Genomic DNA, 60,948 nt, shown 5'->3' with positions numbered 1-60,948 from the left:
TTCAAGAGGCAGCAGTGCAGGCTGCCTGCAGACAGCCCCCCCCCCAAAAGACGAATATTTGCTCCTCTTCCCCCTTCTTCCCAGAAACCCCTTGACCTCCACCAGAGCAGTTACCCTGGCAACCTCCCAAATCCCCAGTCTCTGTTCACACCTGGCAGAAAGGGCAGACGGAGTTCCCTTGTATTGTTCTTGTCCTTCAATTATTCCTTGATCACTGTAGCTCAGGAATTCCTTTGCAGCTTGCATTCTCCCATCATATCATATCACAAACAACCCAAACCCTGGCATTTATTAATTTCTAGGGCTTACCCTAAATCTATAATAATATATAAGGTGATTATTTTGAACTTTTATGTTTGACAATCTAAAACTTTAATACATTTTAAAACATTGCAGTAGGAAAGAAAAAAAGCATATAATTTGTGTGTGAAGCAGAGAAAATGATTGTTTTATTCATAGATCCGAAAGATCACTGCATTTTCTCCTGGATCCAGATCCCTATGAAATGCATCACTACAACTTTCATTGTGTGCTCATGTTCTACTGTCACCAGGCAACAAAGAGACTCTTCTCATTTGACAGCTCTGTTCCCTCCCGGGTTTCTATCTCCTTTTACTTTGGTTTTAAAGTAGTGTTTTCTTCCATAAGTTGGAAAGGTTTTTGGTTGTGTGTGTGCTGTTAGTTTCCGTGAGAGTTCCTGGACAGGATTAGAAAACTATCAAGACTCTTAATATCTCTACCTGGAAACAATACAAAAATAATTATGACTTCTGAAGTCACTGCAAGGCAGTTCAGTCACCTAAATTCTCACAAGATGCATCAGAAGCAGCATGAAGGTCTCTTAAAGAGAATGTATATGCCTTTTGTGAGAGGACCTGAAGACAGACACTTTTTTCCCAGTTTCCACAACAAATGCAGTAATGCTTTTCTCAAATCCAATCCTTTCATTCAACCTGAAGATAAATGCTACCTTTTAGCTCCACATCGGGATGATCTGCCAATAATTAACCCTTCTTCAGGATTTGTGAGCCCAGGAGGTGCAGTTGAAGCTAACCAAATCATGTACAGCAAAAACAAGGAACCCCTGGGGAATGGTAAAGATGTGCAGCCTCCACCGTCGGCCCCCTTCCCACATACGACACCCCAGCCTGCAAACAGAAGACTCTCGGTATTGGAAGAGATAAAGCAGGACCAGCGGTGGAACTCAAGAGCAGTGCCAGATATTTCTCTCAGGGCAAAAATTGGAGGTACATGGTGCTATCTTTTACTGGTCTCATTGTATTCACTATATTGTCTGATGAAAGGATGCAAGGTGCAGCTTTGGTACATCAGCCTAAATGATGTTCCTTAAAGTGCCAAAATGCATGTTATGCAGAGTTTTATTTAACTTTCCCCCTGGTGAATGAAAAAGTTGCAGTGCTGAAGAACAGGTGAGGGGAATGGGTTGTTTAACCTTTTCCCTGCTGACCATGGTTCTACTTAAGTTCAGTTGGCAAGGCATTTGCAGGGGCAAAATCTGTTTCCTCCCTGCAGTATTGGGTTTATCAAATGTAGAGGGCAGACTTAAACCTCACTCAGACAGGGTTCTGGGTGCACCCTTTTGGTTTCTTCCATGCAGTATGAGTAAATGCTGTCATTCACTTCAAAGGGGAAAAGTGAAGTACTGCATTTGAGGACACTGTTCTATTGATAGCAAATGCACGCATCCCTCTCCTGACCCTGAATAATCTCCTCCACTGACAAAGACAACAAGTTGTCAATGCAATATACAGGCACAATTACCACTTCCCCCTCCATCATGATAGACTGTGTTTGTTGCTGCAATTTTTATTTCCCGTTTGTTTTTATATTGTTTGATATTTTGTGGTTGTAAGATACGTTGACTTATTTTAGAAAATAGGTAGAATTCTAAGTTTTTAAAACAATAAAATAATGATAGGTGGTTTGTTAACTATAACATAAGAATATATAAGATGAAATATAGCTTGCCTGTCCAAACAACTCAGATCATGTACCGGTAATTAATTGCTAAATTATACATTGTGTTGTTCCAAAGGCTCACTAATCTAAAGCAGAAGAGAGTTGGTGGTTCATTTTTAATGTAAGAGCCTAAATCTAATTTCAGTTCCCACCTCTGCCGTGGATTCACTATGTGGCCATGGGTAAATCACTGCCCCCAGCCTTGGGTCACATGCACACCACACATTGAAAGGACTCTTATCCTACTTTATCAGTCATTGCTTCACCCAAAGGATCATGAGGACATTTCCCAGGATTCTTTGTGGGAAGTCATGACTGCTGAAGGGAGGGTATAAGAGTTCTTTAAATGTATACAGTAATGTGGATGTAACCTATATCTGTGGGGGGGGGGGGAGAGAATAAAAAGGAACAATATGGGAGTGTTTGGAGAACAAACACAGTAAAAACTGTAAAGCATCAAATTTAGAATGTTATATAAATTATATTAAAATGGGGAGCAGCAGTAAAGAAAATGACACCCTATTGGGCCTGGTAAACATGTAAGCAATTGCTCTCTGGGTCACCACCTCCAGCCTCCTGTCTGCTTCCTGACAGCAGCTCACTGTCTCTTTTGTCTCTAGATTCAGGGACGAAACTAGGCCTTATTTTAACCAGGCCAAAGACCCAGTTTGGCACACTCACCCACTCGCATTTGTGTGTACACAGACACACACACACACACACACAGAGGCTGGGAGCCTCAATGGTGCTTCACCCAAACCCAGCTTAGCCCCCCCCCCCAGTTATGGCACTGTCTAGCTCTCTAGATCCCACAAACTTCCTTCTTAACCCCCTTTTTCTTCAACTATGCAACCACTGCCCCATTTCCTCAGATCTTTATTCCTTGATGGCTCTTCCTGAACTCAGCCCACCATGTCTTCCTTTGTGCCCCCCCCCCCATTATTAAGTGCTCATTTTGTCAAGCCGGTCTCTTCTGCCCTTTGTTTCTCCTTCTCCATCTGCCCTTCCTTCAGGTTCTTGCTTCTCAGTACCTGCTCTGCCCCTTCCTTCAATTACTCTGCCTCGTTGTTACCTGTCTCTTAAGTTCCCCGGAATCTTGGGACCACTTTCTCACTGTGCTAACTATTAATTTCACTCTCTTTTTTTGACCTATAGTGCTGCTTCATGGTTTTCTGTGGTATTTTCTCAGCCAAACTCAAAATTCACTTCAACTCATTAAAATGGACTGCAGCAACCATTCAGTTGTTGATATCTTCCCTCATTAGAAAGTATGTTTGCAAGCATTTCAGGGTATAACATTACTTTGGCAAATTACTGCCATAGACTTCATTGTTTCCACCACAGTAATCATATAATCATTTAAGTTAGTTAACATAGCAATATAAGAGCTATTTAACTTAGTTGTAATCTTTAATACTGTAGTAGGCTGCATAGCACAAGAAATTTCAACACTTTTTTTCAGGGTGGACAAGTCCAGTAAAAGTTATACCTGCTCCACCTAAAGTCAAAGGAAATTTTTCGCCTCATACATTTGCATTTCATGTGGACCCAGACATTAAGGTATTTTTGTTTCCTGCTATTGATTTTGTTGTTTGTATAAACCTGGGACATATTTTCAAATTAATACCATTGCAGATATTCTTGACAGCTAAAATTATCGTGATAGACAGGGAGTGGGGTAGAAAACCTATGCAAGTCATTCATGAGTAAGATGATATCTAAAGTTAATGCTGAAAGATGTGATGGATGGATGAGTTTCATCTTGTTCAGCTTGATGATTTGAAGTAGTTGCATGGAGTTATGAGTCCAAAAACTTGCTTGATGGACCCAGGTCTATTTTGGCTTCTAAAAGCTGCATGGGAGGATTGGCCTTTCAAGTCACAGTGAGCATAAATGCTTTTTGGCAGGAGAGTTGTGTTCCTGCATCTTTAAAAGAGGCAGTTGTCAAGTAGAGCACTCCAAACTATAGGATGCTAGCATAAGTTACACCAAAGTAAATTATGCTGTGGTATAATTTACCAAACTATTCCAAACTCAGTTCATGAGTACCTCAGTTCAGCGAGAGAAAATAAACAGTTTGTGATAACAGCTCAGTTGGCATTTGCTGTGGAATCACATTCAAAAACAGTTGCTACACATGGAATTCTTCCCAAAATGTTACAGGTAGCTGTGTTGGTCTGCCGTAGTCAAAACAAAATAATTCCCCGCCCCCTTCCAGTAGCACCTTAGAGACCAACTAAGGTTGTTCTTGGTATGAACTTTCCATATCTGAAGAAGTGTGCATACCAAGAACAAACTTAGTTGGTCTCTAAGGTGCTACTGGAAGGAATTTTTTTATTTTGTTCCCAAAATGTGTTGTTTGTGTTCACACTGAGAGAGGTTTCATATACGGTATATTCTGTGGGAAGAGAACCACATACAGTAGGAAGGAAATGTAAACACACGGGTAAAATGTACAGGGCCTCCTTAGCATCCCCGCCAGCAGCAACTAATCACACCACACCACCCACCAAGGTACGCACACCCAATCATACTCTCTATCCACCGTGCTGTGATACAGCACCACTATGTAAACCAGCACCAGGGGAGCAGTGCCCCAGATCACAGCCTCCGCAAACACCCCAAGCCCACACCGCCACCAACACACATGAGGAGATGCAAAGTTAAATGTTATTGTAAGCACCCAAAGAGATATACCAGTATGTTGTAAACGGCATAGCACACACAGAGAAAGGTGCAGAACACACATATACCTTGAAAACAACCATTTGTTTCTTTCATAAAACTTCAAATCCCACATTAGGCAAATTCAGAAATTATGTGGAGAATCTGGCACCCATGAATTTTAGGGGATCCTCACTCCTGCAGACCCGTAACAATATATTAGGGGGAAAGTGTGCATAAAAATAATTATATTAGTGAAAATATAATACAAAACTGCATTTATATTAGGAGAGATTTCCTGCAAGAATGTACATTTGTCAAAACTGCATACCAAAATGTGCTTATTAAGAGCAATTTGCACTAAAATGCTGAATAATATTTTTTATTAAAAATTAGCTGCAGAAATGTGGGGAACTGAATTTAAGTTTGAAACAAGTGAGAAACTGAGAGCAACAGCTTTCCATCACTAGCAGACACATTTGTTGTTGTATTTTATGTATTACATAGAGTCATAGAATTGTTGGACCCAAGGGGTCATCTAGTCCAACTAGGGGGCTGAGGTGTCTTCAGCCCCCTCACTATTTGTTGGAAAGGGGCTGGGCCTCCTTGGTATTGAGAGTGTGTGTTGCAGCTTTAGTAGCTGGCTCCTCCAGAGCGCTTAGCCTCCTCCAGACAATGTGCTGTTGTCTGTGTGGGGCATCATTCACAAGTGACAAGCGATGGACCCCCTCAATCGTAGGGGCAACCTGGCACCTTTGTAGTCCAATCACCTGCAATGCAGGAAATTTTAACACAGCATGGGGCTCAAATCCATGCTCCTGAGATTAAGAGTCTCATGCTCTATTGAAAAAGCCAATCTGAACATTTTAGGCTGCTCGAAAGGTGCAGGAGTAGGAAAAGGGGTAGCAATCTTATGCTTGTGTGCTTGAGACATTACACAGCTTGGAAAACTGTTCAATTGAAGGGCTAATCCCTGCATTATCTTTTATGATTTCTCTTCCATAATGGTTTCTTACGAAGTCAAGTGATCCTTCCTCTGAAGCCTTCAGAGATGAGAAAGCACGGAGGTATATGTATACCTCAGTGGCTCAAAGGTGAGCTTCTGTTTCTAGTAAGGAAGAATTCTTTAAACAGTTGGTGTTCATCTCCAATGACATAGAACTGTCTACTTTGTCCAATATGTGGTTTTTCTCCTGTTACAAATGCTTACAAATATCCTATAGTCAATGCACATTGTTATTGCAAAAAAGGGCCCTGGATGACAGGATGCTATGTAGGAGCTTTGGGTTGAACCCCTCCTTTGGTTCCCACTTTGTTTCTGTGAGTGTAGGTTGTTTTAAACTGTTTTCAATATTACATTTCAATGATATAACCTGCCCTGGGACATTGGGGTCAAGTGAGGGTAAATAATAATAATAATACTACAAACTGACATGCTTCTTTTCCAAAAATTAGCCATCAGGTACGGGAGAGCTTGGAAGTGGGAGCTGAAGAAGCATTTGCCCTAAATTTCTCAACTGTAGCATTTCAGATTGCAAGTGGGGATAAATACGACTGGAAGTTCTTCCACGTATTTTTTAAAATAAAAATCCCTTCACATAGGGTAAGCACATGGGATTGCATCCTGTTTCCCATCCTTTCCCCCCACTGTTGTGCCCCACTTTCCTCCGCCCTATTATTCTTGCCACCACTGCCACATTGCCAGTAGCACTCCTAGTTTCTCCAGTGCCTCTCCCACCTTCCTACCTTAGTAATGCACTCTGAGGAACAGCCAACAGGATTTTTCCTCAGAGCCCAACCATTCTGGATGAGGTGGGCAGAAGAACATCTGCACTGTTAGCACAGTTTGCTGTGGCTAAGGAAGGCTGTTTAAACTTAGAGGTGTGCTGCGGTAAACTCTGCCAGCACCCACACCCTTCCTCAAAGCAATATAGGGAGAAGAAGAAAAAGGGGCAGCAGAAACCATTCCTTCAACAGGTATGTGGGTGAACAGGTGACTGTGCCCTCAGCAGGGAGAGATGGGGGGCCAGGGGACATGCCCGTTCACCGTTCCCCTTTGCCCACTGCTTGAGGCAGTTGTCTCATTCCACCTCATGACTGGGCTGACCCCGCCCGCACATAAAAAATTGGATGTCCGGGACAATAATTTTTGCCGAAATTTCTTTATGACATGCTAGCTTCCTATGTGGAAGGATTTTGGTTTTGCTTTTGAGTGCTGAGACCTGCAGTCAGGAGTGATGCAACCCAGGCACAAGTTTACCACCTCAGTGAATATTAGGCCTAAAACAAAGATCTGTTGGGATATTTTAGAGCCATTCAGGTACACATGGCCATGTCATTGATCCGAAGGTATAAGATGATTGTTATTATTAAATTTGTTAGACATAACATTCAAATGTCAGAATGGGAAAAACTTTGGAAAAATGATTTGAAATTTACAGCTTGTACACTAATTAAAGAAAATTATATGAAAATGATGTAGAGATGGCACCTAACACCAGTTAAATTTGCAAAAATGTATAAATCAAGAGAATACAAATGTTGGAAATGTAAAGAGCTAGAAGGTATGTTTTATATGTGGTGGCAATGTAAAGTTATAAAAAAATGGGAAATAATATATAATGAACTGAAAAAAATGTTTAAAATAACCTTTGTTAAAAAGCCTGAAGCCTTTTTATTAGGAATTAAAGGAAAGGAGATAGCAAAAATATATAAAAATCTTTTTATGTATGTGACTACAGCGGCACGAATATTGATAGCCCAATCATGGAAAGAGGAAAAGATCCCCACAAAAAAGCACTGGCAAATTAAGTTAATGGAATATGCAGAAATGGCGAAATTAACAGAGAAACTTAGAAATCAAGACAATAACATTTTAAAATGAATGGGAAGTCTTTATTGCATATATATCAAAGCATTGTATACAAGTTGATACATTAGCAGTATTTTAAGAAACATTTGCATTATGATAAAAGATAGAACTGGATACAAATAGATTAATAATATTACATAGACATGCATGAATTGATCATGAAACAATGGAATCATGGGAGGGGGTAGAGGGAAGTCAGGATTTGAGAAATCCCACATCTGGATGTTTTATTGAACGTATAAACAGCATTGTTTGTTTTAATGTGATGTTTGTTATAATGAAAATCAATAAAAATTATTATTTTAAACAATTGTTAGTTGCTTTATCTTGTGCAAGGTGACCCAAGGCCCCCTACAACCAAGCAGATATTCCATCATTCTGTGTGTTAACATTAAGGCAAAGAGACACTTAAACACCCATGTAAATGAAACTTGTGTTCAATGAAAACAAACACAACTCTGTATACACTGAAAGTATAATATGCACTGAATGTCCCAATGCAATAGGTATTATGACTCAGAATAATATCCACACAAGGTATGTACAGTCACAAAGAATTTGAAATATACATATGCAGTCATGCAAATTGCTATGCAATATCACTGAGATCAAGAGTTCAATAGTTCTACTATGGAGTAAATCTATATAAGACTGTGTACATGAGGGACTCCAGTAACGAGACACCAGTGGGTATGGTCTTCTTTTTGTATGTTTCAGTTCAGTTGAGATATATTGATCAACATCAAGTCCATGCTCATTATTGGGTCAGCTTTTGACGCCTGGGCGCTTAGCTCCTAGTGTTCAATCAGCAAAGATGCATTTACTTTTTTTTTTTTTATAAGAATTTATTGGCATTTTTCCAAACAACATATACCCTCACCCACACCCACAAATACAAAACAAATATGACAAATACAAACGGTATCAAGATTCTTATAGCATCTTTCTAAAAAGAAAAATTTCTTTTTCCATATCTTGACCATTGACTTCCCCTGCCTTTTCACCTTCGATTTTATATCCTTAATCTATTTTATAACCATTTCTTCTGAAAAAAAAAAAAAAAAAAAAAAAATTTGGTTCAATTATATATTTACATCAAATTATCTTTTCAACACCTTACTAGTAAATACATCACCATAATAATACCTCATCCTAGTTCTTCTTAATTCAATCTTATCAATTTCTTAACTTAATCTAAGTCTTAATCTTGCTCCTCGCATCAAATCTAATTCTTCTATCCTTAAGATTACTGCTAATAACATAAAAACTTGAAATATCTCCTTTCATATACAAATAAAAATATAACAGAATATTGTTGACAGTATTCACCCTCCACTTTCGATTTGCCGTGTTAGACTACTTTAAATTTTGTTTAAGACTTCACCCCACACCCCCTCTGTCCATTATTCTTCTCCTGATGGCATCGGCACTGAACATCCGTGTAACTTCTCTCTCCCAACGTCCACAGATCCAGGCACAGTCCATGTCTCTTCTTGCCACGAGTTCAGAGGTGTCCATCTCATCATCTCCCTGCTTCTTCGGTTCTTTGTAACGTTCCTTTTCTTCTTGTAAATACCTTAATTCTCTGTCCCTGGCCCCCGAGCTCACACCCCGGGGACTGAATATAACAAATCTTAACGTCGCCTTGGGGCTGCCACCCCCAAAAAGCGAATTTCTTCTCCGAAGTTGCTCACTCAGTTCTCTCCATCTTTCCATCCACTCTCTCAGCTCATTAGCAAGACATTCTTCATAAGTGTCAAAAGTTTTAAAAGCCTCCTCTGTGGGCAATTGGTTCCCTTTCAGATCCCCACACAAGACTTTGACTTTTCTATAAACAAGTTCCACCTTCAAGGCAGTGAGTCTCTGTTCATCTGTTAGTCCAGAGTTCAATACCAGTTCAAGGACAAAACCCAGCATACTGGCAGAGGAGGAGGAAGTGGGTGTTGTATTTCTGCTCTCCTCTTTGTTCAACGCCATTTTTCTGTGCTGAAGCGCAAACACCGCAACTTTAAATGGAGATATTTTCCTCTAGTTAACTGCCCGAAAAAAGAGTTTGCCAGTCTCATGTGTCAATTTTAGCTACATTGAAACCAGTTCTGTAGCAGTAAACCCTCATTTGGTTACATTCTTCGGCTCGAAGGGAGGGAGGCAGGCTACCTTTCCCCTTCCCCCCGGATCGTTCCAAAAGCGCGATTTTTAATCCAAATCTTTACTCACGACCACCGGGTTTTTAGCTCCATTCTTCGCAGGTAGAACTTGGACGCTCACCGCGGGCTTTGTCGCCGCATTTGCATCCCGGTTGGGGCATGTCCCCTGAAGCCCGGCTCCGGTTGTCCCTTCACCCCCACTCCCCCTTTACAGGGGGGGCAGGGGAAGGGTTCGGAGCCTCCGCGGGCACAGCCGGGGAGCCCAGGGTGCGGGACGCTCTTCCCGCACCCCAAACGGAGCCGCGCGCTGCGGTAGCGCGGCTCCTAACCCCCGGGATGGACAAGGCGCCTCGGAACCGAGGCAGCCTTCGACCACCCGGCGATGGCGTCGCCGCCGGAAGTCGCAAAGATGCATTTACATCCTCCAAGCTGCAGCCCATCCTAAATTATACTTTGGCTGATGTATGTGAAGAGGCGGCAGAGGAGTCGCTCAGCATTTCATCCACGTGTGGCTTAGCTTGTTCTGTGATGGAATGGAGACCTTTGTTATGAAGTAAAGTTCATAGTTTTGACAGTTAGATGTAAAAAGCCAGGAACTCACATGCTTCTGTCCTGGCTCTCTCCACGTATCATTTTATCATACATTATGGAGTATGCATATCATATTCTGTGCTTCATAATATAGCCAGATATTTTTTTCATGAAATAAGCTCTTCCATCTTAGACACTTTCTGTGAACATATAAAATAACCAAACCCCCCTCTGTCCACCCTTATATGCACAGTCAATGGCTCTTATGAGCCAGCATTACAAAATCTGTCCACCTTTGCGGGGTGGAAATCTGTGTTATTTATTTCACTCCCTAGCCACGACCACTGCTGTAAAACCTCTTTCCCTTCTTTTTCATGAAGAGCAAATGAAGACGTTCCCTGGGATAGAATGTTGGCACCCAAAGTCAAGCCTCCAGATACAACAGCAGAGCCAAAGGCTGATAGTGTCTCGCAGCGTTTTTCATTGAAGCAGTATGAACCAAAAGCAGAAACAAGCCAAGTCAGTGAACTTTATTTTAGCTTGTTTATGGGCTGTTTGTTGTTTAAATCATAGTCATAGATCAGTGGTAGAACACACACTTTTTATACAGGTGCCCCCCCCCCCCTGTTTAATTCCCTGGCTCTCCAGTTAAAAGGATCTCAAGTAGCAGAGCTGGGCAAGAACTCAACTGGAGACCCTCAAGAGCTGCTGCTAGTCAGGAATGAATAGTATGAGGCTAGATGGATGCTCTGACTAAGTATCAGGTAAGTTCACATGTAATATAGGAGAGCAATAGTTCCAACAGTAGATGCTGAACTGCTCTGGATTTCCCTACTGTTTGATTGTGGGTTGATGGCTCTGTTTAAATGCTGCCTCTTTTCCATTATGTTTTTTGTAAATATTTAGCTAAGTTGCCTTGGGGTTCATTTTTAGTGCTGAAAAGTGAGGAATGAATTAACCAGGCAAGAAATTAGGGACAGGGATAGGATTTTTCCATGTGGAATTTTTTTGTTTACTCTTTTTTATTTTTAACAAATTTAACAGAGAACTAAGAAAGGAAAGGAATGTGTGTGTGTGTGTGTGTGTGTGTGTGTGTGTGTGTGTGAGAGAGAGAGAGAGAGAGAGAGAGAGAGAGAGAGAAGTGGGGGAAGTGTGTGAGAGAAAGCCCATAAGTTCACATTATAAATACAATAACCATCCCATCCATCCACATTAATTTAAAAACATAAATCCGTATGTGCTGCCCAGACAGGTATCCACATGAAGCTCACGTTCGTCTGCTCTTAATAGGTACACCGTGGGGGAAGCCTTCATGTAGGACTTGCATGAGAGGAGCTATAGTCATTTAAGAAGCCTTTATGTTGCAATTAAAGGCATCCTGTCCCATGGCAGATCAAACTACCTCAGTGCCAAAACAAGTTTTGTTCTATTCCTCTCATCCATATTCCTACCATGCTCACTGGCTACAGCAAAGATAGATGTCATAACCTCCTCACCACTCTCCAGAAGCCATCTTGGGATATAAGCAAATATCTAAATGAATAAATAACAATCGTAAGAAATTGTGCCCATGTTGTCTTTCTGTAACACTGAGTGAGCTTCTTGTGATACTTTTTACTCTTCCTGTGCAGAAATGTTTGCTGAAATTGTGACCCAGGCATGTTCCAACATCCACATCCCATGTACTTTCTCAATAAACTTCCAGTTCTTGTCTGCCTGAGAGAGAATAACCAGCTACAATGTGCCAGACACTTTTCAGTACAGTACTGAAAATTCCTGTGAAGAATGTGATTGTTCTGGTTGTTACTGTGATTATTAGTAGTAACGGTGTTACTCACACAGTTGGTGATCCCAAAAACATTCTTATTGTTCCAGGTTGTTGGAAGCCTCTGGGACAGATTTCAAAGAAGAGCCTTCATATCACCGCACAAGCCAATTAATTTGTGAGCTTCATTTATTTCTATAGTTTGAAAATGTTTGTAGATTTAAAAAAGTTATCTGTACTTTCTTTTATGGTTTCACATAATGGGAATTTTAAAGTGACATGAAGCAAGATTTTTGCTGTACGCATATGTACAGTTGTTTTGGTGGCACTGAATTTGGGCTGGGAGGACATCTGAGAGAGTGCAATTGAGCTAGATGGATCTTTGCTATGACCAGAAGTGCATTTCTGTGTTTGTGAGGTGGAGCAGGGCGGTGGCAGGGAGCTCTGTCAGGGGCTGGGTCACTCTCCATCAGCCCCTGACAGAAAGTGATCAGCTGAGGTGGGCCAGAGGTGGGAATAACTTATACTGCAACATTTTCTGCCAGTGACCTTGAAGGCCAAACTATTTTAGGGATTGTGTTTGGGGTTTTTTAAGGGGAATGCAGGGTACAAGGGCCTGATACGCTGGTTGCAGCAGAGCTACTTTCCATTCTGCCTGATTTTGCTATCGCCGTTACCCTTTCTCGTAAGAATCCACCTGCTCCCCAGCACCACCTAGTACTGCTTCTGCAGAAGGACAGTTCAGATCATACTTGCACATTTGAAGAATGCACACACACACACACACACACACACAGGATTGTGTGGACTAACTCCACCCCAGCTGTCAACTTGCCTAGTACAGGAGATTGGTGAATCTTGCCAATTTCCGCCTCTCTCCGTTTCTCTTTCCCCCCAATCTTAAGTTCAGTTCTCTACATTTCCATAACAGTTTGTTTTTAGTTTCAGAAGGTGCAAATCAGGTTGATTCCCTTTAAGTGCAAGCTGAATTAAATCCTCTGTCCCTACTCTAGGCAGCTAAATTCCTCCCAGGCAGCATGGGTTCCTTAAACGTCAGCCAAAACTATGATTCTTCTCATTGACTATAAAGCCTCATGAGGAGGAGGGACAGTGACAAACACACACATGGGAGTCAAATAGGTGTAACCATGGTTGTTTAGCACATAAACTTAAGAGCAATTAACAATCACAATGCCCACCCTAACCAATCCCAAGCCCTGCAGGAAGGGGCAGCCTGTCCTGTTTCACCATCTGAGGCAAAATGGCAAATTGCTGCCTCCTTCACTGCCCCCGAAGCCTCACTTACCAGGCTTCTGGCGAGATCTCACAAGAGTTCTGTGATTCATTGCAAGATTTCACCCCCAGCCACTGCCACTGCTTCTCCCACAGTATGCAATTCCGCCACCTGAGGCACTGCCTCAGTCTGCCTCATGGGCGAGCTGGCCCTGCCCACACGGAAATGGCAACAGCAAGTTTGTTGAGCAGATGAATAGTGGCAGTTGGCTGCTGCTATAGTCATGTGACAGTCTGTGCCCCTGCTCCTTCTGTCCCAGGTCTTTCAGGCCACCAGAGTTAGCTTTTCTCCTTACACTCTCCTTTCTTCCTCAGATCTCTGTCTCCAGTTTCTTCAGTCTGCTTCTTTCCTTTACCAACTGCCCTTCCTTAACTGACTCTCCCTCTTTCCCCACTACCTCATTGCCCTCCCCTTTGCAGAGCCACATTCTAAGGAGCAAGCATTACAATGGAAGCTCTTCAAGGAGTAAAAAGACGTGTGTGTGTGTATGTGTGCATGCACATGTACGTGCACATGCTTTAAATGAAGTCTGGTGATCCAGGGCAAGCTGGTGGTGCAAAGGGCACCAGGTGGCAAGGCTAGAATCTGCAAGACCCAGCCGGTCAGGCAATAGTATCATCCTAAGTGATGGAAACCCAGAATTAAAGTTTTTACTACCTACCAAGGCTGAACTAGGACCCTGTGTCCACTATGTGCTCTTAAAAATATACATGTCATTGCAAATTGTCTGAAAGCTGTCACATCTACAGTAATAACATACCAAATATTGATTGTACATTAGTAGGAAATAAGTTAACCAATCTAATGTGCCTTTCATCTTTAACAGTGTTAGTCCTTCCTCTCGAACTCAACAGCTCCCTTTATACACGTAAGTAAAAGTTGTTATGTGAATATATATCTTTTATCTTAAGCAGGGAATTTGTTCATTCAAAAAGAGACAAAGCCACACAGTCTGTTTGCATAAGTGCTCCTTGGCCCTATGGATGCCATTGACTCTGGTGTTGTTCTGATTTACAATGGCATCCATAGGACCAAGGAGCACTTAAGCCTAACCTGAGCCACAGAGAAACAAAGCAAGAGCAGTAGGCAATGAATCACAGAAAGAGATTCCAAAAGTGAGGCAGAGATTCAACAATGTGAGGAGTAATGTCATGAATCTGAGCTGAGGAGATAGCAGGACTCTGCACCAGAAGTAAGCCCAGTTGAGCTTGATGGGTCTACTCTCTGGTAAGTGTAGGACTGCAGTCTTCTATAATGAGAAAATGGATGTTGGGTGAGTTCATAATTCAGAATCACCAGATAAATTAATTGGCAGGAGAACAGAAGAAAAATACATGTATTTATTTAAAGCATTTTTAATCCACTCTACAACCAGAAATAGGTGGTCAGACACAAAAGAACACAGGGCTCTTTCACTTTTGATGGCAGTTTAGGGGAGAAAATTTCAGCAGGCATAGCTTGTTATTATACATATAGAAACTGAAATTTCTTCTACACAAACGTGCATCTTTTGCATCTAGTCACCCTAGCCATAAAATGTTTTCAGAATGGCTTACAAATGTCATTGAGAAGAAAATCCTTGTCTTCAGGCTTCCTGTCTCAAAAAGAAAAGGGATTGGGAAGGAGGAGGAAAAAGCAAATTTGGGACTCACCCAAACTTTATTTTGCGCTGCACTTCTGAGGCACAGGTCCATGCTTTAAAACTCCATGTCCAAGCAGTTTTTTTGTTTTGTTTTTGTTGCGGCACTTTCCCTGGGAAAACCTGCATTTTACAGTTGAAATCAGAGCAACCAGCAATCTGGAGAAAACCCCATTGATTCTGTGGTAAAACGTGGGTTTTCCTGGAGAAAGCGCCAGGACGAAAAGGAAACCACTCAGACACAGAGCTTTAAAGCCTGGACCTGTGCCTAGAAATGTGGCACAAAATGAAGTCTGGATGAGCCCTTTAGCACCATTTCTTACCGGTAAGTTACAGAATGTAATGACCAGCTGAAATGGAAAGATTTAAAGGAAGAGATAAGCCAAATGTTGCTGATCTTCCAGTAGAGTCCATGAGGAAACACATTACATAATTAGCATATTAAATTCATTGCCACAAATTATACAGTATGTTGTGGCCACTAGCCTGATATTTAAAGGACTGGACAGATTATGGAGAATTGTTTTTAGTAAATAGCAGCCATGACAGTTAAACAGAACTTTCCCATTCAAAGGCAGTGTGCCTATGTATGCTGGAGATAAACAATGTTGACTTCCTATGAGCTTCCTATCTAACTGGTCGCTTCTAGACGTAGTGTTGGACTCACTGGATGTTGGGTCAAAATTTGTAGTGTTCTTAGGCTCTTATATGCTTCTTTTCAGTTTATGGCAGTTCACGGCAGAAAAAAGCAACTTTGTACCACCCCTCCACCATTTTAATATACACATTTTCCCTACATTGAGATTATCCCAGTGTATAGAATGGATTTTAGAAGATTGTCAGTTGAAATGAACTCATTCTCATGCTTGACTTCATATTAAGAGGGCTGATAAATAGAATAGGCATGCAATTCAGGCTATTACCTGCTGCAAAACCTATCCTATGGCTGTGTGATTTCATAAATCATCTATGAGCAGCTTGGAAACTGACTTGAGAAGTTGCTCTAGCAATTGTGGTCCTTGTGGACAGTTTGAACAGCCAGCTGGGACAAGTCAGACCTATGACAAAATGTTGCAGTGAATCCTCACCCCGAAGCAACATATTATAAGGTATAAGGCATAAGGGGCTCCAGCAGACCACGCCACCCTCCTCTCCTTTCTCCTTTTCATTGTTCTTTTCCAAGTAACACTCAACCTGCTATGGCTACTGAGCATACTCAGTTCTCATTGGGCTATGCAGGAGAGATCCCCACATCTACCAGTGGTTTTTGGTATATCTACTCTCCCGTTTCTCACTGTCCCTTTTTGGCTCCAGTCCTGTTGGCACTTGCCACATGAGTTTTGCCATTTTAAGCAAGTGGCAAAAAAACCAGGAGGTGTTTTTTGGGGATGGTGTTTCCCTTGGAGGTGAGGCCAGGCAGTTCTAAATACCAGCACTGAACAGGTTTGAAATGTGCAATGAGTAGCCCCACTGGAGGATTTATTATCTCCTACACCCCCGGGCAGGGTCCTTGTGTTTAAGAAATCGTGTCTCCAAAGCCTAGTGTCAAGTCAGACATGAGAGAAGAGGTGCTTGTCAAAATGGATAGGAACAAGGCACTAAAGAAATTGTGATAAGCACCTTTTGTGGACCATTCTGGATATACCAAGGCATTTTGTTTCCAAAACGCAGCACAAAGTCAGAGATGATACTGTGCTCCTTCTCTACACCCGCTGTCCATGTTAGGATGCAGGGGTGTATCAGGGTTAGACTAGAAACACCATCCATGTCTGGTTACTGAGGCCAACTAAAATTGGTGGCACCTGCATATTCATTTGCCCCAGGCCTGCACAACTTGTGATCCAGCAAGCCAAGCACAGCCCACCAACCACATCCACTGCCTTGCCCAGTGGCTCGAGAACTCTCCTCTTTTTTGCCACTTGCTTAGAATGGCAAAAGCATGAGGCGGATTATCAAGCATGTAGCATATCACAACCTGAGAGTAATGGGCTACATTCAGCATTGTGGGTCAGAATTCATGGCTTCTGAGATATTGCTCTGCTATTTCCTAGCACTGTTGTTATGGTTAGTTTTTTGTATACTGGATATAGAAATATGGAAGAAACTAATGAAATTGTTACAAAAAAATGACCTATACCAGTTTCTCGAGGCTGAGTACAAAAGGCAGTGGAACCAATGATGACTCCATTTCTTTCTCACATTATTTACAGTTTCCCCAAATTAGCTTATTCCACCTATGTAGTAAAACGTTGTCATCCATTTTTTCCTACAAGCACTGCCTAGTTTTCTGTGTATTTTGGTACGTGACTGCACAAATCTCTCTGTATGTTTTTGTGCACCTTTTAAATAAATAACGAAAAACTTGGAGCTTCAGTGGCCTCAGCCAGCTGTGTTATAAATAATACATATTTGCCTTTTGATTCATTCCCCCTTTTCATCCAAACAGAGGCTGTGTTGGTGCAGAGAATCCTGATGACCTGGACAATCCCTATGTAGACGTAATTGCTCACAGCAGAGTTCGAAATGCAGAACCACAATATGTGAAATCTTCCTAGTATGTAAACCTCAAGTTTCCTTTCTTGTATAGTAATTACTGAGAGAACCTGAGAGACTCCATATCATGCTGCCAAGCAGGATTTAAGTTTATTTGGAACCAGAGCATATGGGACTGGATCCAGGTGACTCAACTACAAACTTCTGGGATAGTAGGGCAAATCAATTCATGCACTGTGTGATTCCAATGGAATTTATATATTATATACATCCACACATCATTTTATTTGTATGCCATGCTCAAGGCGGCTTACAACATGAAAAAATACATAATTACAAACATAACTAAAAGTAATCATGCTTATGACTCATAAACAATAAATATGACCTCAAAAACTACACAACCAAACAGAACAATTTTCACATCAATCATATGATATAAGGCAGGTGGAAAAGACCTGCAAGACAGGGAGCAGGTCTTCCAGGACTCACAACCAAGATGGTGTTGAATTGTGCTTTTCCATTCCATGGATTTCAGTGGGACTAAGAGCCAAGCTACACAAACAGAATCAACTTTGTCCAGTTACTGTTGAAGTACCTCTTCACACTGTTGGCAGGGGTCACTGGCTAGTATGTTCTCTCATAAGCATATAGATAAGCCTCATATGGGGGGGGGGTAAGATAAAATAATCTGTAATCATATGCTAGTTTTCCGTGTACAGGAAGCATTTTCATAGGTAAGAGTAGTCAGACAGGAAAAGCTTTGACACACATCTGCAATCTGTAATGATATTGTCTGTCAGGAATATGTAAGATATTATTTGTGTGCTCAATACGGTTGTGTACCTCAGTTTTTAGCTGCAGCAGCTATTTTATAGCTGCAGCTATTTTAACTTGCTCATTAAGCATCAGGTCTTAAAAGGAGCAGATTGTGACATATCTCAGAATTACTGCCAGGGTAAAGAGAACAGGGACATCCAAATGCCTTTTGGATACTAAACACAGTATGTGAATAATTCATATAGTCTGATACACTAATAGGGAGCAATTCCAGCTTGGTTGTCTCAGTGGCTGCTCCCAGACACCTTTGGAACTCCCTCCGTGGAGAAGCTAGACTGGCTCTCTCCTTGTCTTCCTGCCAGCAGGTGAAGACTTTGGGAGACTGACTGCTTTTAAGGACAGCTGGTGCTGTGCTGTTTCTGTTGTCATTATTTGTTTGTTTTTAGTTGATAATAGATTGATAGATACACACATACAATCAGGGCTGTTTTTTTAGCTGGAACTCAGTTCAGACACCTCTTTTTCTTGAAAAATTGCACTGGTTTTAATTCAATCTATGTTTAATTGTTTTTTTAATTACCATATTTCCCCCATGTTTTTAGCAGTTATTTCTGTCTGTAAGCTGCCTTGAGTCCCTGTCAGGGGAAAAAGGCAGGGTATAAATTTAATAATAATAATAATAATAAGTATTAATAATAAGTATTAATAATAAGTATTAATAATAATAATAAGTATGGAGGAATTTCTCTTTATTTCAGTGTTTCAATGGATATTTCCCAAGCTCCCTGAGGCATGCTTTTTTTTAAAAAGTGAAAATGGAGGCACTCTTCAGCTCACTACCTACTTAAAACTCAGCAAGACCATTGTTTCCCCACCTCCACTGCACTTGTAACTGTATATATGGGATACAAGTGGCGCTGTGGTCTAAACCACCATGCCTCTTGGGCTTGCTGATCGCAAGGTTGGCAGTTCAAATCCAAAGTGTAAACCAGAGTGTGTACACAGCCTTCATGCTTAGTCTTTTGTTAAAAAGAACTTTTAAGGTGTAATGCTCGGGTATCTGATGGCTTTAGGAAGGTGACAGAGTGGGGAGCTCAGCTACATCCGTGGGTCTTGGAAGATGCCACCAGCATGACATAGGTGCCCATTGAAGAATCCTGATGGAAAACAATGTTGGCGGAATACACACATTTGCCAGAGCCTACACCCCTTCATTTCCCAGCCACTCTCAGGTAGACCGTGGAAATTTACAGCCACCCCAAAGCTGGTGTGAGGAATTACACTCCCAATGACTTTGGGCTCACAGGAGACTTTAATTGTTTACTATGCATGGTGCACAATGGGAAATCCCAATTTACTGTCTCATTTGAAAGGCAGGTTATATGTGTGTACTGAAATGTAACTAAATATATATTCATTTCAATTATAAAATTGTCAGGTACACTTTAAAAACTAAGAATTTTCCAGAGAAACACAATCCTGTATTTCAGGGGGCTGGGCTAGACAGAATACCCTTTGGGTCCCTTCCAACAGTTCTGTGATTCTTCACCATTAACAACACAAGAAGAAAACATGGGGTTGTTTGAAATACACTCTCTGCCCAAGCAAAGTACCTCCATGTACTTTAGGTGTGGAGAGGACATTTGGCCACTAGAGGTCACCTGAAGATGCTAAAGGTTTACCGCTGTAAAAATGTTGGTTCCTTTTACTGTTCACACAGCTGCTAATTGTGCTTCCACTGCATGCCATTACTGAAAGATAGTCTTATATGAACTAGAGAATCTTAGTAGTGGAACATGCCAAAAGGAACAAAAAACCAGAAGAGGATATACTGTGGTACTGCCAAATACTCATTTTTAAACCGTGTGGGGAACTCTGCTGTTCCTTGGAAGCCTCTTAGGGATTCCCATATGAGGAGATCAGTTATGGCTTGCAAGCATGGGCGTACCCAGGGGGAGAAGGGGGGCAGCTGCCCCCCCCCCAGAAGCAAAAAAAAATTAAATGGTTATCGGCAGCCTAAAAGGAAAAAAAAAAGCAAGACTGGTCTTTCTCCGCCTCCCAAAATCTCAATAACAATTGAGCTCTTCTGCTCTTGCTGAGGCAGTTGACGTGTGTGTGTGTGTGTGTGTGTGTGTGTGTGTATAGCGCCGGCTGTTTCCCCCTCCCTCATGCCGACAAAGAGCTGGCGTGCCTATCAGAGATCGGATCCTAGCCTGCACCCTGCTTGGTCAAATGGGGATGCAGGCTGAGACTTGGGCAGTGTCAGGGGGCGAATTCATTGTTGCCGGGATTCATCGTTGCAAGGGAGCTTGGCAAACTGAGTTCCCTTGCATGGTGAGTAGTTCCTTTGCGAGGACTGAGGATCCTGGGAAACTGAGTTTTCCAGCCATTTGGGGCTTTCTGTTTGGGGGGGAAAGTTTTTCTGTTTTTTGAAGCTGTTTTTGTTTTTGAACCTGAACGACCATGGCTTGCCCCCCCCCCCCCCGAGTTTTGATCCTGGGTATGCCCCTGCTTGCAAGCTTCCCTTTATAACAGCTTGCCATCTGCAGCAGAGGGGGAAGTGGCAAGGACAGGGGTTGCAGGGGGAGGCCAACTACACCCACACCCACCCCATTTGCTGCTGGTTGCAAGAGCAGTGGGAGGTGCCAGACACCACTGTGCCAATCCCAGGGCCCAGCTGTTGATAGGAACAAGTCTTGCCATAGATAACAGAACACTGTCAGTCAAAGCAACACCAAAGGGGTTCATCCTTTGGGGAGATCATAGAATTGTAGAGTTGGAAGGGACACCAAGAATAACCTAGTCCAACCCCCTGCAATAAAGGGAGACACACACACGCTGGTTTGGCACAGGGATTGGAGTTGGCTGGGTCTTTGGACACCACATATTTGTGACTCCTGAGGTGAAAGCCTGGACAGGATTAGGTTTGGTGTGGTGGTATATTTTCTGGGTGAGAGACGGGAGGCCACTGGAGGAGGGGACTGCCATGCCAAGCACTGGCCTTCTATTGCAGAAAATCTTTGCCCATCCCTTTGTTGTTGTTTAGTCGTGTCCAACTCTTCGTGACCCCATGGACCAGAGCATGCCAGACACTCCTGTCTTCCACTGTTTCCCGCAGCTTGCTCAGAGAGGGGTGTGGGTGTCACTGGACAAAGGCAGTCTTGGTCTGTCACTCCTCCTGTGACCAACCGAGAGGAAAGAGGCAGCCCACTTGCTCAGGCAAAGGCAACCGTGCAGGCAGGCAAGCAAGTTGGAGAGCACCTTCTTAGGCTCCCTTGGCTGAGGCTGGGCTGTGGAGGGAGGGAGGGAGGGATCAGGCAGGAGCTCCTTCACCTGAGTAAGCGGCAGCCTCCTTCCCTTCCTCCTGGTTGCTTCTCCCTCCCTCCACAGCCCAGCTGCTTTTTCAGCGTTATTTCAGACATCGTGATATATCACTATATCGCCATGGTTAGCTGGTGATACATCACAATGTTGAAAAACAGATATCGCCCAGCCCTAAAGGTGAGGTCTCTTGCACTTGGAACATGCTCCTTCTTTTCTGTTATTGGATACTTTTATTTCTTCTATATCTGCACTCCATTGCTGCTTGGCACTTAGGCAGTTTTACACAGGGTTGTTCATTACTGCATTTGTTGACTGTTGCTTGGTTGAGAGGAGATGGCACTGTGCGCCTGGGCTAGGTCCGGGGCAGAGGGATGCCATTTTTGTAGTGACAAGCATGGGGCTATTAATCTATCATTCCTTCTGCACTTGTCATGATTTGGTAGAGCGTGCCAACCAGTCCCCTTCTGGTGATGCCACTAACCTCCAGGGTGGTCCTAAACAAGTGACCTGTCATTCATGATCTGATCATGGGTGAGTGGGCTGACTTGGCATGAGGGGCCTGTGCTGACTCAGCAATGTCCCCCCAGGTACTTGGTGCAACACCAACCCAGCCCAGTGGGGCAGGGTGCAAGTCACTGTCATCCATAATATTTCCACTGCTCTCACCAGGAGGCCAGCTTGCTCTGACTGATTTTAAGGGGTTGTTCCTGGTGTTGGGCCCAAGATGATGTTCGTGTATAGCCCACCCAAATGCACCACAGCGCCCTCAGTTCCACACATAAGAGGCAATTTTATGCCTTAACATTTGTGCTGTGGTGGCCTTGTCATGGGCTAGCTTGGGATTTCTTGGTCTCTATGACAACCATGGAGCTATCTCAAGATGTCACAGGCCTGATTGATACATAGATTTGGCAGGGCAGGTACTGGGTCTGCAGAGTTGGCTGGCACCGATCCAGTGTTAGGAGGGCTTAGGGGAGGTCAATGTTATGGACAGATCATTCCTGAGATTTTGGCTGATTGGCAGTGTCCCCTGGCATGGATTGTTATGGACAAATGGAATCTGATGCATTCCTGAATGCTCAGGGAGATTTCCTTGTTGTCATGGCTGGTGCTCCTGTCAAGGCTGTGGTCTTGCTATGGAAGGGCAGGGCCAGGGATACACGTGCCCTTTCATGTGCCCTTAATGGCTTGTAATAGCAGTTGGGAGATGCTGCTTTTAAGAATAGTCCTCACTATGACCTAAATGTCAGAGAAACCCCAAAATATAAATAGCAGTAGAAACCCTTCTTCCCACCTATGGTGCGGTTTGACGTTTTATGTGGATAAAATGCTTATATCTGCTTATGCTGTATATCTCGAAATAGTATTGGCTTTTTATAGTACAAGTTCAAAACAAAACATAGGTGCTGCTGTCTACATTTACCCTAGTAGAGTTTCTGGTTTCCCCCCAATTTATTTTCTATTTCTATTTTTCCTTAGTTATATTCTTCCAGTGGTGATATATCCAGTACTAAGCATACTTGAACCCACTGAAACCAATGATCTTAATTTATTCAAATCCAGTGCTTTTCACTGGGTCTACCATAATATCCAATTTTTCTCTAACTTTAAACAACTGCTGCTCTCTATCTCATGCCTAGTTTTCAAACTAGCAGGGTCTTGTTTTTTTAGCTTGATCATGAGCATGATGAGAAGCTGCATCTGCCCAAATTCTCTTTTTACACAACAATTTAAGGAACGGGAGCCCTGTCCTCTTCTGCACCTGCGTGCTGCTACCTTGATACCCTAGATCAGTCATAGGCAAACTCAGCCCTCCAGAAGTTTTGGGACTACAACTCCCATCATCCCTAGCTAACAGTGACCGGAGTTGTAGTCCCAAAACATCTGGAGGGCCGAGTTTGCCTATGCCTGCCCTAGATACTCTCCCAATGAATGGATTTTGTAGAGGAGTTGCTGGACTACGGTTCCCATCATCCCTGATCAGTGATCAAGCTGGGCTGAGGCTGATGGGCATTGGAGTTCAGAAACATCTGCAAGGCCACACAGTAAACAGCAACTTCTATTGTACAGTAAGCTGTATCTGGTAATCTGAACCCCTCTGTTCCTTATACATTAAACAGAAAAAACATATTATTAATTTTTCATTGGCAAACAACAAATGATTCACACACATAAACATAATTGCACAGACTTGATATTTAGCACGTTTCTCAGCTTCATTTAGCTGTACAGTATCTTACTCATTTTTCCGCTTCCCCTCCCCACAATGCCGCACTGAGGTTACAGCACTCAAGAAACTTTATTCTGCAGGTGTTCTAAGTCAATTGGGGGGGGGGATGCCACTAAAGATGGGGTTTTCCTGTGGAACATTCATGGGAAGGAAGAGAGAGGGCCATGCAATTCTTAGCCAAATGTCATGTCAACAACTACAAATTCCTTTTCATTACTAGTGTTGCTAACACATCATTGCTTTGTGTGTCAATGCTCAGTACTGTACTAGCAAATCTCAAGTGCCTTGCTCTCTAGGCCTGGTGCATGCATGCATATCATTAAATTTATCTACGTTGCACCATGGCAGGGCCAGCCCAAGACATTTTAACATCCAAGGCAAACCACAAAATGGCGCCCCCTCTCCATCAGGGCAGAAGGGGTGAGTGAAGATGTACATCAGGAACAAGGACAAAATAAAGATCTCTGTTGGGATCTGCTGCCCCAGTGGATCCTGCCACTGGAGACAGTTGCTTCACCTTGCCTCATAGGTGGGCATGCATTGCATCACGGTACAATTGAAGACCAGCTAAACTTGAAAGTAAACGTTCTTAGAAATACAGGATTGCTACCAAAAGCAGCAGCTCCCTGTTTTATATTTCCATGCTGGGGATACACAACAAGTTTCCCAGCCTCTCCCTCACGTGATTAGATGCTGATTATTGAGCAATGTATCACAACAGCAATCAGGAATTTATCACATCATACATTGAGAAATCCTAGATATGGAAAGGGGGAAGAGATCCACTTAGCCTTCCTGGTGTGGCAGTGTTGCAGGCGAGCAACCCCTCCCCTGCCAGGATCCAATGTAGTCTTTGGTTGTTGGGCCTGCCCAGATGGCAGGTTCCCTGTTGGCTTGTCACTACCCCAACTTCTGCCACTTGAGCTAAGAAAGGCAGCAGTTTATACAAGACAGAGCTCTGGGTCTTAATTTGCAAAATTCACTAGCTCTGGTAAATGGGGCTTGCTCACCACTGTAACTTGAACAACAATCTAGTAGTGATTATCAACTTGCTAGGTATTTAGGAACATTAAATATTCCTAGATTCAGGAGAGCATTCTCAATTGGCTGGGTTAAAATGTTTTATCATCAGCAATTATGAAAGGCAGGTTTTTCCAGGCAGCTGAGAGTTTGTCCTTGCAAAAGCAGTTTGGTCAAAAGATTAGCCCCATTCCCCACTATACTATCCTTTTTTAAAGGGATATAACATCCAATTTAATCTCCCTGTCAGTTTGGGAGACACAGATGAATTTGATGTTTCAGTTTTAGTGGCAGATTCCAATGCTTCGATCACAGAAAATATAGCCAAGTTCCTTGCTATAGCCATCAAAACAATTATTAAAGGAGAGAAGAGCCAAAATTGTCTGTATTTATATCTATTTCTCATTATGTATAGATATTGTCTTTCTCCCCACCCCTGTCTCCTGTTGTTGTTTTGATAACTCTCTACTGTATTTTATGTTTATGGCCAAATAAACTGAACCTGAAATTTTAATTTTGTCCACACTGGACAATTTATATGCACAAATTCATTCTACATGTATGTAGTTCAGTTGCTTGAACATAATTTGTACATAAGATTCTTTGCTTCATTGCGCGGTCAGGCTGAGTCCCCCCAAACCCCAGGCAGCCCCTGAGTGGATAATGACACAAGACAACGTGCTATGGGATTAAAATTGGCCACAACTTTATTAAGATTCAGATGTAGGGAGACCTTGGCTCAGGCATTGGGCGTTTATCCTTCCCAGCCAGGGATCTGGATAACTTCAGGGATATCCAGCATGTGAGGGGATTGGGCTGGCTCTGGAGAACATATGTTCAAGCAGAGAGCCCCCCCCCCATTCACTGCCGCTAGAGGGGGAGGTCAATGACAACCTCTGGGTGTATGGCCAATGCTTCCCCCCAAGACCCCTTTAACGGGAACCCTGGTATCAACGCCACAATGGGGGCGTGGGGTCACCGCCCCCCCCCATTTAGGAAGATGACTAAAGGATTCTGCCCAAGGCCTACAACCGCCAACGTTGTGATGAATTGCTACGGGAAAGGCGAAACCTGCCAATGCAGGGAAATTCCTTTCCGGCCCTTCAACAGCGGACTTGACATAGCAGAGCCTGTGGAGAAGAGGTTAACCTGCAAAAATGAAAAGGTTAATTGAGGCAGTGGAGGGTGGGAGAAGCTCTGGAGCTGACTGCTGCTTCCCACGTAAGCTACGCCTTCTATTGTGTGTGCGGTGTTGTCCCTCCTCCTACCTGGCCAATCCCCCGGCAGCACCTCCCCAGGCAGGATTGGCGGCTGACTGGGGTAGGCGGAGACCACAGGTATCCTGCCTGGGAAGGCGGTGCCAGTCCGAACTGCCAGGTGCTGCACTGGGATCCAAGGGGGCTGCTCACGACCGCGCAAAATGTGCACCCCATTTGATGTGAGGAACGGTCATTGTGCTGCTTTATTTTGCAAATGACCCTTGTGCTGTCATTTTATGCTTTAGAGCTGTATGTGTGAAATTTGGTTTTAGGGCAAAATTCCATATCCATGAAAATACAGCTGCGAAGAGTATGTGGCAGTATCTAATATCAGTTCCTCTAGAATCAGATGGTCTTCCATTAGTGCAAAATATTGCCCATGGGAAAAAAGTGAGAAATCTGATATTGGGGTGTAAAATACAAATATGTGTAATTTTGCATCATTCTGTATCTGCGCAGGATAGGGCCCTGCCATCTAGCTCCCAGCTGAGGTGGCCTGTTCCCTCCTCCATCTGCCACCAGCGGCTACTTAACCATTTTGCCCTGCCTAGAGGAGAGATCTGGCTTTCAAAAAACCCTTCACTCCCCACCCTTGTAGCTTTTCTTGACTGTTTTCGTTTAACTGATATTTAATTGTTTTTTATATTTTAATGTAAATTACTTGGTGAGGTTAAACTGAAAAGTGGTATAAAAGTATATTAAATGTCAACAAGATCCTCATCTAAAATGACTGAGTTTTATGAAGATGAGTGGAATAACAATTTTCATTTAGGAAGTAGCCTAATATTTTCCTGCTGCATCATCTTTTCTCTCCACACCCACCTCATATGCAACAACAAAAGCTTTTGCCTTAATTAGAGCTATCAAGAAGTCATTATTTCAAGCCTGTGCCCATTTAATCAATTCCTTTTCTCCCTTTAACTTTTACCCTTAGCTCTCCAAACACCTTTGGATACACTGGCAAGGTTCATTGGTCAGCCACCCAACCAGCAAATTCTAATCTTCCACCAACATCACCATCAATAATTTCACGAATGTATTGGTAAGTGTGAGGCACATTACTTAATTTGCTCAGATACATTAGAATTCTAATTATGGTTATTTCATTAAAGAACAATTAAATATCAAGCACAACATTTCTTTGGTTTTGAAAAATTTGGAGTCAAAACTCATAAGAAAAGCTTTCAAGATTATTTGACATCTGCTGTAGTTTTCAGATTCCTTTGTATTTCCTTTGAAATTTGTATTCTTTTCCTTTGAAAACAGAGAGAGGAAAAGAATTCTAAAGCACGGAGGGCAAAACTGGGCTTCTCCAGATGACCTAATTATTGAGCGATCATCCTGACTTGCTACCTCAGAGTTTTCACAGAGCTCAGCTCGTATCTGGTCCTCACTGAGCATTCATTCTGATGTGTTTGCGAACAGTGGGGGTTATACGACAACGAGCATTCATCGTTATTTGCTTACAGGCTGTTTGTCTTCTAGTAATTATTCCTTCATTCCACACTTTTCAATGCATTTTCCTATCACTTCCTAACCACAATAAGTTGCATGTTTTTAAAATGGATTAGTTGGGCTGAAGCAACAAAGCCCTTTAATTCACTTTAATTGCCGAAAACTAAAATTCTGCTATGTGCTTGATGTCCTCCCACAAAATACTGCCAAGTCTGCCTGAAGGAGCGTCTCCACCTGCATCATTCAGGTCCAAATCTTAAGGGCCTTCTGGCGGTTCCCTCACTGCGAGAAGTGAGGTTTCAGGGAACCAGGTAGAGGGCCTTTTTGGTAGTCGCACCTCGGTAGAAAGCCCAAGCATTAGATGTCAAGGAAATAAACAACTATCTGACTTTTAGAAGACATCTGGAGGCAGCCCTGTTTAGGGAAGTTTTTAATGTTTCATGTTTTATTGTGTTTTTAATATTCTGTTGGGAGCCGCTCAAAGTGGCTGGAGAAACCCAGCCAGATGAACGGGGTATTATTATTATTATTAATAATATTATTACAGTGGTACCCCGTGTTATGCACACGATCCGTTCCTGATCGTGCTACGTAACACAGGCGCCCCTCCAAAAAAGAAAAAACCCAGAAGTAGCACGATTTGAGCGCTTCTGCGCATGCTCCAGAAACGCTTCTGGGTTGCGGGCATTCTTAACTCGAACGTCCGCAACCCGGGGTGTGCGCAACTCAGGGTATGACTGTATTATTATTAATAGTTTATAGTCCGGAAGCACCCTGTGTCTCATATAGTTTAATGTCATTTGTATGTGTTTTAAAGTGTATGTTTCTCTTCTCGATGGCTGCTATGAGGCTTGTGAACATGGCACTTGGATTGGGGGTTAACTCTTTCCTCCATATCATGATCCTGAAACTTCTAGGCATCAAAGGTTTATCGCAGAGTGGTGGCAGAGGGAATCGGGAGTGGCAGTGGTGGCTTCACCTGTGATATCCCACTGGGTGAAGCAGCCATCCCCCTCTGGCCCTCATACCAGTCCTGGGCAATGTATCAATGCAACACCCAAGCCTAGTGTGTACCCACATGGCTTGGGTCAGTTGTGTATGTCTTTTTCACTTGACTGCCTTCCCTTCAAGCTAGGCAACAACTGGGGCAGAAAGAGCCATGCCATTGAGCCCAAACACGTAGTGCCTGTGTTTATTTGCACACATGACACAGCAGTGCAAGATCACACCAGGAGGAAGCAGCTCTTATGCCTCTGCAGGAGTGTGAGAGAGAAGGGGCCAGAGGGAATTGCTATTATTGCTCATTAAATTTCTATACGGCCCTTTGTTCAAAGATCACAGGGAGGTTTACTGTATACAGTGGTACCTCTAGTTGCGAACACTTTGGGTTACAAACTCCGCTAACCCAGAAGTAGCTGCTCCTGGTTGCAAACTTTGCCCCAGGATGCAAATGGAAATCGTGCACCGGAGGCGTGTGCGCAGTGGGAGGCCCCAATAGCAAAAGTGCGCCTCAGGATAAGAACGGTTTCAACTTAAGAATGCACTTCCGGAACGAATTAAGTTCGTAACCAGAGGTACCACTGTAACTATATAACATAATAACAAAGCAAAACAGCAACCCCTTACAATCTACAATTGTTTGGAATACCAGCAAGTTCTACACACTTTCTCTTGGTGTCAGTAGTGATTGTGTCCTTGAACTTCACATTCAGGTGAGAAAGATGCATTTCTTCTCTTGTGTTTGCAGTTACCTGGCTACGCATGGGAAGCCATCTGAATTTCCGCATATGGGGCCTTTGTCACAGACACTTGTACCCACTGAACCTCAAAATTCTTTCAATAAGATGGAGAAAAAAAGAATTGAACTTTGAAAGAATATCTGTTTCTGACAGCACAACTCCAAGCTTCAAGAGATAACAGGAAACAAGCAAGGCTGTGGAATGAATGCCTTCTTCAAGAATGGTCAAGAAACAAACTTAATAAGGCCATGCCTTTATGATGTGGGACACCTTCTGTATATTCCAAATGACCACTTCAAGCATACACCGATTAATGCATTTCTTTTTTTAATGTACTTTCTCTCTTCGTATTTATTAACATTTCCTCATGCCCGGCTGCAGAGGCCACACATGTCTGAGGTGCTACATGCTGTGCAGCCCACACCAATTTCACTCCTGTCTGTGAGGCCGCTGGCATTGCTTCAACTGCTGGGGGATCGATCAACAAGCCTGCCTGATATGCCAACCATCTGCTGCCAGGTGGGACTCATGTGTGCACTCAAATAATGTTAAACTGATCTTATACTGTATTCATTACTTTGGGTCCTGTGGAATGTTTTGATTGACTTAAATAAAGAGATATTATTATGAATGTAGCCTGATGTGGAGCATTTTTGCCTTCACCACGCCTGCTCAACTAATTGTGCCTGAATTTAGCCTGCCAGCCACGCCAGAGCCTGTTTCTTCAGCCTCCTTGGAGGAGGCTGGCCGCAATGCATGCAGGTGGAAAGCATTGGACTCAACAGGTCAGAATTTGTGCAGCAGTCTCTCTAGTCCATGCAAAATGGCATGCTTTGTTCCAGGAGCACGTTTTTTGAAATGCTTCTCAGAAGGTCCCTAATCCTAGTTTTACAACCCCCTATTACTGTCGTCTTTTCCATATATTTGTTGAATTTATGCATGTTTACCCATTCCCCACCTCGTTCCTTGTTATTACAATCTTCCCCCCTCCAACACTTCAAAAGAATTAAGCTGAATTTGCACATTCACCATAGAATCTCACCCCACTCCAGCATTTAAAGCCACTGTTGTTCTACTTATGTGCTTTCATTTTCTTTCTCTCATTATTATCTCTGGTCCAGCAGGTTTTGTATGTTACCCTGTGCCTGTATTTCAGTGGTGGTGACATACCAGGAGCGAGACCTCGGGGTTATAGCAGGTAACTTGATGAAGATGTTGACCAAGTGTGTGGCAGCTGTGAAAAAGCCAAATTCCTTTCTAGAGATCATTAGGAAAGGAATTGGAAATAAAACTGCCAATATCATAACGCTGTTCTACAAATCTATGGTGTGGCTACATTTGGAGCACTGTGCACAGTTCTGGTCACCTAACCTCAAAGGGGATATTGAAGATTTGGAAAAGGTTCAGAAAAAGGCAACCGAAATGATCACGGGAATGGAGCAAGTCCCCTGTTAAAGAAAGGTTGCAGTCTATAGGCCTTTTTTGTCTAGAGAAAAGGTGAGTAAGAGGTGATATGATAGAGGTTTATAAAATGATGCATGGCATGGAGAAAATGGACAAAAAACGGTTTCCCTCCCTCTCTCCTAACACTAGAACTCCCAGGCGTCCAATGAAGCTGAATGTTGGAAGCTTCAGGACAGGTAAAAGAAAATATTTCTTTGTGCAGCACATAGTCAAACTGTGGAATCCCCAGTAGGCAGGGATAGCCACCAACTTAGATGGCTTTTAAAGATGATCAGACAAATTCACGGAGGAGGAGACGGCTCTCAATGGCTACTAGCCATAATGGCTATGCTCTATGTCAGGGGTCAGCAACCTTTTTCAGCCGTGGGCTGATCCACCATCCCTCAGACCATGTAGGGGGCCGGACTATATTTTTGGGGGGGGGGGGTGAACAAATTCCTATGCCCCACAAATAACCCAGAGATGCATTTTAAATAAAAGGACACATTCTACTTATGTAAAGATACACTGATTCCCGGACCGTCCGCGGGCCGGATTGAGAAGGCAGTTGGGCTGCATCCAGCCCCAGGGCCGTAGGTTGCCTACCCCTACTCTACGTCTGCAGCTGGAGGCAGCAATGCTTCTGAACACCCGTTGCTGGAAACTGTGGGAGGGGGGAGTGGTGCTCATGTGCTCATGTTCTGCTCCCTCCCTGGTTTCCCACAAGCATCTGGTTAGCCTCTATGGGAACAGAATGCTAGACCAGACGGACCGTTGGTCTGATCCAGCAGGCCCTTCTTATGTTCATTAGATGGGGAAGAGGGCAGGAATAAAAAAGCCTGCCGTGTGCCCCTGATCTCCTAAACAGAGTTCAGAGATTGATAATGGTACATCTATGCCAGAGACCTTAGTTAACATTAACATTACTTAAGTGAACAGGAAATGAGTTGACTTCCTGTGTGAAGTTAAAACACTGAAAAAACCAGCACTCCACAGAAGGAGAAGTTACGGTTCTTCAAGCCATCATCTGAAGCTGATTATTTTGTTCACACAAAGGAAAAAGCTACACAACTTGTAGCTTGCAACAATAGCTATACGAACTAACAGGAATACTTTGAAAGTAAATGAGCCTGGAATGATTCAGTATCAATTCATTTGTGTGTGATACACAATACTTAGCTTCAATACTTAAATGCACAGCACAAAATAATAGCTTGAAGGTGGGCAGAGCAACCAATGTGAATTTTACCTTTGTACAGTTTCTACCTATGTTATAGTAATAATAATAATAATAATAATAATAATAATAATAATAATTTATTTGTACCCCGCCCATCTGGCTGGGTCCCCCCAGCCACTCTGGGCGGCCTCCGACAGATATTAAAATACATTCAAATATCACAGGTTAAAAACTTTCCTAAACTTCAGGTATTTTATGAATGTCAGTTAGTTATTTATCTCTTTGACCTCTGCTGAGTCCTCCCTGAACTTGGATTCCTGCTTGCCTGGATGGGAAGAGAACTCCTCTCTCTCCCCATCCAGGCAAGCAGGAATCCAAGTTCAAGGAGGACTCATTCCAGCCAGGCAAGCACAATCGAGGTCAGGGCAAAGCAGGTGGCTGGAAGCAGTGAAAAATGTGACCAGGAAGTTAGGACACCCTGGACCGTTTTGTCCCCTCACCATAAACTGCCTGACAGAACAGCAGCCCTGGTCCTTTTGCTGCAACAGACATTTTGAAGATTATTAGGGTGGGAGGAGGGATGTCATACCTGTACCTATAGAACAGCAAAGGTAGCATGGCTGGAAGCCAGGAAGCTTGAGCACCCAGGATTGCCTTACATCCCTCACTATAAGCTGTCTCCTGGTCCCTTTAGTGGTTGTAATTTTTTTACTGATAATTTGATAAAATAATTGAATAAACAAACAAACAAAGGATAGCAGCAAGCAGGGGCTCATTTCAGGCTCCAAATGCCCTCCCTAGTCCACAGCCAGACACAAACCCACCCCATGTCGCCCAGCAAGTGGCTCTTTGCAGCGCACCTAGACCTAACAGGCTCCAAGCAGGACTCTCAAGCAGAGCAAACAGCACAGAGCCTCCCCAGAAGACTCATCCTCAGATTTCTCAAGCAGGGAGAGAACAACCAAGGAACACCTGGGGGAGACCTGGCTTTTGAATAGTCTACGGGGGAAAAAAGGATCTTTGATATTGTTGAAGCAGAAAAACATAGAATCCTGGAGCTGGAAGGGACCCCAAGGGTCATCATTCTAGTGCAGCCCATGCAATGCAGGAATCTCAACTAAAGCATCCATGACAGGTGGCTATACAACCTCTTCTTAGAAACCTCCAAGGAAGGAGAGTCCACAACTTTGCAAGCGAGATCCATCTTCCATGTATTATCAAAAGTAAACAGCACTTATGTGACCCCATTTAATTTGACACAGAGTGGGAAAGCTACAGATGCAGTCCAAAAGGTGCATAAGGTGTTCTGTGTATATGGAAGAATTTTAAAAAGCAAGTGGTCCTCACTGACCTGATGCAAAAAGATCTTGTCATCCGAAGGAGTCCTGGCTGCCTACAGTAGATAAAACACGGTGCCACACACCCTTACCTGGTAGTAAGGCCCACTGAACTCAGTGCAGCTTCCTTCTGAGTAGACACTTAGTTATTTACTAGATGCAAGTCAGCAGCACCAGATGACCCTGTTTGGCTAGGTGCTGGGGTGTATTTCACCCCATGCCTTGCAGAGCCGGACTGGCACTGCTGACAGGCCCTGCGCCCCTTGGCAACATCCAAAGGCCCTGATCCACTAGGCACAGGGGTGGATTGCACCCTGCACCTTGCAGAGTCAGGCCCAGGCTGCCACTGGTCCCAGCACTGGCAGCAGCAACAAGCAGCTCCGGCTCGCCCAGCCCTACCCATTGCCACCCCACCACCACACTTAACCTGACCTGGGGGTTCTGAATTGCGGGCTCAACGGGTCAAAACAGGAGGCTCAGCGATCGCCTTCTCCTGCCAGAAACAAACCAGGACTGCTTCAAGAAAACGCAGGTGGCAAAAAGGAGCATTAGGCCCTGGTGCCCCCCCCCCCCGCTTACCTACTTGTGATTGGCCAAGTAGTTAGCCAGCCAATCAGGATTTTGGAAAAAATATGTTTTCCGCCTTCACTTCTCACTTTCCACTGTGGCCCCTCCATTTACACATTTTTCATCTGTGGCCCCCTTGGAATGGCCTGGGGGGCCATGTGGCCCCTGGTTGGGAAACACTGGGCTAGATGACCCTTGGGGTCCCTTCCAACTCTACAACGCTAGGTTTCCCCCACCCCTAACCATAAGGGATGGTGTGCAGTGGGAAGGTGAGGAAAGAGTATGGCGACATGGGACATGTTGAATGAGGTGTTAGCAGGAGATGCTCCTTAGAGCTCTTGCAGTGTGAGGCTACATAGGTTTAATCAGAAGAAAGTCCTATGAGGTCAGTGACATTTAAGTGTGCTTAGGAGTACAGCCTTAGTTCTGTTTGGTTTTTTTAAGCTGGGGTACGGTCTGAAGGCCACGAGGAAACAGCCCTGTTGAAGCCTAGCCGACTTGGGCTGGAGATGAGCTGCAAACCTATATCCTTGGGGATCTCATCCACTTACCCTTGAATTTCATGGTGGAAGAACGGAGAGATATAAATGTGATAAATAATTAGCCGAGGGTAGCAGGGTTATTTTAAATTTTAGTTTATGTGACATCTTCGTAACGCGCAGGTTCTTTCCCCTCATGTTCATTTTTAGTACAGGCTCACAAATATGCAATTTCAAGTACACCTCTGGGTTTGTTTGTTATTTTATTCCTAATGCTTCTCGTCTGCCACCCGGTAAAGGTCACAGAAATATTAATGTACTTCTGAAGCAAGAGGACCAAAAAGCTTAGCTTTCAACATAACTTAAGAGTGTGCTGATGCAAATTGCAAAAAATCAGTGGCCTGTATCTTCTCAGAGAATTATTTCATAATGAATATACCAAGTGAAAGAGAAATGTCTCTTGGATAAACAATACACAGAAACAAATGAATGGTTGAAAATGAGATGGCATGAGGAGGAGCTGGTTGCTGGTCCTGACATCATGGAAATGAATTTGGAGAAAATAATAGGTTTAAAGAGGATAGGAAAGCATAGATTAATCAATAAGTTTCAGTCTATTTCTTTTGAGTTTAGAATACTTTTTCTTCCTGAAAAAAAAAGAAGTATCAGAAACAGAAACATGGTGAAAGAGGTAAAAGGCTTTTCAGAGAACTGTCCACCTCGGTACTATTCCAGCATTAGCAGTTCAAGACCTGCTAGAAAGGCTTCATTTAAATGGGGTATCTCAACAACGAGGTGCACCCTCCACCTGCAACAGGCAGCAATTTTTTGAAAAGCAACAGGAAATTTATTCCACACTCTGACAAAGTAATGAAGTTCACTGAGATTCGTGGATTTAAGAAGATCAGGCTGGGAGCTCTTGGTTTCTAGCCTTATTATTTAATTTATTACTTTAACTTATTACCTAGCCTTTGCCAGAAGGTGCCAGGGTCACGACAATTTAAAATGCAGTATTAAAAACAGTTTAAAATAATAGCCTTAAAATATACATATCTCAAGTGTCAAATACCAAATTCAGTTGCAAAAATAAAAAATTGTCTCCCATTTGCTTCTTCGCCACGTTTTCTAGTCATGTTCATCTAGCATATAACCTGGAGCTCAATTAATGTGATTTAAAAACGGCAACAAAAGCCTGTGTCTGCTTTGCGGTCATTTTCATATTTTTCGCTGACAGCCTTGCTTGTGGGACTATTAAACAATTTAGCTAAGCAGTCACCCCAACCAAAGTGTTTTTTTCCAGCTAATTAACAGATCAGATATCAGTGAGAAAGCATATAATTATATTAGCCACAAACAGCTTAACACAGTAAATAAGCTGGTATTTACACGGCTGAAGTGCCAATGCACATCCTAACCGCTGAGGCCTTGAAGGGTTCTCAATACAAAAATAAAAATGATTAGCAGAAATGGAAGTACAGTACCTGCCCCCAACTAAAAAGTTAATTCAGACAGACACTCCTCCCTGGTACTCCTCACATAACTACATCTTCCTCAGGGGAGAGAAGGAATGACTACTAAACAATTTTACAGTGGAATAAAAATATATCTCCCCAGAAGAAAGTCCCATTGAGTTCCATCTGGATTTACTCTCGTGTAGGGATGGATGGAAGGATCCGCCAGTGGCAGTTCACTGTTTCTCATGTTTTCAATCTTAAATTCAACTCTCTGCATTTCTGCAGCACTTTGCTGTGCAAATTCATCAGCATTTTATTATGAATTTATCCTAAAAGAAACATTTGTATATACTATTTTGACTAATGCACAAATTTCTGCAGGCAATTTTTCTTTATTTTTGTATGTTATTTTCAATAATAAATTCATTTTTATGCACACTTTCCCATGATATATACATTTTTTGTAACTTGGAGAACTGCATTGAAAAATTCGATAAGTGTGGATTTTGAAGGAAGCCTGTGCTTCAGTTCTCATTTTATTTCAGAAATGGCAAATTTGGTAAAATCACCTTTAAATGCAAATAAAAACAAATTTATCCCCCACCTCTACTCTCATAAAATTGTAGTATGCAATGTACATAGGCCACAATTTTAGTCTCCTCTGACTCTACTCTATGAACATTGATGATGTCACAATATTCTTTTCTTCAAAGTGTTGCTTCAGCTTTGCCCTGGCTTGACCCCTAACAATTAATGCCAGTAAATGGGCAACTAATGCAGCAAATCATTTCATCGCAGTTTTTGGGGAGCTCACACCCAGCTGCAGAGTGGAAGGGAGAAACTGGGCTGAGAGAACTGAAAAGGAAATCTTTTTGATGTTGGGAACCGACTAAAAAGGCCACCACAGCTTTCAGTCCTGCAAAAGCATTTGTGGGGATTCTGGGTTGCTAATGCTGCTGATATTTCTCCACCCAGGTACTAAATAATAGTACTGTATTGGCCCGAATATAAGCACCCAAATATAACCCGCACCTTTAAAATTCGGGGGGGGGGGAGAGAAAAATCGAATATAAGCCGCTCCCTTAAAATTCTGCAGGCATTCACAATCATTCTGTTTTACTGTGTGTCTATTTCAGCAGTGATATCGTAAAAGCCACGAAATTAACTTTTAATGATCGAAATTTGGAAAATAAAAGGGCAGCTTATATTCAGGCCAATATGGTATGAACAACACAATGTCTTTTTATTAAACACCATTGCTTTCAAGAGGTATTTCCTCCAAAAGAAAACAGAGCTGTTAAATATTAAGTATATGCAGAACTTGACACGTGCCCCACTTAAACTCAGAAATAGTTATCAGAAAAGGATCACAAGTTTGTGCTTTTTCTATCCAAACTGAACTGAGAATCAGCTTAGTCTCTGCATTCATTTAAACAAGAAAGAAAACATTGGCAAATCTTTTTTTTAAAAAAAAAAAATGGCACAAAACTGACAGAGACCAGTGAAGCTTCAGCTGATATGGAAAGTGACTGCTCAGATTGCATAACTAAATTAAAGGGGACTGTGCTGCATATGGCCAGAAATGAAACTGATCTGGGACCTGCATGGACAACCTGTTAGTAAAGTTAGCATCGTGGTGCTGAAATAACAGCAACCGGAGGCTTGTCTGAGTATACGAATAATGCTTCCCCCTTACAAACAAGACCACAGTCCAAATATCTGAGTTTGGGGACAGAGCTGCTAGTCAGGGAATCGGACTTCCAAGCTGCACCTCTCTTAGAAATCATTCATTTCCTGCATGCAACTTCAGAATTCCCTCTAGAAGTTTCTCACTACGCTGCTCTAGATTCCCACTCCCCTTGGCGGCTGTGGGTACCAGGAACAATTTTACAGAGGTAGGTTGAAAATTAGTTTGTTTCTCAATGCAGACTCTGTAAGTAAGAAATGCCTGCCTTGTCCCTCATGCCAACTTCCAATTTATTTTATGTGATTTAACGCAGCTGGGTGCTTTCACTCAGTCATTTTTTAAAAAGTGGCTTTTAGAGAAATGAATGTCCAAAAGGAAGTGGAATCAAATGAGACAAAATGCAATCCCATCATATTTGCAAAAACTTTCCCAGGAAGAAAATCTGTCAATCTGCAAAAAAACTTTTGCATCCATCCAGGCATTTCACTTAGAGCTGTATATAATAAATTGCTTCTAGTTGGCTGAAAAATCCATTTTTGAGCCCTTATCTTTGTGATCGGTTACCTTTGCGGCACTTTAATGGACTTCGCCTCATTATATGGCTAGTCATTAAAAGCTGAAGCCCCCAGTACAATGGTACCTTATGTAACGTGATCTATGAGAGCTTTATATAGGCGTACCAGCCCCAGCCTTAATTTTACTCATTCGTCTTAATTTTTTGTAATCATTTTTGTGAAGAGGGTATAATGTCAGGCATGCTTCCCTGCTACTGACAGATCCAATCTAGCAGATAATTACCATAAGGAAATTGATGCTTTAGAGTGCAGGGAGAATTTAATTTACTCCAACATCTTGCAATACAATGCATTCCAGAAGATATGAGGATTTAAGTTTTTAAGAAATATAATTTTACTATTTAACATGATTACTTGTGTTGAACACCATTAACTCGTTTTTTCTTAACTGTTTGATGTCATTACTGGCTCGGTTATTTTGACCTAGAATCCCAAAGCTTTCATTAAATAATTGTTAAAAGATCCATGAAGTCTAAAATGGAGATGCTGTATTTTCTTCCCACCTTTCCATTACGGACTTTGCACAGCAGCTTAGAAAAACCCAGGGATTCAACAGAGATGGTGTGTTCTGTGATTGATAAAGCTTTTCTGCAATAATGTTTTAATAGCTCTTCACCACTCATCTGTTCCAAGTTCAAGTACAGTAGCTGGGGAAGGGAGAAGCATCCTTAAATGTTTTAAAATGTGAGCTGCTTCAAAGCTGCGCCTGTCCTCAAAAGTCCAGCTGGCGTAGACAGAGTGGCTCCCTCTTGGGCTCCCCCAATGAATCTAATTGGCAGTAGATTCAGTACAGACAAAAGTTGTTCCACACATAATTAGAGATGTAAAATTTCCATAAATTTGGAATCCATGGAGGAAAAATCCCCTCCCCCACAAATGGAAACCTTAAACCTGTAAACTACCCTGTGATCTTTGGATAAAGGGCAGTATATGAATTTAATAAGAAAATAAAGAACAAAATGGGTGGGGAGGTTGAAAATTTGCAATGTTTTTAAAGTGCCCTTTACAGAACGAAAGTAACTATGCTCCTTTAGGATCCTAAATTGTAATATATATAACTTGCTTTGCCCCCAAATGACCATGTTTAGTTTTTGAAAGTATAGTTTATTCAGACAATAATCACAAACTGATTTTTTTAATATTACATTTACGTTACAAGCTGCTGAAGTGTAAGGAACCTAGCATCTCTTTGGTTTTGCTAGTTTCGCTGATTTCTGAGAAGCAGACAAAATAAAAAATACAAAACAGAAGAAACCACCAATATTATTATTATTATTATTCAGATCAGATCCCAGCATCGCAAAGCGGCATAGGGCTGGCAGGAGGAGCCAAATGTGCAGCGCCCCCTTAAACAATGTGCCCGGGGCTCTTGCCCTGGCAGCCCACCAAGCTGCAACCCTGTGTGCGAGTGTTTGGGTCTTGCTTTTTGAAACACCGATTTTGTGAGAAACCGAGGGGTCACCTCCAGACCTATCCCCAGTAGAGGTAGTGAGGAAGCAGAACCCCCTTTCTTTCCTCCCTGGGTTTGTTCTAAAAGGTGGAGGTGGGAGAATGGGGGACCCTCATGCAGCAGGTTGTAAAGGGCACAGGGCGGGGTAGAGGGATGTTGCCTTCTCTACAGCAGAGGGGCGTTTGGTCCTTTTCCGAGGGCGAGAAGGCAAATAAGAATGGTGCAGAGGCTTGTATGGCATAGGGAACTGGTGTGGGGGGTGGTGTTCTTTATTATGTCGCTTGAGAGGGCTGTGGGGGCAACAGAATGCAATAATTAATTCTGGAGACAGGAAAGACTTTTGTTGCAATGTGTGGAGAGGGCCTAGTTGGAGAAGAGAGGGGTAGCTTTTTATTGTTTAAGACAGTCCTGTGTGCTGTTTAAGACAAACCAAGTTAGGCTATCACCTGCAGATTTACCAGGGAATCAGCTTACTTCTGAGTAGACATGTGTAGGAATATGCAGTTACTGTAGGTAACTCCAGCCCATATAAACTTATGCCAGAAGTGCCTATTAAGTGCAGCCTTAACATGACTGGTCTCCCAGGGAATGGACATAGGCCTGAACCTCCACTCCGTTAGGAATTGTGTTTTGCACAATTTGGGAAGCCCTTTTAAACATGTTGCTTTTTGGGACAGCATAGAAGGACTAGCTGCATAACCCCAATCATACTTCTGTTCAGAGGTGAAGTCTAATGAAAGCATTGCTTCCAGGTAAGTGGGTTACAGTTACATGCTAACTGCAATCCTAACCCTTCTTCCTGGGATTTGTAACTCCTATTGAAGTCAATAAGATTTACTTCTGAATTGACCTGATATGGAGCTTTTTGGTCACATATCTCCCAACTTGCACAACAAAGGTAGCAATCCCACACCCACTAACCTGGGAAGTGGAAGTTGCTTCCAAGTAAACTTGACCAAAACAAAACAAAACAAAAACACTCAAAACCTTGTGCACACTAACCATAGCCCAATGAGCTGCTTACTTTCTGGCCAAATCAGTATTTTTCTGAAACATTGGTGGTCATGATAAGTAGTGTTGCTATTTGTATATACAATACTGTATATACAATATATAGACTCCATGGTGGATATGGCTTACAAAGTGGTGCAAGACTGAAGATTTGAGGGCATAACCACACATTTGGCAGAATTTTGCATCTCTGACTTAGAGTGGCAAAGTTGTGAAAGGAGGGGGTGGTTTTCAAAGGGAAACCAGTGAGAGGAGAGATGGTCCTTAGATTTCCTCAAATGCTTTCCCTCTAACTGGAGTTCCAGAAATGTGATTGCAGAGAAGCAAGTGTGACAGCAGGGACCCCAGTCTGAACCAAGGACAGACACTTTTCATCACTAAGCAGTTGTTATAACTGCACTGCTTAAGGGCACCCTGTTTATTTGCATGGGAAGAGGGTGGGGATTTCACAAGGAGTCGCTTCCCAGGCTCCACCCAGGAACACCTTCAAGCTGATCTGCCACCAGCCTTCGCTGCTGAGTAACCAAAAGAAGAAACAACTTGGGGGGAAGACAGAATAAAAGCCAAACACCCCCCCCCAAAAAAAAAACACCCAAAATGCTTGTTACAGAGAAGGTAGCCCACAGCTTTGTTCTCCTTTTGTCTGTTGTTTTAGGACAAGAGGAAGTGGGTTCTCTCTGCAGAGATTCAAGACAAATATTAGGAAAAATATTCCTAGTAGTAAGAGAAGTTGGGCAATATAGCAAGTTGCCAAAGAAGTTGCAGAATCTTTGTTGGTTCATGAAGGGGTGGGATAAACATCTGCCAGGGATGGCTTCAAGTGCCCAACGCCATTGGCTCAATGTCGGTTCCAGAGAATCTTGTATTATGCAATATTTTTGAAACATTCTCCCTTCAGAGAACACTTTCCACATCAGCTTCTCTGCTGGAGAATCCTTGAAAGCCCCCTACAGAGTCTGCCTGTTACAGAGAATTGTGTTCCAATGGATTTTCAAGAGCACACACTCAGCTCATATGAGCATACTCCCCAGTATTCCATAGGTGAAAATAGGAGCACATGGCAATCCTATTCTCATACCAAGGATCACCACCCTCCAGCTACACATGCACAATGCTGAAGGTTCTACTCCAACCATAGGAGCAGGTACATCACTTCAGGGTGCTCCTGGATCCTTTGCTGTCGCTTGAGGCTCAGGTGGCCTCAGTGGCCTGGAGTGCCTTCCATCAGCTTCAGCTGGTGGCCCAGCTATACCTCTATCTGGACAGGGATAGCCTAACTACTGATGCCTATGAGCTGGTAACCTCAAGGTTAGATTACGGCAATGCGTTATAAGTAGGGCTGCCTCTGAAGACGGTTCGGAAACTTCAGCTAGTGCAGAATCAGGCAGCTCACCAGGGCAAGAAGGTTTGAGCACGTTGCACCAATCCTGGCTCGATTGCACTGGCTGCCAATTCATTTTGGGGCTGCAAACTGCTGGTTTTGACCTATAAAGATTTAAATGCTCTTCTGGAGTTTATTATACAGCAGAAAGGAGCAACGAAGCATACTAAGACTCAAATTCTAGACTTTAAGAAAGCTGACTTCAAAAAACTTAGGGAAATGCTGGGTGTGATCCCATGGTCAGTAATACTAAAAGGGAAGGGAGTTCATGATGGATGGGAGTTTGTTAAAAGGGAGATATTAAAAGCACAACTTCAAGCAGTACCAATGAGACGAAAACATGGAAGGTGCCTAAAGAAGCCAGGGTGGCTATCTAAAGAACTTTTAACTGATTTAAGATTTAAAAGGGATATGTACAAAAAATGGAAAAGGGGGGAAATCACCAGAGAGGAATTCAAACAAATAGCCAGCACGTGTAGAGACAAAGTCAGAAAAGCTAAAGCACAGAATAAACTCAGGCTTGCTACAGAGGTTAAAAGCAATAAAAATGGCTTTTATGGGTATGTGCGTAGCAAAAGGAAGAACAAGGAAACAGTGGGGTCACTTAGAGGAGAAGATGGTGAAATGCGAACAGGGGACAGAGAAAGGGCAGAACTCAATGCCTTCTTTGCCTCAGTCTTCTCCAAAAAAGAAAACAATGCCCAACCTGAAGAACATGGAGCAGATGATTCAGCAGGGGAAGCACAGCCCAGAATAAGTAAGGAGGTAGTACAAGAATACTTGTCTAGTTTAGATGTATTCAAGTCTCCAGGGCCAGATGAACTACATCCAAGAGTATTAAAAGAACTGCCAGAGGTGATTTCAGAACCACTGGCAGTAATCTTTGAGAATTCCTGGCGAACAGGCGAAGTGCAAGCAGACTGGAGGAGGGCAAATGTTGTCCCTATTTTCAAAAAGGGGGAAAGTGAAGACCCAAACAATTACCACCCATTCAGCCTGACATCAATACCAGGAAAGATTCTAGAGCAGATCATTAAACAAACGGTCTGTGAGTACCTAGAAAGGAACGCTGTGATCACTAAAAGTCAGCATGGGTTTCTGAAAAATAAGTCATGTCAGACTAATCTGATCTCATTTTTTGACAGAATTACGGCTTAGGGAGCTGGGTATGTTTAGCCTGGAGAAGAGAAGGTTAAGGGGTGATATGATAGCCATGTTCAAATATATCAAAGGATGTCATCTAGAGGACGGAGAAAGATTGTTTTCTGCTGCTCCAGAGAAGCAGACACGGGGCAATGGATTCAAACTACAAGAAAGAAGATTCCACCTAAACATGAGGAAGAACTTCCTGACAGTAAGAGCTCTTCAACAGTGGAATTTGCTGCCAATGAGTGTGGTTGAGTCTCTTTCTTTGGAGGTCTTTAAGCAGAGGCTTGACAGCCATCTGTCAGGAATGTTTTGATGGTGTTTCCTGCTTGGCAGGGGGTTGGACTGGATGTCCCTTGTGGTCTCTTCCAACTCTATGATTCTATGATTCTATTCTATGAAATGGCTCAGAAACTCTATACCCCAAGGAACCTACCCGGACCCTAAGATCACCACCTGAGGTCCTTCTTTGTGTTCCTCCTCCATGAGAGGTCCGGAGGGTGGCAACGCAAGAATGGACCTTTTCTGCAGTAGCTCCCCATTTGTGGAATGCTCTCCCCAGGGAGGTTTGCCTGGTGCCTTCCTTAGGCAAAAAGGTTCCCCCTTAACTAGGCCTTAACTTGAGAGCCAGTTTGGTGTAGTGGTTAAGAGCGGCAGACTCGTAATCTGGGGGACCGGGTTTGTGTCTCCGCTCCTCCACATGCAGCTGCTGGGTGACCTTGGGCTAGTCACACTTCTCTGAAGTCTCTCAGCCCCACTCACCTCACAGAGTGTTTGTTGTGGGGGAGGAAGGGAAAGGAGAATGTGAGCCGCTTTGAGACTCCTTCGGGTAGTGAAAAGCGGGATATCAAATCCAAACTCTTCTTCTTCTTCTTCTTTGGCTGATTGACATCCAATGCCCTTTTAAAATGTGTTTGTGGGATTGGGGGGGAGTAGGGTTATTGGTTTGTGTTTTTATTTTCATTTTCTTCTTGTTTTTGTTATGCATTTTGTGTTCTAATCTTGTATTTTTATGTTGTGAACCTCCCTGAGATCTACAGATGAAGGGCAGCATACAAATTTAATAAATAAATAATAAAAAGTATACTACTCTAATTTGTTGTCCTCCTTTCACTTAAAAGCCAACTGTTATTTGGGTAAAACTATATGTACAAACTATATCCCTCTTCAATCATTAAAGCTTCCCTGTTGCTCCGCACAGGAGAACAGCCTTGGGGTGCAGCCTGGATGCCCAGAGCGGAACTGCCCAATGCTTCCCTGCTTCTTTGTAGCTCTAATAGGGTTAGGAAGGGCATCCTAGGTGTGTTTACTCAGAAGGCATTTCCATTGAAGTCCATGGATTTTACTCCCATGTTGATGTGCATGGGATTGCACTGTTTGTTTGTTTGTTTGTTTGTTTGCATATAACTCACCTTTTTCCCTATCAGGGAAGGTAGCTAAAAAAAATGAGGGACTCATTAAAAACAATTAAACATTAATAGAATTAAAATACACACACACACACACACAGAGAGAGAGAGAGAGAGAGAGAGAGAGAGAGAGAGAGAGAGTTTGGATTTGGATTTGCGTTTGATACCCCGCTTTATCACTACCCGAAGGTGTCTCAAAGCGGCTAACATTCTCCTTCCCCTTCTTCCCCCACAGCAAACACTCTGTGAGGTGAGTGGGGCTGAGAGACTTCAGAGAAGTGTGACTAGCCCAAGGTCACCCAGCAGCTGCATGTGGAGGAGCGGAGACGCGAACCCGGTTCACCAGATTACGAGTCTACCGCTCTTAACCATTACACCACACTGGAGAGACAAATATATCTCTGTGGTGTGTCTCTGAATCAGGTGTGACTGAAGTAGCTAATTGCATGTAATGCAAAGAGAACGGCCACTTGCGTTCCTCCCTCTTCCAGGAGACGTAGACTGAAAGGTGGCAACGGCTGAGTTGTAAAGCATGCAGAGACACTGCAGGCAGCCTCCACCCAAGTGGACTCTTTAATTGAGTTTCCCTTTCCCAGCACAATGGCAATATCCTTGGGCGCTATGCTGTGAGCCAGGACACAGCTTTGCATATTGGCCATTTTCACTCTCAGGCAGTTGCTGGGGGCCCAGCAGGGAGCCTGTTCTAGGATTTGCTGTGGACCCCCTCCACCATTCAGCTTTTCAATTTAAAATAGTCACGCAAAGCTACCTGCTGCTGCCATCACTGAGCCAGCCCACCACTGGAGGCCCACTGGGAAGGAGAGCACCAGGGGGCATTTTGCTGAGGAGGACCCCTCAAAACCTGGAACCAGCCTGGCCCAGAAGACCATTTGGGGGCTGAGAAAATCCTAGTGAGTTTGCTTGCTTGCTTTGTTTACTGGTCGCCTCAAACATGGATCTCTGCAAAAGAGAGAAACAGACAGAAGCGTAGGTGTTGCTCTCTCACATGACACTGTATCCTGTTGTCAAATGGCACCAAGACATTTATTGGTCTCTAGTGGTTTAACTGACATGGTTTTGGTTACAGAAGATGTACTATAAATATCATGCTCAGTGTGGCTGCACAGTGCACTAAACGTTCAGGTGGTCGATAATGTTGTATTCTCAGCGGGGAAATCAGGGCATTTGGGAGCTCGGAGAAGGTTTGCAAGTCAAATCCTTTATTAAAAAAAGAGTAACTGCAGAGGCAAAATATATGTTGAACAATAACAGGGAAGGCATATTTGATCTGCTTTCTGCAGGCATGCCTTCAACATTTCACATGTGCAAATATGGATCTGAATTTGTAAAATTTATTCCTTGTAGTACACAGCATTCCTTTACGCTGAAATAGTCAATCCTGCAATGGCTTCTGAAGGGTGTGTGCTGGTAAACTGACTGGCCCAATCTCATTGCTTTAGGATTTGTGTTAGGATTGCCTAACCCTTTAAAAAACTGCTACCCCTGTACAATACTGCTTGCCTTCATGCAATGGAAAGCTTCACTTGCTGATTTCTGCAGAACCAACAGTTTGACACTCATAGCCTTAAAACAGACCATTTAGATTCAAATCTCTTCGATCCAACCGAAGCCAAGGTTTGCCAGACTCTAACTCTTAGGCACTCTAGTGATTCTGCATCTATTTTGCAGCAAAGTCCTGCCTCATTAACATTTAGGGTGCAGGGAAGACCCCCAAATTCAATTTCACCATCCGCACTGTTTTCATAATCTAGAATTAAAATGACAGTCTGCAATGGGGCTTTAGAACTTAGAATCATAGAATCATAGAATCCTAGAGTTGGAAGAGACCACAAGGGCCAACCAGTCCAACCCCCTGCCAAGCAGGAAACACCATCAAAGCATTCCTGACAGATGGCTGTCAAGCCTCTGCTTAAAGACCTCCAAAGAAGGAGACTCCACCACACTCATTGGCAGCCAATTCCACTGCTGAACAGCTCTCACTGTCAGGAAGTTCTTCCTAATGTTTAGGTGGAATCTTCTTTCTTGTAGTTTGAATCCATTGCCCCGTGTCCGCTTCTCTGGAGCAGCAGAAAACAACCTTTCTCCCTCCTCTATATGACATCCTTTTATATATTTGAACGTGGCTATCATATCCCCCCTTAACCTTCTCTTCTCCAGGCTAAACATACCCAGCTCCCTAAGCCGTTCCTCATAAGGCATCGTTTTTAGCCCTTTGACCATTTTGGTTGCCCTCCTCTGGACACCTTCCAGCTTGTCAGTATCCTTCTTGAACTGTGGTGCCCAGAACTGGACACAATATTCCAGGTGAGGTCTGACCAGAGCGGAATACAGTGGTACTATTACTTCCCTTGATCTAGACGCTATACTTGTGACCCACCAAACTGAGCTCAGCATTGTGCAGCCTGGCAGGTTCTTATAACCCACCCATTTTTCTTTTTCATTTGGTAGTCCCAGCTAGGCAACAAAGGCAGAAGCGTTCTGAAGCTTGCAGGAGGTGCCATGGTAACTCAGTTCAGTGCGTAGCAAATTGTGCAGGTCTGATAATTTCTTACACTGCATTTTCAAGATTGTTATTATATTATGATGCTTGAATTACCATCCTTTCCACAAAAGTAGGCTAGAAAAAAATACGTTAAAAAGAAGGTGTGGCTTCTGCCCACCCAGAGGCGGAGCTAGCTGCCCTGGCACCCGGAGCGGCACACATGCTGTGCACCCGCGGGCGGGGCGAGCCACCCACAGGGGCAGCATGGGGAGTGTCCCAGGGGACAGGGCAGCGATGTCACCCCCCCCCTCAGGGATGACACCCGGGACAAACCACACACCCTTCCTCCGCCAGCGTGCCCACCCAATGCATATTTATGAAAGCAGTCTGTTAATTTTTATTTAGCAGGAATATTCTCAGAATCAAAAATGCAAATGTTCCGTGCTAAGAAACAGATAGAGGAAGGAAGGAAGGAAGAAAACAACTTCACACCCCTTTGCCAAGCTTTACACACAGAGCTGCAGCAAAAGGTCAACAGACACCTTCAAGTGATCTTGAGAGTGTGCCCACAGATACTTATCGTCTTCCTTCCTCCTCCGGCTCTTCAGTTTTCTGAATCTTCTGATAGGGATCAGTTTGCACAGTTGGATGAGCATAGTTTTTCTGAAAAATAAAGTTATCGGCATCTCTAAAGCTCTTTGGAAGAAGAATGCTTAAGGCATGCCTACTTAGCAGCCCTTCAACCGCTGCTAAAGCCATGTACAGTATCTGTTGCAGCAGCTCCCTCCCAGCCTTGTGAATGATCGTCCGTTGAAAGGGCCTCCTAACCACAAGAGGCTCCAGACATTTTGCAGCATGGTAGCATGAAATACATGTGCCTTCTCTCACCATACTATCACATCTCATCTTAAGTCCAGAATGCACATCTTTCCTGAGAAGATGCACATTCTTCCAATGCTTTGCACTTGTACATTCTTTGCAGTTGTACTTGTATGCCCTCCGGAGCACTTAATTTTCACTAATGTTACCATCACTAAAGAAAGTACCAGCTACTGTGGGAAGTAAACACAGAGCAGTCAAAACACAACATTGCTAGAGTGGACATGAAGGTAACTCAGTCCTCCAGGCATAACTTCCTGCTACCTGGACTGAGTTAACTTCCTCTGTAACCAGAAGTAGGTGTGGTCTCACCTGGGAACAAGATCCCAAGACCAGTCACCATTTTCTCCTCGTCTATCCAAGGAGCAACAAGCATGTTCTCCTGGCTCTCAGCCAAGAGAACAAAGGGAGCTACTTCTCCCTATGGAAGTAGCAACCACATGTAAATACTTTTTACTAAGCAAGCAAGCCTGCCTTCTGAGAAATGCTGTGTAACTCAGGAAGTATGTGAGTAAACTCTTTTATTCATTTAAGATACATTGTGTAGTGTGCAGTCTTTTAAGAGGGATATAGGGGAATTATACCAGGAATATATATATATTATTTTAGGCTTTAGCAAGCCTGTGCAAGCGCATCTGCTGTGTGTGTGTGTTTTAAAAGGGAATGAAACTCTGCTAAGTTTGGAGCTTGCTAACACAAGCTGGAATCTGACAATCTATCCTCATCCATGTTCCTAATCATTCCCACAGCTACAGCATGCAAAATGCCAGGCTATGCTTCACATGACACCTCAGAATTTCATGAACTTGTGTGTGCATGTATATGCATTTGAGACAAGCTGTATATGCCTGCTATTCAGAGATTAACTTTTAGACTCTAGAGACTCCAGAATCCAAGGGGCCGTATCCTGAAGATGAGTAGCTCACACTACTAGCCTCCTGTCCTGGCTCCCAATCTCAGAAGACAGATCAGGGACAACGTATACAACAGGAATAGGAAAACTCTTGCCCTTCAGATATTTGGGACCACAATTTCCATCATCCCTAGCTAACAGGACCAGTGGTCAGGGATGATGGGAATTGTAGTCCCAAACATCTGGAGGGCCGGAGTTTGCCTATGCCTGGTCTACAAGGTGCAAGTCACAGAAAACTGGGACTGAACTTGCCAAACACGATAAGTAACCCCACTGACATGCATGTTTATTCCGTAAATCCCATTGCATTTGAAGGGGCTCACTTGCAAGAGGCCTTAGGATTACTTACACAAATCTTACACCCTAATCCACAATTTGTAGTGTGTATCCCTTTTCTAGTAAGTTACCCCAATATGTTGAAAAGCATGCTGTACTTGTTGTTCAAATCCTCCAATTGCCACCTGTTTCATTATCTCCCACTTCCTGACTAAAGCAATGGCCTCCCTTTTCCTGTTACTCAAGGTTAGTTATTTGCATTTTAAAGAACACGTTTATTGCCTACCTGGTGCTAATCATGAGCAAGGATTTCTTTCATCTTCATTTGTTTTATTCTTCTCCTCTCTGTAAACAGGAGCACTTTTCATCAAGGGCCTCACTCCCCATACTTTGCCACTCAACCACCACAGCTACTAGAAATCTTATCCCTACCATTATTTTGGCTTCTGAGAATTCACCAGACTCTCCACATATCATATCTGTGTGGGTGAGAAACTTCCTTTTTTTTTGTAAATGAAAGCTGAGATTTGGCCCCAGTTAGTGAGGCCAGTTGTCAGTAGACCATGAGGCTCTACACCCCAGGGTCGTGGGCTTGAACCCCACTTTGGGCAACATAGTCTAGGATAGCAGGGGGTAGACTCTCATAATCCGTTCCAACTCTACAATTCCATCAATCTATGATTTCCAGAAAGCAGAATTCTGCACCCACTGTCCCCTCTGTTAAAGCACAGTATCTACAAAAGGATACTCTGCTTGTGAGCTTGGGCTGACATGATATCTTCCTACTCTACTGAAACTGACTTTTCAGATCTAGCTTGGCCAATGTGGGAAATATATCAGTGGATGAAATATTTGAACACCCAGTATTTGAATACTCATCTTTCCTTCCTTCCTTCCTTCCTTCCTTCCTTCCTTCCTTCCTTCCTTCCTTCCTTTCCTGTCTTGATCTACTATTTGACTTCTGTTTCTTCCTATTCATCAGTAAATCTAGCACAAACTCCTATGTATATCTATCATTTTTATTTACCTAAATAAGATATTCTGTATAATTAGCTAAAAGATGCTGAATTAAATAACGACTGTTTTTATTCAGGGTTTCCATTTCTGATGTGTTGTTTCTAATCTTCATTATGTTTCTTTCTCTGTTTCAGACCCTCTTTAATCTCTGATATTTTCCCTCTTCTTCTTATCCAGGGGCGTCTTGCCCATAGAGGCAAGTGGCGTGGGGTGCCAGGGCTTCAAGTTTGCGCCAAGTTCTGGAGGGCGCCTGGGAAGAGGCAAGAGGCTGGACGCAGTGCCTCCCGGCACCAGCTCACTGCCCTCACCCGCCGCCCCAAAGTAGCACCATGCCCAGAGCCTCTGCCTCTTCCCCGCCAGAGCAGCCGCCCTCCAGCCGCTGCCTGCCTCCTCCAGCCCCACAAAGCTGCTGGCAGTGCTGTAAAAAGGTGAAACCAGGGGGGGGGGGAGCCCTCCGGAGGGATCTTCGAACTACGGCGCCAGATATCCTTAAGACGGCCCTGTTCTTATCCTTGAGTTTCCATGCTTTTGCAAGTTCTCTATTCCATAGATCCCTGATATTTCTCATCTTCCAAAGCTTAAAAAAAATCCATGATTGTACTGCTATTCTTTTTATTTTCCAAGAAATAAGAAAATAACAAAACACAAAAAGAGGACCCCCCCCCCAGTTTCGGAAAATATGAATTAGAAGGAAGTGCCACTTGGAGGAAACTAATGTCATGTGAACAGACATGTACACGGGGTTGGCACTCAGTCCACTTTAAACTGTTGTGTATATATGCACACACTGAATTCACAGTATAGGAATGACTATATTATTGCTAATTATAATCTTTTTCTTTTTATATATCCAGAAACTATACTGTATTAGCTAGAATGTACATTTAATTTGAAATTAAATTATCCAACTTTCTATCTGCCATTTGGATTGCATGTGCACACAAACAAGAGAGGCTCAATGGCCCTTGGAGTGTCTCTAGAATGTGGGTGCAAGGATAGGATATGTAGTCTCACTCAAGACTCCCCACCTTTCAGAAAACTGCCTCCTCTTCATCACACAAATTGGAAAAGGCAAGAAGCAGAGCAGCGCAATGTTGTGCACACTTTCTATAGAACGGTGAGAGAGGTGGTCGTGGATCCATGATGTGGGCATCATTCGTGCAATCAGTGCTTTTTTCAGGGGGTACTCAGGGGTACCAGCACCTCTTTTGTTGTTGTTAAAAAGTGTGACAATTGCTGTAACAACTTCATGGTGAGTATCGGCACCTATTTTTCTAGAAGAATTTAAAAAAAAAACACTGCACACAATACATTCAGTTAAATCAGAATCAGAACGCAGACCTTGGGGTCTCGAATTTCAGTGGTGCCCTATACAACACCAAAATTTGGTTGTCCGTCTCCCCCCACCCCTCCATTCTAAATAATAGTGGTGGTGTGTCCCCAAGGCTCCGCCCCCAGTGCAACTGAACTGGTCTTGCTCCCCTAAATCTGCCTCTGCCAGAATGCAGGACAGCACTCACACAGTGGGTCTACAAGTGATTTGGATTATAAAATATATGGGCAAATGAGGGTTGGCGTGAATTACTGTTGGCAAGGCTTTGTGTTGGCAAGACTCGGTTAAGCAATGCTATGATCTGACAAGTTACACCCCAAGAACTGCAGCAATGCTACAGAGGGTGCTTGGGAACTCTTCTCGACTCGCTGGATGGAAAAGCCAGCCTGGCGTAATGGGGAGCATGTTGCATATGGATCAGGGAGACCTGAGACTTGGTGTGACCTTGAGCCAGCCAATACTTTTCTGCTTAGCAGTGCTTGGTGTTGGGACAATAAAACAGGACAGCCTCTGTCTTTAGCTCTTTGGAGGAAGGATATACAAATGTGATTAGTAGTAATGATGTGCTACAGCAAAATGACTCTGGCAGGTTCTTGTAGTTAAGAACGGAAGAAGCTGCAGCAGTTTTTAAACAAACATTTATAAATATATAAATGCATAACTTCTAAATGATTTTGTAAAAACAAATTATTCTTCATTAGTTTATCTTGTTTGTATCCATCTCATCTTGGGAGACATTGGAAGAAAATTAATTGATGCTTTCTGTATTATAGTGTACACCGCCTTGTACACTATAGCTTGGTATAAAAATACTTTTATAAATAAATACATAAAAAATATACACAGTTATCATGTCCGCAAGCTTGTAATCAGTTACAGCATGGACCAGTCTGAGAGTGTTGCTCTTACTGGCCCTAAGAGCAACAGTATGTGATCAAAATAGCAAAGGTACATCTCTAAATGAAAGGAATGCCAATTGCTTGCTTGCTTTGACAGCTGTGGGGTAGAAAATGGATCATTGGACGATTGTGAAATGACTTCCCCTCCTAATCACAATATAGAGTTCTATAAGCCTTATAATTGCTTGTTTTACAGCCACTTACTTGTTTTTTTAATCCATGATTAATAAAATGGGCCTGTTTATTAAGTAACAGTTTTAATTAGGGTTCATTTTTAACATGTGCCATATTCTTAATGTTTTCCCCTCCTGCAATTACTTAGATGAGTGCTTGCATCTGTTTTAACTTCATTGACAACAGTAGCCAAGGCAGATGTGTCTGTGCTGTTGAACATGTTGCTGTTTTGAAGTAACCCCTGACCTTCCTTGGAAGCAAAAATTAATTCATTCCTGTAAAGTGTCATGTCCCAGCACACAGCTATCCCTGGACCACTAGACTTGCTTGAGATGCTGTGAATTATTTAAAACATTTTGTCTCAGGGTGTGCAAACTCCACAATTCAGCTGAACACTTACATCTTCTGTGTGCAGAACATAGCTTGCTAGCTGTAAGGTGTGCAGTGTTGCTCAGGAATGGCAAGAAACAAAATAAATATTGAAATTTATAACTGGATAATATAATTTGTTAGTTTCTAGAGCTGGGAGCACCAGTCACCCTCCCACTGACCCAGATCTGTCCCTGAAATAACCACCACTGATGTATAATTAAGGTTTTTAAATGCTATACAAGTGGGTTGGGGGTGGGGGGCGGAAAGAGATCCTGGATCTCCTCCCCACCCACAATGGCCCCGCAGAGAGCAGGACCATTCGATCCTGCTGGATGCTGCTTCAGCAGCACAAGGCCTTCTTGCCATGCCTTCCTTCAACTTCGTTGTCCCCAGCATGTCCTGGCTCCGTGCAATTCAAGTCATCCCCCTCTGTGCCCACCATGGATGATGGCACCAGCCCAGCAGTTGCTTCCCAACAGCTGCTGCATTGCAAGAAATGGCCACCTCATCTGGACCTACCTCACTTGCCACAGCACCCCAAACCAACTCCTGCATCAGCTGCTGCCATCACCATGAGGGACCATAAGTGGTGGTGGCAGACCAACTGATCCCCACCAGCATGAAGGCAAGCTGAGAGGAAGGAGCAGGAAGTACTCAAGCCATTGGTTTCCTGCCTTTGTAATCTATCCCAGCAATATCCAAATAAGCTCCCAAAGACAAAAGGGGGGGGGATTCAAGAACAGCAGTTGCAGACCTCAGAATACTCCAAGGAGGCTTTGAAGGCACAATGTACAGAACAATTCCTGCCACTCCCCAGAGGACGAACAGATGTGTGGTGCTGATAGGTGACTCCCTACGGGGGGTGGGGGTGGCAGAGGTGGTAGTGTGTGGAGGAAACAGGGTCTCCCAGGAGGTGTGCTGTCTATGAGACTCTGTGCAGGAAGCTGTGCCTTGGGGCACAGGTGGTTTTTTTCATCACTCCTTCCTGTTGAAGGGTGTGGCCCAGGAAGTGAGAGGAAAATGTTGGAGATAAACCATTGACTGCACGGGTGGTAGCATCAGGAGGGTTTGGTTTCTTGGATCATGGTCTCTGCTTCCTTGGGGAAGGACTTGTGGCAAGAGATGAGCTGCACCTCACAGCAGTTGGCAAGAATATGTTTGCTAAGAGTCTTGCGAACCTGGTCAGGGGAGCTTTAAATTGAGGGGGAGGAAGACAGCATTACAGACAACAGAAGAATACACAGTACTGGGGATAGTAGCTTCATTGATGCACAGGAAATTGAGGTGGTACTCCAGAAAGTTGCTAAAGGGCAAGAAACTACAAGAAGGAAGCAGCTGGAGGCAACAGCTCATGGTTTCAATTGTCTCTACACAAATGCACAGAGTATGGGAAACAAGCAAGGCGAATTGGAGCTTTTAATACAAATACAACCTGGTAGGCATTGTAACAGTGTTCATTCTTTGCATGCAAAACACCTGATGCTATATCTCAAGCATCTCAAGTTAACGTGTCTCCAGTTTCAGGGCTAGAAAAGATCTATGTCACAGTCAGTCTGAAAAAACACTGTCAGTCTGGTTTAGACTGAGCAATAATCTGACTTGGACTGTATAAGTTACTTTTGTATCTTCTCCAGCGCACCCTCTGAAAAATTTCACAAATTTTATCAAGTACCTTGTGTTTCCCCAGTATTCTTCCTCTCCCATTTGCTCAAAATTTTGAAATCTGGCAACTACCTAGGGGGAAGTGGAACCCTCCCTGGGAAATTTTGCTAGTCTCATTACAGATATCTCCCCTCAGATTTCTTCACATGTTTCACCTGAGGGGGGGGGACTTCACTTTCCTGTTTGCCTCCTTATTCCTCGAGGTGAAATTTCCTTGGTGATTCTCCGAACGCCCTGGCAGATTCCCACTGTTAAACGGCTGAGCCAGGGATTGAGCAGCATTTGATGAGTGCAATCACAGGAGATTGGACAGGCTGCCTTTGCTTTGTTCAGCTCCATTGCCACTGAGCCAATGGACAGGAATTACTTACTCATCATGATTGCCTCAAGAGTTACCCATGCGAAACTAAGCCAATATGTTTGGAAACATCCTTTGAGCTTTCCTTTAAAAAGAGAAAGTGAACGCCAATGCTCAGCCTGGACAATTAATAAGTGCTTAGCTCCATCTAACAATGTCTGGTCTAGATTCAAGGAGAGAGGAAAAACAATTCTTGTCAAAGTTGACTCTTAAAAAAAAAAAATACTGGCTTTTTCAGCTGCTGGTGCTCCCTCAGATTCCATTGCATTAGCTTGTCCTATTTTAAATTTGTAATGAAGGGGGGAAAGCCCTGAATTTCTAAAGCTGGTAATCATGCTCCTTCCCTGTGCAAAACACAGCTTGTTTTTTATCATCAGTAACCTGTACTACACAAGAGCGCTGACACTTGCATTTCAGGATAGATTAGGAATTGCTAGCTGAATTTACATAACATTAAAATCAATGTCTAGATATACAAAATAAAATGAATATACTATCCTGATTCTTCAACATGGGCTTGCTTAAAATTCATTTTACCTTTCTTTTAAAAAAATGTTTAAGGCACTCTTTCTTTCTTTTTGCTGTAGATTTAGGGGGAGAGATTTGATGGGTGAGAGAGGGAGACAACCCACACAAGCTATTTGCCCACCAGACTCTGAGGTTTTGACAATACACACCAAGCCAACAAGGAAGTTTGAGAATGGGAAGGCAGCACACAGGCCCCGATTCCCATCATTCCTTGCAACTTCAGGGTGTTGCATGCTGGTCCAAACCCCATTTTCCCGTATGTTCCTCTGGTTTACATGGTTCAGAAGGGAGGGGAAAGTGGAATCTAAAAGTGTGCTGATACCTGGGTAGAGCAGCCTCCTTGCCCAGCTGGGGGGGGAAATGTGAAAGTTGAGAGCCAGTGTGGACGTATAGTTGGAAAGCTGGTGCTGTGTAGTGGCTAAGAGCCTGGTTATGCTGGAGTTATGACATTGAAGAGAGCCACTTGTAAAACCAGGATCCTGCTGCTGAGAGTTTGTACCTCCTTAGCCTCCTTTTGCAGTGTTGGGAACAAGGATCTGTGCCACAAGACATGTGTGACTCCAGCATTGTGACTCTCTACAAGAACAAAGGTGACTGCCATGACTGTGGCAAAGAAGAAGAAGAAGAAGAAGAAGAAGAAGAAGAAGAAGAAGAAGAAGAAGAAGAAGAAGAAGAAGAAGAAGAGTTTGGATTTGATATCCCGCTTTATCACTACCCGAAGGAGTCTCAAAGCGGCTCACATTCTCTTTCCCTTCCTCCCCCCACAACAAACACTCTGTGAGGTGAGTGGGGCTGAGAGACTTCAGAGAAGTGTGACTAGCCCAAGGTCACCCAGCAGCTGCATGTGGAGGAGCGGAGACGCGAACCTGGTTCCCCAGATTACAAGTCTACCACTCTTAACCAGTACACCACACTGATTGTGGAATCTCCCTGCTGAGGACCGTGAGGAAAACCTTCGCCCGTGCAGTTCTTGGAAGATTACAGTCACTTGCTGACAGGGTCTATCCTGAGTCACAATGCAGATATAGAGATCAGAGGACAACAGTCAATGTGATATTCCCACTGTGCCAGCTGCAGGAGAGATGCCGAGAGCAGAGATTCCACTTGTACATCGCCTTTATAGACCTGACAAAGGCCTTTGATGGAGTTAGCCAAAAAGGACTCTTCACACTGCTAAATAAGACAGGATGCCCACCTAAGCTCCACAAGATTATGGTGGACATGAGTGGCCCCATCTAGTATGATGGCTCCTCCTTGGACATAAAGAGCAGTGCAAAACAGGGCTGTGTTCTCACCCCAGTACTCTTGGGGCAGATTCTTCTCCCTGGTGCTCAGTTGAAGACGGCGTGTACATCCATTCAAGGAGCTACTAGAGTCTGTTCAACCTGGCACGTCTCCATGCCAAGACAAAAGTGTAGTGAGATGGTGCTTGCAGATGTTGTGGCCTTGACAGTGCAATCCGAGGAAGCTCTCAAGAGACTCACCACCATTTTGCCCAAGCCTGCAGGGAGTTGGGTGTTGCCATCAACCTGACAAAGACCGACATCTTGGATCAGGACGTCACCAGCACTCCACGCATCAGCATTGGTGACCACATGCTAGAGGTAGTAGACAATCTTGTCTATCTCAATTCCACCATAACCAGCAATCTATCCATCAATGCTGAGTGAGACAAGCGTATTGGCAAGGCAGCTAAGGCAATGGCCTGCTTCTCCAAAAGTGTATGGGAGAATGTGATGCGCATCATGGCACGAGTGTCTTGAGGCAGGCTGACAGAAGCCACTGGTGTGCTGGTGTGCCTGCATGGAGTGGAGGGGCTGTGGAGGAGGCAGCGGATTCAGATTTCAAGGAGCATGTTCCTTGGAGGCCAGAGGTGCTCTGCCTGCGTATTCTGCTCCCTGAGACAGGCACCTCACCTGGCCTCCTGGCTGGGTCAAACCCCACTCCACTCCATCCTGCTCCCCTTCTCCACCCCCTTCCTTTTTAGAACACAAACGGAAGATTAAAATAGTGGCATGTTTTGGTAAGAGTTTCCTTGAGAAAATTGTCAGATCCTGACAAGAGATTATTAAAATGTTGGCTTCCTCTCTTTACACAGTTGCTATAGGGCTGAGGTTAGTAGCTGGGGAAACCACAGAATACTTGGCATCCTGGATTCGAGGTGGTGGGATGAACATGACTAGCAGCTTGAAGCTGTAGCTTGCAACTAAATGAATTGGTTCTCTCCCTATCAGGCCCACACATCTGATCCGCCAAGCCTAATTCAGCCCACCAGCCTTGTATTTGTGGCTGGCCAGGGACCTGAGAAACCAAAGGCCCCCATAATGGGAGAGTGGGGGGAGGGGGAGGAAGGAAGGAAGGAGATGCTCAAGGCAGGAGTGTCCGAAAGAGCAAGAATTCCTGCCTTGCACCTCATGGCATGATCTGAAATTTCAAACTTATTTTGGTTCCCCCCCCCCACCTTCTTTTCCTTTTCACTCCAGCTTACGCACAGGAAAATGAAGTCGGAGAAACAGGGGAAACAGTTACTATTCACCATTCTTGAGATGAATAATATTTTTCACTGAATTAGCTGTGGTCTGTCAAGAGCTATTTGTCAGCACAGCGTAGCATGAGAAGGTAACCTCATTGCTGTTGCTTTGGCAGGAGTTTAAGTCCAGCCACACACTTGCTCCATGTGGTGCATCCAGACAGCCTTTGAAGAGTTTTTCTCTCATATAAATTACATAGAACTAAGCTTGAATTATATAAACCAATTATAGTGTAATGGGGCAGTTGTAGTAAACATTTCTTTTCCTGACATTTACTCACTGCAGTCTAATAGCCCCAGTACCCCATTAATCATCCTTCCTGTGGTTAATTTCCCCTTTACAGCACCCTTTCCATCTTCAATGTATCCCACCTAGTGAGTAGAGCCTAGTGAGAGAGGAGAACCAGAGGTACTCAGTACAGGCATCATATGAGAACACCAACATATTTATTTTTAATGTAATAAAAGGCCTGTTGGATATGCATGGAATAAACTGAGTCACTAATTCATTGAATTAATTTGAAAACCACTGAATTACACCTGAAAGTAGTTCCTATAGTTTCCAGGTGAACTGAACGTGAAGTGTTCCCTACATGGTGAAATTTATTTTCAATTTTAAAATTTATATTGAATTGAATTTAAAATTGCCCAATTTTAATTCAACAATTTGCATGCATAGAAGTTTCATTGCACTTAACTCTGTCTTTGATTGTGGTCATTGCATTTATTGTTTTTACCTCTGTGAAAAATGATGCTGCTGTTTAAAGCTTAAGGATCACAATTGATGGGAACTTAGTTCATTTTTGGAGGAGGGAACTGGAACTGGAATTAATTCCTTTTTAAAATGAACTTTCCAAGCAGTGGAGATGTATATTGGCTCATGTTACTTGGGCTTTGATAAGAGGCAACAGCCACCTTTTTACAATTGTCTATTTAGAATCCATTTTGCGCTGCTTAACAAAAGCTTCTACTCAGTAGAATTTTTTTTTTAACAAAGACAGGTTCCCAGGAAGTGATATGAGATGACAGAAGCTGTTAAGATAAAGTCCATTGGGAAACCTCATGTGTGAACTTGCAATCCCCATATCCCTTTAAATATGCCCGGGTGGTGTGTGTGTGTGTGTGTGTGTGTGTGTGTGTGTGTTTTGCGAGCAATAAACAGGTGCTGTCCTTGAATGTGCTTGAATACTTGTAGACCCAAGAATGTTGATCCAAATGAGACTGAAGCAAAACTTTCTTTCATTGTAAGAAAAGAGAGAAACAGAGATACAAAATCTGGGGTGGTGTAGTAGCATTAATTATTAATCGCCTAGCCCATTCATAACTCTAATGCTAAAAGGCCTCTACTGCTACAAGATATAAGATGTTCCAGAAATGGCAGTGGCTTTATTCTGTGAAGAAGCTTTGACCCAAAGCCAGGAATAGAATTTCCACACCTCCAGGATTGCACCAGAAGGCTACAGAAATTACCTTCAGGGCTGTGGTCCAAATTAAAGTTTGTGTCCCTGGGAGCACTGGGACATAGCAGGAGGTCAGATTGTCATATTTTCTGCCTAAGCTTGACCCTTAAATGCACTTAGTTATCTCAAATTTATACGGAATTTGCCAGAGTGCTAAGATAATATGATCTCTATCCAATATGTAAGACACTGTTGCATACCACCCAAAACTTGGAACGGTGCAAGATTCCAGGCGCTTACCCAAGGTCATGTTTCCTTTGGAAATGAGACACAGCAGAGACTGGGATGTCTTTATGATATATGGTTTATTTACACCTATATACAGTCTGTGATGGAATGGTTCAAAGTATTGCACTCTATGAGGATCCTGTCTCTCCCATTGCTGCAGCCTCTGATTCACACAGGCAGCCCACACTGCGCTTCGGATCCCCTCTCCAGCTTGCTGCATTTAACAGACTGACACCCTTTCCCCTTGATCACACCACAGCCAATGGAAATCCTAAAACTTCTTCCAAACAAAAACTCTGGTGTTGTATTTGGACTAATGATCTCAGAGCTCCCGTCGCCATTTGCCCTCTGGAACAGAGTCTTTGCTTTGCTGATAGCCCATCTCCCTGTCTTTGTTCTCTGCTAATGGCACATCTCTCAGGCGATCTTTTGAATATGAGAAGCTGAGTCCAACTATTAAGAATCTGACTTCCCAATTTAACTCTCCAAACATTGATCAAATTCTATCATTTACTAAATCAAGGAATTATGGGTGTCTTGCACCCACATGCCCTGGCACCCACAAACTCATAACAGTAATTTAGGAGCTGCCAAATTTATGAATTTGTGGATTGTTGCAATAGATGCCTGAATTCATGTCACATTAATTGAGTGAGATTTAGGAGATAGCTCAGTTGGTAGAGCACGAGTCTCTTAAGTGGATGAACCAGATAAAAATGCTAATGATTTCTTCCTAACAGACTTCCCCAGGAGGCGGTGGAGGTTTTTAAGCAGAGGTTGAATGGCCACCTGCCATGGATTGTTGCACCTGGGGCAGATGTCTGGTTGTGCTGCTGCAGATGCACCAGGGCATTTCTTCTCTTTGCACTCCTCCCAATGGTAATTCATCCTCTGGATACAGGACCTGATTGTCTGTCTCCAGGCACTGCGGTCATCTGCGAGGGATTCCCACACGGCGAGGTTCATGCGGCCAGCCTTCACGTCGCATTTGCAGACATCTTTGGAGCACAGAGTTGGTCTGCCAACTGGCCTGGCACCCAAATCCTGCACCCCTTAGAGCATGTCCTCCCTGTAGATCCTGCCATCTTCCAGCATAGACAGGGGCGTAGCGAGGGGGGTGGGCTGCCCTGGGTTCCATAATGGAGGGGGTGACAAATTATCAAGGAACAATTTTTTTTGGGGGAAAAAATCTTTTGAAATCTTTTTGAATTTTTTTTTAAATGCCTGCTCCGAAGGTCGTATCTTACTATACTAGGGATTATATAGCTATATATGAAATTTAATGCATATCGGTTAATATCTTGACCCTCCTCCACCAAAATAGCTGTTCACTTGGCTGTTTTCCTATGTCATGAAGGCTGAAATTTCAGTTCAGAGAACACTTACTGTTCCCAACCCTAACCCTGTGGAAAGCCATCTAATTAGACTTTAATTTGATTTTGAGATGTTTTTAGGAGGTAATTTAATTTTTGTTTGATTTTATACCAATGTTATGTATCTGATGT

At 43.3% G+C, this 60,948-nt stretch overlaps 1 protein-coding gene across 1 annotated transcript; it reads left to right on the top strand.

Annotated features, from left to right (window-relative positions):
• The first annotated feature begins 457 nt into the window (after positions 1-457).
• On the top strand, positions 458-29,615 carry SPATA48 (spermatogenesis associated 48). Its single transcript, XM_033171000.1, has 9 exons — positions 458-1,247; positions 3,443-3,540; positions 5,665-5,738; positions 10,575-10,713; positions 12,070-12,137; positions 14,080-14,121; positions 17,339-17,446; positions 26,933-27,040; positions 29,201-29,615. The coding sequence occupies exons 1-9, from the start codon at positions 764-766 to the stop codon at positions 29,322-29,324; spliced, it is 1,245 nt and encodes a 414-aa protein (XP_033026891.1). The 5' UTR covers positions 458-763; the 3' UTR covers positions 29,325-29,615.
• Positions 29,616-60,948: the final 31,333 nt, after the last annotated feature.

This window comes from Lacerta agilis, chromosome 14 (assembly GCF_009819535.1).
Source record: "Lacerta agilis isolate rLacAgi1 chromosome 14, rLacAgi1.pri, whole genome shotgun sequence".
Taxonomy (NCBI): domain Eukaryota; kingdom Metazoa; phylum Chordata; class Lepidosauria; order Squamata; family Lacertidae; genus Lacerta; species Lacerta agilis.
The sequence above is the reverse complement of the archived record's forward strand: the minus strand, read 5'-3'. Positions and strand labels throughout refer to the sequence as shown.

What these genes read in the sequence shown, in the direction of transcription:
- SPATA48 (XM_033171000.1), top strand. Translation starts at nt 764, where the DNA reads ATGACTTCTGAAGTCACTGCAAGGCAGTTCAGTCACCTAAATTCTCAC. An exon ending in TCTCAGGGCAAAAATTGGAG is followed by an intron (nt 1,248 to 3,442) that starts GTACATGGTGCT and finishes ACTTTTTTTCAG; the next exon opens with GGTGGACAAGTCCAGTAAAA. An exon ending in ATGTGGACCCAGACATTAAG is followed by an intron (nt 3,541 to 5,664) that starts GTATTTTTGTTT and finishes TTTCTTACGAAG; the next exon opens with TCAAGTGATCCTTCCTCTGA.